Source organism: Brachyhypopomus gauderio, unplaced genomic scaffold, assembly GCF_052324685.1.
Source record: "Brachyhypopomus gauderio isolate BG-103 unplaced genomic scaffold, BGAUD_0.2 sc46, whole genome shotgun sequence".
NCBI lineage: Eukaryota > Metazoa > Chordata > Actinopteri > Gymnotiformes > Hypopomidae > Brachyhypopomus > Brachyhypopomus gauderio.
In genome coordinates this window covers 2882754-2954842 of record NW_027506872.1, presented here as the reverse complement: position 1 = coordinate 2954842, position 72089 = coordinate 2882754, and the positions used below count along the sequence as shown (strand labels likewise).

At 43.1% G+C, this 72089-nt stretch overlaps 2 protein-coding genes across 2 annotated transcripts; both read left to right on the top strand.

The window, feature by feature from the left end:
* Positions 1–9667: 9667 nt before the first annotated feature.
* Positions 9668–23314, top strand: LOC143487032 (uncharacterized). Its single transcript, XM_076986336.1, has 13 exons — positions 9668–9807; positions 10390–10563; positions 10735–11261; positions 11754–12059; positions 12981–13114; positions 20171–20279; positions 20445–20562; positions 20656–20692; positions 20924–21177; positions 21368–21578; positions 21753–22742; positions 22888–22951; positions 23182–23314. The coding sequence occupies exons 1-13, from the start codon at positions 9668–9670 to the stop codon at positions 23274–23276; spliced, it is 3159 nt and encodes a 1052-aa protein (XP_076842451.1). The 3' UTR covers positions 23277–23314.
* A 26909-nt stretch (positions 23315–50223) lies between these two features.
* LOC143487077 (uncharacterized) lies at positions 50224–55060 on the top strand. Its single transcript, XM_076986391.1, has 9 exons — positions 50224–50318; positions 51898–52006; positions 52172–52289; positions 52383–52419; positions 52663–52916; positions 53107–53317; positions 53492–54481; positions 54627–54690; positions 54921–55060. Exons 1-9 carry the CDS (start codon positions 50310–50312, stop codon positions 55013–55015), a joined length of 1887 nt encoding a protein of 628 aa, XP_076842506.1. The 5' UTR covers positions 50224–50309; the 3' UTR covers positions 55016–55060.
* Positions 55061–72089: the final 17029 nt, after the last annotated feature.

Sequence of the window (72089 nt, the reverse complement as noted above, 5' to 3'; positions counted from 1 at the left end):
TATATATATATATATATATATATATATATATATATATATATATATATATATTAGGCCTGTGTTGAAAAAATCGATTTTCCGATTCAGAATCGATTCGCATATGATGATCTGATTATCGATTCGTACGTCCAAAGATCGATTTTTTAGTGAACTTTTACCCCCGCCTCGTCACTGAATTCACGCAGGCGTGCACGGTCCAGAGCCGTAGAAAACAAAAAAAAAAAAAAAAAGTAAACAGTTACACTATATAAAGTGCATTTACATCTATCAAATCAAATTAAAATCTCTCAACCTGAGACAACTGGTTTGTTCACAACAGAAGTAAACTTAACAATAAAACTTCTATTCTTAATTAAATAAATCAAATACCCAGTCTGGTAGACATTCAGGAACTTCAAGTATTTTCTTAAATAATGTTTATATCGCCACCTTGAAAATGCTAACTTTTCTTCGGCTTGCTCCTGACTCGCCATTTCTGCCTCTTCTCCGTTGGTGTCGTGTCACTGGTGTGTTTCGGGGCGCGCGTGTAAAAACACTGGCTCTGATTGGCTACCATAACGCTGCCTTACCCAATCGCTTACTGACTTGTTAAGTTAAACAGGTGTTACACCGAGAACCGTGAACTATCGAGATCTGTTACTCCTCACTAGCCTGGGCAGCGGTCCGCTCGTATTACTGTTAGTATATCAGTATATAGTAACGCACCGCTTTTAATGACCAGTAACGTCAACGACGTTGTAACGACAGGAAAAGGAATTAATTATATTATCCCGTTACTGTCAAAATGATGCCGTTACCTAACGCTGTTATTTTTAACGGCGTTATTTGCAACACTGGTAGTGCAGTATGTAATGTTCCAGAGTGTGCTGTTTGGGACACGGCCTTACTGTCTAACATTAATGTTAGTCTTGTCTAGTCAGAAAACCTTAACATTTTTTGTCATTGAAGTTCAGCATGCCACCAAAGAAAGGTCTCCTCTGTGGTTTGCGATGCACCGGCACGTGCTTTTGTTAAATGTGTAAAAGGTCACACATTTGTGAGAAATGCACACAGAACGGAGTTTACATGGACAACAGAATGACATGTCCAAGAACGGACATGCCTCTCAGAACCAATGAAAGTTTCAAAAATAGGAGATTCAGATCACCACCTTGGCATTTCACCTTTAGAAGGAACATCTTCAGGAATGGTATCTGGGTTCCCTCTTGATTATATGCACCTTGTGTGCCTAGGTGTCATGTGGCGACTTCTTCACCTGTGGTTGAAGTTAGGTCCTCTCACTTGCAGGCTGTCTGGGTTTCAGCAAAATCTATTAACAGAACGACTGCTGGGTGCTCAGAGCTGCGTGCCTCTAGAGTTTGCACGTAGACCTCTCAGAAAAATTGACAGATGGAAAGCCACAGAATTTAGGCAATTATTATTGTAAGATGTACTGCACACCGCAGTGTATGAAAATTTTCTGCTTTGTGGGAATTTTCATACTTAGCAATAATAGCCTGATCGAGGACTCCTTGGGCTACGCCAATGACATATTGGGTCTTTTTGTGTCTCATGTTGGAGAGTTGTATGGCCCTAAATTTGTCTCCTACAATGTTCACAATTTAGGTCACTTTGGTCAACTTTATTGTTGTTTTTAAAGTGCTTTATAAATAAAGTGGTATGGTATGGTATGGTATAGTGCAGGCGTACTCAAGTAAATTTGTCAGCGGGGGGGGTTGGGGGGGTGTTGAATGTAACACTCGTGACGGAGTGTTTTTTCAATAGCCCTGAAATAAATACTCCGGTTTTATTTGGTCCGTATCCAGTTAATCAGGAATGAGATTGGGTCCGGACAGGACTGCGTTCGGGTCCGGATCCGGACCGCGGTCCGCCAGTTGAGTACCCCTGGTATAGTGCATCTTGCACAAGATGTAAAAAACCATGGTGCTCTCAACAGCTTCAGTGCTTTCCAATATGAAAACCACCTGAATAAAATTAAAAAGCTCATTAGGAAACCTAGCTGCCCTCTGAGTCAGATTGTAAAGAGACTATCAGAGAAGCCATGGAGTGACAGCATGGAGAAAAAGACAAGGGTGACAAAAGAACACACCTCTGGTCCTCTTTCACCAGCTTTCTGTGGTGCAACACAGTACAAAGAGCTGGCAACCTCACTCTTCACTGTCAAACTTGATCAAGCCAACAGTCATCTTTATTTGGGAGGAAAAGTTGTTAAGGTTAAAAATATTGTGTCTTACACGAATGAAGTATATGTTGCGTACAGTACATTTGAGCAGCATGAACCATTCTTTCAATATCCACTATCATCATCGATGTTTGGCATACATTTGGTCCATGGACAGACAAATAGAGGGGAAGGCCTTTGTTATTCCATACAAAGACAAATTTGTGTCAATTCCACTTTTGCATGCAAAAAAGCAGTAAATCACCCTTCAGAACTTGGAATCATATGTTATATATATATTTTAAAGTTATTTGTAGATAGTACTGCAAGCTACACATCAAAAGGTACTGATATGTTCTAAATTACTAATATACTTTTAGTATTTTGTGATCAACAATGTGATCAAAAAGAATTTATTAGATCATAAATCTAATTTTATAATTTTATGCCTGTCACGGTACGGCGGGCCCCCTACCGGTCGCCTCTGTCTACAGCGGTAGTTGTCGTTGTTATTGTTGTGTTGTGTTCATCCCTCAGGTGGGTGGAGCCCGTGATCCGTCTCACCTGAGGGTCGGTCGTTTTGCTGGTCATTATATCCTTAATTTGGATCATGTCACGGGTTTTTGGTTTGTGCACTTTTTCTATTAAACCATCCTTTTTCCCTGAGACTTGGCGTGATTGCTTCCTTTTTATTTCGCACTCCCTGCCCGTCACAGAATGACCAGCTGCTTTCGGAAGCCGCCAGTCTCCTTTACTTTCTCCTTCGTTCGTGGTCATGTCTCGTGGTAAGTGTTTGTCTGCATGTACAGGCCCGTAGCCAGCATTGTGATGGGGGGGATCTTTTTCCCCCAAAAGTGGACTTTATTTGCCTCTCTACTCCAATGCCCCCTAAATACACGAGCGCACTTCAAACCTTTTAATTTACACATATTTTATTCATTATAAGCATGGTTGTCAACTTTTCAAAATCACTAGGAGTGAGATTTGATGCGGGGGGGGGGGGGGGTGTTATGTCTTATATGTTTCCTCTATGTTGCGCCTAAAGCGACCGATCGCCAGTAGTTGGCGCCAGAGCGAACTAGTAACTCATTGAATCATAGATGTAGATCGGAGATAAATAAACTAGATTTTTTCAGCGTGAGAAATCGAATGTATGGCGTGTGAAGACAGTCAAATGCGAGTGTCTCACGCTCATTGCGTGAGAGTTGGCAACACTGTTATAAGTTTGTTGTGAGTCTGTTGTTGCTGTCCTTATTTGTTTGTCTGTATATCCACCGGAGATTAACAATTCATTCGTTGAATAGCCTACCTATCTTAAGGGGGCATGTGTGTACGGGGGAGGGGGAGGGGGCGGGGGCAAGGGGGGGGGGTCGAACGAACCCTCTGATCCCCCCTGGCTACGGGCCTGATGTATAATATGTTGTTTGTATCATCAGAGAGTGAACTGGGTTGGTCTCCGCTAGTCACACCCCGTTTTAACGTTCTTTTTTCTTGTTTACTTGGTGAAACGCGGCGAGGACTAGAGTTGGTGACCGCTGTACTCCTCCTCTCTGATGAACCTGCGCGTCCCTCGCTTCATGCTCGTCCGTCGATTGTGTTTTGTCTTTATGTGTGTTGAATGTGATAACAGGACTGGAGCAAGAGAGAGAATGTATTTTTTTTGTTGTGTTTATGTGGACGTGTGGACCGGAGTGCGCTGCTCGCGGGCGTTTGATGTTGTGTATTTGTGTTTAAATGTGACACGAGCCAGTTTGGCTCGTCACCGAACGCGAGTTAGCACGTCTCATGTGTGTTCGTTTTGTCCTAGTGTGTTGCGTGAATTGTTTTGGTGTAATTCCACACATGCTCCTCCCCCTTGAGTGTGTGTTGGGGGTGGACCAGTGGTGGTCCCGTGCCACGGAGTGTGGTATGGAGGATGCAGCTCCTAAGGGAGGCCCTGACCAGGAAAGTGGGGGGGTTCTCTTGAGCCGGTGGACGTCCCCTGCTGAGACGGAGACCCCTCCCCCATGGTAGAGGGATCAGGGTAAGTGCGCGTATGTGTTTTGTGTTGGTATGAGTGTGTGTGTGTGAGTGTTATGTGCAGGTGCTTCTCCCTGGCGGTGGATAGCAGCCCTCCTGGACCTTGTGGGATCTCCCAAGTAGGCAGGAGTCCCCTTATGTGATGGGGTGACAGGAGCCTGGTCTAAAAGAGCCCCCCCTGGAGGGTGAGGGCTCCACGGATGTGTGGGGACCTGAGGGCTCTTCTGTCTGAAGAGCTCCTGCTGAAGACAGAGGTCCCCCCTAATGCTCGGTGTGACCAGGAGGTCTTGGGGTGTAGGGAAGGAGTGTTTCCCCCCTGGAACCTCCGGTGGGGTGGAGGAGTCCACACTGCTATGTACTTCCCCGTGAGGGGCGGTCTCCCTGGCCGGTTAGGGTTGCCCAGGGTCATGGTACTCCGAGTCGAGAGGTAGGTCCGGGAGCGGTGAGTGGGTGGTGTAGCCGTGCCCCAGGGAGGTGACCTGTACACACAGACACCACGGACGAATGAGGTATCATAGCTCCTCGTCCACACACGTGTGGGGCTAAGAGGCCAAATGCCGGTTAGGGCGTGAGGGCCCTGTGACCGACTGGGGCGTGGTTTTGTCTTGTTGACGGCCCAGTCGGTCCAGGGTCCCACCCAGGAAGGTGAGCTAACCTGTGTTTTATGTTCTTTGTTTCAGCTCCTGGACTGCAGGGAGTGTGTCCCTGCCTTGTCCCTGCCTTCCTGCCCCTTCATGTTTTGTGTTCTGCCGCTGTGTGCCACATACCCAGTGGAGGGGAGTGCAGCTTGGTGGGGGGGTCTGTCACGGTACGCCGGGCCCCCTACCGGTCGCCTCCGTCTACAGCGGTAGTTGTCGTTGTTGTTGTTGTGTTGTGTTTGTCCCTCAGAGGGGTGGAGCAGTACAGCTTACAATGTACCTCATAGTGGAGTTTGTTAAGGAGGGGCAAACTGGACCAGTGGCAAAGTCCTGGTACATGGACGGGTTCTCCTGGTCTCCCTATAAAGATCAAAGCCGACTTTAAAAAAGTGTTTAAAAAGCGGAGGTTCCCCAGCCAAATAAAGGGTGGAAAAACACAGTGTGTGAATCCTTTATGAATCAGGTAATAAAGACATGCATATGTTAACATATACAATACAAAATATTAATATGACCTTATCATAGCATGACAGATGGTTCTTTTTCATGGCCGTCACTCTTTCCCCCCAGAATCATTTGATAAGTTTTTTTCTAAATGGAAAAAGTCGTGCTATACATCAGATTTTAACTCTGACACAGAGGTTTTAGGAAAGAGAGTCAGCAAGTCAGCTGTGCATTCTGTACAATTAATGTTTTAAAACAGTTCTGTGATAGAATCAGTTATTAACATAATTTTATTTGTAGAAGAAAAGATTATTCTTCATCGGACGAAGATGAAACACCACCTATAAAAAAACAAATTCCTTCTACCCCAAGACCCCCAGCCCCACCACAGACATGTAGACAGTCTGGACAAACACATAATGGTACTGCATTTAACTTCACAATATGGATGCTGTCATAATGGTTTATTACTGTACTTTTACAGTACTGTTTGAGACAAAGACACATCCTTGATACAGCTGAAAGATTTATATAAAAAATCAGAACACATTCCATATGCTGAAGAGAAAACTAGGCCCTGAAACAAGCAAGCACCTTCCAGTCGGGAGGAAGAGTAGAACAAGAGTGGTGCATCAAACCATCATATGTTCATGATATAATGCCTAGATGTATTTAAATAAATACTACAGCATCTACAGCACATGGCCAACTGCCATGAACAATCATTTAAACGATTTCCTGTAAATATAAAAAGCCCTTATAAAATCCAAGTAAAATCCTTGGATAATCAAGTTATTACAAGAATGTACAGGAAAGCAGATCAAAACTACTTAGTAGCCCAACAGTTATACAATATATGCTTCTTTAAACAACTGAGCAAACAATGTCAATTTATAGTATGGCAGTTAACTTACCAAAATTGTTTGATCTTTAGCCCAGGACAATCAGCAGGGAGACAATATTTATGCAGATCTGTTAAATATGCAAGGTAATACCAATCATTAAGTAACACTAGAAATACTGAGATCATCAATATTAATCTGTATATGTTTGGAGTGTAGTCACAAAAATCTATCTAATCTTTGACTTTTTCCTTACATTTCCATGTTAACAGCACCTACACCACAAGAAACAAGGTGGAACATGCCCAATACGTACACATGGCCATCTCAGGACACAAGACAAGGCCAGGATGTTCTTCATCATACAAATGGTGAGTGTACCTTCAACTTTACAAGCCATATACACACATGCACCTCCTTGTATCTATGCTTACTGTCTATTTTATCAGCTCCATTTTGGAGCACATTACAGTTTGTATAGACATTTGTCAGTATGTATAAATAAACACTCATATTTACAATCACTTCTTAGATTACTAAAATTAATATGTTTATTTAAACCTTGTACTGTAAACAGCACCCACTGCACAACAGGGACCCTCAAGGAGGTTCATCAATAATCAGTGCACACGTACGTTTGGTCTTTAAGACAAAGTAGTTTATAAATTGCTTACAATGAGTAAAAGGATAATTTGTATCTTATTTTTGCAGCTATAGACAGAACAGTGTTAGAGGCACTGAGAGAGATGGACCTGAAGATTACTTACCTCACATCACTTGTTGAGTCTCTTGTGGGAGGCCAGCGATTTTGCCCTCACAACAGGTCCAGGATGAGGAGGAAATTAAAGTTTTCCCGCTAAATTCAATGGAGGCCCGAGAAGATTTTGAAAAAAGACTGTTAGACAATGGGCTGAAGCAGAGGATGGTAAGTTTATTTATAGATGATTTCCCATTACAGTTTCTCTCAATCTATTTGGTTCATTTCTCAGATCAGAATTGAAATTCTCAAAACTGTTCATTCAATCTCCACATCTCCTTATTACTTGTGCACATCATAATTGCATTTCTCATGTGTCAAACCCTAGACGTCAGATTGGCTACCATGTATGTCAATCAAAATACAACCATCAGTGCAGACGGACTATAGCCTGTCATTCATCCACTACTTTTTACAGTAATGTCATGCGATCTACCCACAATTCCTTCGCGATCGACGTAATGGGCACCCCTGATGTATTTGATATACCATAGAATGTACAGCGTTCTTGAAATCAAAAGCTTAGCTAGTTTCCATCAGAATATACAGTCTGCACTGACTGTGACTTATAGTTGCACTGACAACATGACTAAGTATTTTGACTGCATTGTTCATAGGCGATGGCACACAAACTAGATACTCTGATGGCACTGATAAATTGACTGACCTAAAAATTTGCTTTTGAGGCAAAAACAAAGTATTTTGAGTGAAGTATGTGCTTTTGCAGGTATTTCATTGAGTTCTGCTGTTTGCACTGTTATGAGAAATGCACTAGTTGTGATGCCAATGTAAACCATGATGTGAGAAATGAACCACATCGACTGAGAAAAACTGTAACACCAGATGCGCTGCAGCAGCAGTTCAGTTCAGCGAGGTGAAGGAAGTGTCTTCAGCTTCGGTCACAACTTTGACGATGACGATGGGGTGTATGAATCAGCAGATGATGGAGATGATGAAGATGATGAAGCTGTGTATGTCAACGACGGCAAAGGAGAGGAAGAAGATGCTGTGTACGAACCTATGGAGAGGAATGAGGTTGTAATGGTTTCGGCCGTAGAGAACCGGGTGTTCATCACAAGACATTTACATTGACTATATCAACACCCAGAACTTTCATTCTAGTTACCTTATACTTAGCCTGATTGTGTGATTTGTTTGTGACTTGTGTATTCGTCTGTATAATTTGTTTTTGTGTAATTTGTGTGTTAATGGGCCGCCCAATGGAGGATGGGTTCCCTTTTGAGTCTTGGTCCTCCCAAGGTTTCTTCCTATTCCCCACCATCTAGGGAGTTTTTCCTCGCCACTGTCGCCTTTGGCTTGCTCATTAGGGATTTGGACCCATAGTATTGTTAACCTTGTAAATCCTGTAAAGCGCTTTGTGACAACATGTGTTGTGAAAAGCGCTATATAAATATATTTGATTTGATTTGATATAAAACAAAAATATGGAATGGCGCTTTTAACGAATAGCGGTCTTTAAACTGTGGTGGTATGACGTTATATGCCATATCATATGACATAGGTAAATATGTATGTAGTATTAGGACATAGTATGTCCGAGGTTATGGTCTATCACTGAGAGAAGCTGGTGAAAGAGTGCAGCCTAACCTCAGACGCTCAACTGTGGCTTCCATTATCCGGACCTTTAAACAAACTAGCAGGTAAACAATACATTTCACAAGTATATTCCTATTGATGCTATATCTGACACTATAGTACCTGTAGTCCTACCACTAATACATATGTTGTGTTTTTGTTCTTTTACACTAAAGGCTGCAACGTCTGCCTCCCTCTGGGGAAAGGGGAAAACTCCTGAGTGAAGACCAGGAGCATGCCATTGTAGACATGGTCATTGCTGACAATAAAACTTAAAGAAATTCAGACCAAAATAATAGAAAATGACCAGTTATTTCACAATGTGGAGAGCATTAGCCTGACAACCATTGCCCGGACTCTGACTAAACACAAAGTTCGCATGAAGCAATTGTACACAGTTCCTTTTGAGAGGAACAGTGAGAGGGTTAAGGAACTCCACCAACAATATGTCCAGGTATGGTGTCTACCCTCTATACCTGTTATATCTTGCAATATAGTGAGTTTTACACTATGCCACTCTGCAAGGAAACAATATATATATAATTAATTGGGCTGAGCCCCGGCTCTTTACATACCCAGGCAACGCCCCTGTTTGTGACTTTTGTGAAAAGTAGACATTTCACACTTCCTCATTCTTGCAAGAAAACTCAACTCTGCCCTTTATCAACGAAAGTACGCTTTTGAAACTTCAGTGTTTTTTATTTTTATTTTTTACTATTATTATTATCATTTTACTGAGGTCGGTTTGAAATTATCTTTTGAAAACCTGAGCGATTAAAACAATGCCCTGAAATGAGCCACCACCTCGCATACACCCGACCTCTCTCTTCCTTTAACATCAGATGCGCTGCAGCAGCAGTTCAGTTCAGCGAGTGGAAGGAAGCGTCTTCAGCACAGCACACACGGTCACAGATAGACTTCTTCTCCAGTGCCTCACCTGCCAGGTTGTGGTGAGTTGTGGTCCTCTGGGCGTTCCGTACTGAAGGCGGGATTATGTACATGTATGGGCACAGGTAAAAGGAGAGTTAAGTAAACTATGCCTGCTGGCTAAAGACAAGCTGTAGTTCGAGTCATTCCTGACTAATCTAAAAATTACCACATGGTGTCAGAAGTGGTGCCTCTTCAATGATGTGCGTTTTATTCCTGATGTAAACGAAATTAACGTCACAAGAACTGCATAGCGAGGATTAAGCATTGATTTGTATTCGAAATGTCCGACACAGAGAGGGAACGCGCGGGAGGCTCCGCTGCAGCTAGCTACGATGGAGAGGTGTTTCGCATAAACCCACCAGAAAAGTTTGACTGCAGAGATATTCAAAACTGGCCCAAATGGATCCGACGGTTTGAGAGGTACAGGGTTGTATCGGGGTTGGCTAAAAGGGAAGAAGCTTTTCAAGTTAATACGTTGATATATTCTATGGGAGATGAATCCGAAGATATTTTAAATGCATCAGAGCTAACGGAAGGGGACAAGTTGGTCTACGAAAAAGTAAAAACGTGCTTTGACGCCCATTTCATTGGAGAACACAATGTCATTTTCGAAAGGGCAAAGTTTAATATGCGTAAACAGGAACCGGGAGAAACGGCAGATAGCTTTATCACCGCGGTTCACAAACAGGCGGATTATTGCAAGTTCGGGGCTCTCAGAGATGAACTGATCCGCGATCGCATTGTTGTCGGCATAAGAGATGTCACCCTCTCCGAGAAATTACAGATGGATGCAAAACTGACCCTGACTACAGCGGTACAGCGAGTAAAACAGAGCGAAACTGTGAAATAACAACAGGGGTTGCTGCGCGGTGCGAGTGGCCAGGCGCCCATTAAAGAGCCTAGTGAAGAGATGCACGTGCTTTCACTTGCCCAGAAGAAAGAGGGGAGTGCACAACAGAGAGCTAAACAGAACAAGTATGCTACATCATCTGTCTGTTATAGATGTGGGAGGGCTCAGTCACACAATTGGAAAGACTGTCCTGCCAAAGAGGCTACATGCAGGAAATGTCACAAACGAGGACACTTTGCAGCCGTCTGCAAGTCTAAGCAGCCTGTACACGAGGTGCCAGATGAAGAGGAACTCTGCCAGGACAGCCTGTTTCTAGGTGAGGTGAGGTCAGACAGCACTGGCTGGTACTCAGACGTCAAACTGAATGGCACTGTAGTTTCCTTTAAACTAGATACAGGGGCAGCGGTGACCGCCATTCCTACCAGACTGTATAGCTATAAAAGAGACGGCCCCCTACTGCACACCCCCTAAAAACTGTTTGGCCCAAATTCTGCCAGGCTGGCGGTGGTAGGGAAGATTCAGTGTAGTCTTGAAAGCAAGAACAGAGATTCGACTCAGCCAGTGTTTATCATCGATAATTTAGCCAGGCCACTGCTGGGCTTACCAGCACTTACAGCACTACACCTTGTTGAGCGAATGGAGGAAATTGACACACCAGAAGTGAATGGGGAACCAGAGAAAACATTCAAAAAGAAATTCCCAAAGGTGTTCATGGGATTAGGGAGACTAGAAGGTGACTACCGTATCCGCCTGAGAGAAGATGCGGTCCCCTATGCCCTTACAACCCCTCGCCGTGTGCCAATACCCCTAACTGAAAAAGTCAAAGAGGAACTGAAAAGGATGGAGGAAATGGGGGTCATCTCCAGAATAGAGAAACCCACTGAGTGGTGTGCGAGGATTGTAGTAGTCCCAAAACCCAGTGGCAAAATCAGACTTTGTGTTGACCTCACCAAGCTCAATGAAAGCGTGTGCAGAGAAAGACATATCTTGCCTTCAGTGGACCAGTCATTAGCACAGCTGAATGGTGCACAATTTTTCACAAAATTGGATGTACGTAGTGGCTTTTGGCAAATACCATTAGCACAAGAATGTAGGGAACTAACAACATTTATTACTCCCTTTGGCCGTTTCTGTTTCAATGTACTCCCTTTTGGGATAAATTCTGGGCCAGAACATTTTCAAAGACACATGTCCCAGCTCTTGGCGGGTCTTAAAGGGGTTATATGCCATGCAGATGATGTTCTTGTATCTGGAGAAAATACAGCGGAGCATGATGAGCAGCTCACAGCTGTCCTGACACGACTTCAAGAGGCAGGACTAACACTAAATGAGAAATGCACCTTTGCACAGTCGGAAGTTGTGTTTGTAGGACATAAAATCAGTGCAGCAGGCATTGAACCTGACCCTGACAAAATCAGAGCCATTACAGACATGCCTGTGCCACAGAACACAGCAGACATTAGGCGGTTTTTGGGGATGGTGACATATGTTGCAAAATTCATTCCTCACTTTGCAGATTTGACCAAACCGCTCAGAGATCTGCTGGTAAAAGACAATGATTGGTCCTGGCGTCATATACAGCAGACAGCCTTTGACAAGCTCAAGAATGAGCTGACATCACCAACGGTCTTGGCTCAATACAGACCACAGGCCAAGACAAAGGTGTCTGCGGATGCATCGTCCTTTGGCCTTGGGGCAATCTTAATGCAGAGAGACGAAAACATGCAGTGGCGTCCAGTTGCCTACATTTCTCGGAGCCTTTCTGAGACAGAGCAACGATATGCCCAGGTGGAAAAGGAGGCACTGGCCGTCACCTGGGCCTGTGAGAGGCTAAGTTCATACCTCATTGGATTACAGTTCACAATAGAAACTGACCATAAACCCCTCATCGCACTGTTGGGGACAAAAGCACTGGATGACTTACCTCCCAGGATTCAGCGATTCCGCCTGCGATTGCTTAGGTTTACATACAACATTGTGCATGTTCCCGGAAAAGCCCTCATCACAGCAGACACACTGTCCAGAGCTCCGATAAGGCGTCCAATGACAGCAGAAGAAACACAGATGGAAGGGGAAGTACAGATTTTCGTTAACACAGTACATGACAGCTTACCTGCATCTCAGTCCAAACTCCAGCAGATAGCTGAACATCAGCGGCAGGACGCCATATGCAGTCAGCTGATCCTTCAGTGCAAAAGAGGCTGACCATGACAAGAGGAGCTTCCCCAGCAACTGAAGGCTTATTGGGTTCACCAAGGGGAGTTACACATGAATGGTGATCTTTTGATGAAAGGACAACGTATTGTCATTCCAGAGACACTGCAAAATGAAATACTTGCCCGACTGCATGAGGGACATATGGGGATATCCAAATGCAAGCTGAGAGCTCAGCAGTCTGTGTGGTGGTTAGGCCTGAGTGCTCAAATCACAAAAGTCGTGGCCCAGTGTGAGATATGTGCTAAGCACCAACAGCTACACCCAGAGCCGATGATACTCTCAGAGCTGCCTAAACGGCCTTGGCAGAAAATCGGCGCAGATATGTTTTACTGGCAAAATGACTCTTATTTACTGGTAGTAGACTACTATTCAAGATATATTGAAATAATGAAGACACCTGTAACTACGTCAGCAGGGGTAACTAATGGCCTGAAATCTATTTTTGCTAGACATGGGGTGCCTGAAATTTTGATAACAGATAATGGACCTCAGTTTTCTTCTAGCTCTTTCTCCCTTTTTGCCACAGACTACGACTTCAGACACGTCACCAGCAGCCCATTCTTCGCCCAGAGCAACGGGGAGGCAGAGAGGGCTGTTAAAACAGTGAAAAGCCTCTTGAAGAAGAACAATGACCCCTACAAAGCCCTATTGGCATACCGGGTCACACCGCTGCATCAAGGCCCTTCACCAGCTGAACTCCTAATGGGCAGAAGGCTGCGCTCACCATTGCCAGTCTCACCGGGACAACTTAAACCACAATGGCCAAACCAAAAGAAATTTGCAGACAAGGACAAGGAGTTAAAACAGGCACAGACACGGGCCTACAATAAAAGGCATAGAGCTGGGGTCAGGCCAGAGCTAATAGCAGGTCAGCGGGTCTGGATTACAAACACCCACGAGCCTGCTACGGTGCTAAGACAAGCAGACACTCCCCGTTCCTTTGTTGTGGAGACCGATTCGGAAGTGGTGAGAAGAAACAAGGCACATCTCAGACCCTTACAAGACATACAAACCCCTGCACAGACTGAGGGGGAGACAGAACAGACAGCAGGACCAGAAGAGAGAGAGGGCGAGCAGGTGGAACGGGCTCAACCAAGGAGGGAGGTGAAGGCACCAGCATGGCTTAAAGATTATGTACAATAGTAAGACAGAATAATTGAAAGGGTGTGAAATGTTATTTTGGGGTTTTCTCAGGAGTCCTGTTTTAAGTGTCAGACTATAGGTTTTCAGTAGTTCATGTTTTTGTTAAGATTTTATCACTACTTTGGGGGAAAGGGAGATGTGGTGAGTTGTGGTCCTCTGGGCGTTCCGTACTGAAGGCGGGATTATGTACATGTATGGGCACAGGTAAAAGGAGAGTTAAGTAAACTATGCCTGCTGGCTAAAGACAAGCTGTAGTTTGAGTCATTCCTGACTAATCTAAAAATTACCACACAGGTCACATACACATCAAGTCAAATCGTACCGTTTGCCCTCTAAGCCCAACGTGAAATCATTTTGTTGTGCAGTAAAATGTCTCATACAGCACCAAACTACTAAGCATTTTAGCCGACTGGTCATCTGATAAACTAGTCGCTCTAGCCCAAATCAATGATAGATAACGTGAGGACGACCACATACAAATAATTAAGGTAGAGTTTGCAAATCTATTAAGCTGAACGTCTTCTGTTGTATAGGTTTTGGTAGGCAACATAAATTAACACATTCATTTGTGAACGAAGAAACGGGAAGTTCCCCATTACCTGTGAAAAATGCCCATCTGCATTCATGTAATGAAAACACTCAGTAGCCTATAACTCCTTCTCCTACTTTACAGTCTTTTTACTGTCTTAATTGTAGGCCTATATTGATTGACTAATTGCAAAATATATGCAACAAGGCCTGCAGACAGTGGAGGGTAAACAGAAGTTAACTGAAGGACATGACTGTATATAGTTAATATTGGATATGAATTTTATCAGTCGGCTGCGTGACTTTTTTCCATTGAAAACTCACGTTTAGAGAATGTTACAAATAAAAGTCAAATTTCATTCAACATGTGCTTGTAATTTTTTTATAATGAAGTGTTCCACGTGCGCTAAAAAGTGCCCCCCCCCCCCCCCCAAGCACTTGCCCCCCAAAATGTCTGTGCACACCACTGACAGTAAGATAAAGATGACATCTTTCAGTGTTGATTATTTGAATTCAATTTTCTCTGAGTCCAGTTTATTTTATTTTATTTTTTTGCCAGGTCATTTGTGATTGCTTTTTGCATTTTTTGCCAAACGGTTTCCTTAATGGTCATGCCTCCTGAAAAACCAAAACACTGAATCTGTGCAAGAAAGACTTGACTTTTGAACTATTTTTATGTTAACATATTTTTTATGTTACCTGGATCAGTGTAGCTCTAGTCAGAAAAGGTGGCTTAGTAAGCTGGACCCAGAAATACACAGAAGGCACTGCAAAAATGAAAACACTAAATCAATTAAATCATTCAGTGAAGTAAATCCATAAACACCTGCAAATGTGTGCTTTTATACATGATTTTTTAGTGTTGTCAGCCAGTTCATAAATCTGGGTGTAGTGTACCTGATCAATCATAAAAATGTATCTGTAACAGGACATCTCTGGCGCTATAATACTTAATTTGTGTCCATTTTACACCACCCCGGTGGCACGTAGTGTATATGACAGCTTTTATTATCATATGGACAATATTCCTTCCAGCAATAATATGATTAAAAAGCCACATAGTAGCATAACAAAATAACTAACACACTTAATAATTTGACCCTGACAAAATACAGGAAACTGGAAAGCCGAAACCTACATTGTTCACTCAGTGAGTAACCTCTGCAGCTTTTCTTTTTCTCTCTCTCATCTTTTCAGCGCCACGTTTACGTTTCGTAGTTTGTTTAGACCCTGGCTTAGACTGCTCCATCTTTACAGCAATGCGGACCTATTTTTTCACGTTTCAGTAGTGTGAACCGTGTGGCGGAGGGATCACATGATGAGTTAGACCCTCAGCAGTGTCAGTGTGCAACTGGCGTCTCTCTCTCTTGTCACTCGTGGGATACAAACAGGGAGATATCATTAATGTAGCATTAGTATGGATGAGGCTACTCGTGTCTACTTGTATTAATAAGTGACACAGCTGCTGTATGTTTTCGTAGTCCGGCCCAGATTTTCTGGGACAAGTTGTTTTTTTTTCTGATCTCCGCTGCATACCGTCAGCTCACATCAGCTGGCCCGGTCCGCGGCCGCGGTCCAACTCGTTCATGTGTTTACAGGCTCAGTCCGCGGCCGCTCTGAGCAGGTTAGTGTGACTGGAGCGGGGGAGGTAATAACACCGTTAAACAGCAGCGTGACTACGGGCCGGGGCCGCAGTGTGTGGCAATGACTCCTCCACGGGCCGAGTTAAACAACCGGTGGCCCACTAACCCATCGGCCCACCGGGGAAATCCCCGGTAGTAATGTATGCCAGTCCGCCCCTGCAGTCAACTAAAACCAGTTAGGATGGAATGATAAAAGAGAGCACAGTTATTTACTGGCAAGGGTAAAACAAACTGACTAGCAGACATTTGGAACCTCCACATATTAGAAACAAAGCAGTAGTGATATTTCTCAGGTCTTTCCGAGGATATTCACAAAAATATTTAACAATTGTTGACAAAAAAGTAAATTGGCAAAATAAATGGACAGTCCTCATTGTGAATTCAAGAGAAAAAAATGCTGACAACGCAAAATTATAGGTGTACGCTGTACACTGACATGAAAATACATCTAGGTAGGACATTCGATGGGTAGCACAGATTTTTATAACACCGGAGTGGATCTGATACATGTCCAGGGCCAGAGTAGGTGTGATAAATGTCCCGGCCCAAACTACTGAGATTAACATGGGCCAGCCCATGTGATTTGCACTTGAAGACTCGGCCAATTAGCAGTTTTAGTTATTGTCTAACTGCGTTACTATGACAACACGGGCAATTAGTAGTTTTAGTTATTATCTAACTGCGTCCCTACGACAACACGGCATATGACGTCACAATGCAGGAGACCTATAAAAGTCGCCACAGACGCGTTTAAACCACAGATCGTCGTGGTACAGCGTTTCAGCGTTATATTGTGCGAGTAAAAGAGTGATCGTATTCCAAGTGATCGTGTTTAAACAAATGATGAGGGTAAGTTCATGTTCCTTTGAGCTTTTTCCATAATCTCACTTTAGTCCGAGTAAGTTCGAGAGAGCCTAGCTTCTCAGTCGAGCATTTTCAAGTACTTTAGCCTAAATTCCAGCACTTTCAAACCTAGAACACAATGCAACATTAAAATTCATCAGGTAAATGTTCCCCTGTTTTTGAGGGGTGTTTCTTTATACTACCACATGTCGTTTCGGACAACACTGCAAAGAACGTGGAGGTTCGCGCGAGGTGTGCGGTGTGCGCGCTATGGTCAAGGGAAAGTATTCAGTCTTAACTGATACACGGCTGATCGGTTCATGTTTCAGTTTAGTTCACGGCCTCATGGACCAGGAGAGTGTTGTAGAAAATGTATAAATGTTGGGCTTATAAAATATAAATTATTATAAAATATAAATTACATTACAAATACAGTAATGCCTCCTTTATCGCATTCTGGAGATTCCAAAACTACCCGCAATAACCGAAAATAGAAACGGTATAATTATTTAAGTTTTTATACACTATATTAAGGCTTTATAAACCCTCCCCACACCTTTACATAAACCTTTCCCGTTCACTTAATAACCATTACCACACTGTTCTGTGCATGTGTGTGATGCTGGTTCTCGTTTCCGAGAGTAAATATGCACTATTTACTATAATTCGTACTGTTTTATTATTTATAACATTCCTTGTTATTATTAATACTTATAATATATTTTTATACATTTTGGGATTTTGTCATGTAAAAAATCATAAAATATGTATTTTTTCCTCCGATCGAATTCCGCAGACAACCGGCGAAAAAGTGATGACCCGCGAATTATTTTTCCCATTAATATCTTATAAAAACCCGTGAAAGAGTGAATTCACAAAAGCTGAAGCACGAACTGGCGCAGGATCACTGTAACATAATACAAAAAATAAGTATGAACTAACCTACAACTGAGTGCAAAATAAATATTAAATTAAGAGCAACATTAAGATAAAAACTGTACATTCAGATGAAAATATCAACTTAAATGTGCAATCAAAAAGAAAATGTGAGTGAGTGGCAGCGGAAACGCGAGTCACGTCCTTAGCAACAGTTCTCTGGGTGACTACGTTCAGTGAACGAATCAGAGAATGAACGAGAGATTTCAGTTCATGAACGAATCAGAGAGTGAACGAGAGCCAGATTAACGTTAATTATCCATATATGTAATGCTGCAGCCCGGAGCCCCGGTGGGCGTGGGTAAAGGGCGTATCATGTGTCAATCATTTTCGAATGCAGCCAATCAGATACTAGACTTTCGTTGTCAATCAATTTTTATTAAGCCAATTATCAGCCAGAGTTAGCTGTCAATCATTTTTTAATGCAGCCAATCATCTTAACAGATCTGCCAAAAGAAGGCGGAAACTGCACGGAGAAGCTCTTTAAACAGAAGTATATGCCGCTCTTACACAAAAGTAGCTGAATAAAAACATTAGAAGAGCCATGACTTTAGACATTTTAAAATCAAAGTTTAAAATACTTCTCACTTATTTTTCTGGAACGGCACTTTAATGTTTTTTCCTTTATTGCACGTATTGCATCATTTACATCATACATATATGTGGCGAGTGTAAATTGTTAGCGGAGGGGAGGTGTAAATGGACACAAATTAAGTATTATATCGCGATCGATCGCAAAGTATAAACGCCTCCGCCGAGCAGAGTGTTGAGGAGCGATTTCGACTGGAGGATCGTGCTCTATTTTTTATTATTAATTTTTAACTGATGCTGGTCCAGCGTGTCGCGTGCCACTGATTATGCCTCGGCGTGCCAACGGTGGCCCGCGTGCCATAGGTTGCCGACCCCTGATGTAGAGCCTTTGAATATTAAAACCATTGTCGAAATTAAGCTCAGATGTGACCAGTAATGTAGCGCAAGTAAAAGAAGAACACGATCACACAGTCTCATTGAAAATGTAGGAGTTAATGAATAAAGTGCACCAACGCAAAACCCGTGACATAATCCAAATAAAGTTTGAAGACCAGTATTGTTTTGATATAATCAGGCATTGCTTTTAATCCTCATAATTATGGAGAGCTAGCTATTGTATGCTCACCGTGTACATCTTTCGCCAAGAGAAATTCGTGGGCAGAGTTTAATTACATCTTTGCGGGAGTCATTGAGTTGGATTAACTCTGATTTGATCAACTCTGTCCGATAACTCCAACACTCCATCGTCATTTGATTATATCAAAACAATACTAGTCTTCAAACTTTATTTGGATTATGTCACGGGTTTTGCGTTGGTGCACTTTATTCATTAACTCCTACATTTTCAATGAGACTGTGTGATCGCGTCCTTCTTTTACTTTACTTGCTGAGCTTAATTTCGACAATGGTTATAATATTCAAAGGCTCTACAGCAGGGGTCGGCAACCTATGGCACGCGGGCCACCGTTGGCACGCCGAGGCATAATCAGTGGCACGCGACACGCTGGACCAGCATCGGCAAAAAAATTAATAATAAAAAATAGAGCACGATCCTCCAATCGAAGTCGCTCCTCAACGCTCTGCTCGGCGGAGGCGCTTATACATGGCGATCGATCGCGATATAATACATAATTTGTGTCCATTTACACCTCCCCTCCGCTACCAATTTACACTCGCCACATATATGTATGATGTAAATGATGCAATACGTGCAATAAAGGAAAAAACATTAAAGTGCCGTTCCAGAAAAATAAGTGAGAAGTATTTTAAACTTTGATTTTAAAATGTCTAAAGTCATGGCTCTTCTAATGTTTTTATTCAGCTACTTTTGTGTAAGAGCGGCATATACTTCTGTTTAAAGAGCTTCTCCGTGCAGTTTCCGCCTTCTTTTGGCAGATCTGTTAAGATGATTGGCTGCATTAAAAAATGATTGACAGCTAACTCTGGCTGATAATTGGCTTAATAAAAATTGATTGACAACGAAAGTCTAGTATCTGATTGGCTGCATTCGAAAATGATTGACACATGATACGCCCTTTACCCACGCCCACCGGGGCTCCGGCCTGCAGCATTACCCTTCTCTAATTATCCGGTTACATCCCAGTTACTTCATTTTACGGCCTCTTATCACATTTAAGATGTGTAACCAATTAATATTGGTTATTAACCATCTGAGGTCATCATTAAGATCGATTAATATTATCTCCTTGAGAGTCCAGCGGAGTTGAAAAAAAAATCTAAATTATAAAATGTTCGTATTCCCCCTATCGTGTCTGCGCGGATGTCCGCAGCCTGTATTATCTTCACAGGAAAGGGTAGCATTCTACAACGTGTTTAACGCATAATGTAGCCTACTTTAACATGATGTCGTCAATTATTTCTTCATGCTATGTTTACCCATGTCAGTAAGTTTATATATAGGCCTGCATGAGAAAATCAATAGTTTTCTATGGGACACTCGTAAAGCGTCACCAGTTTCCTCCCTTTTTAGCGCGTACACAACAATTCTAATAGCGCCACCTTGTGGAGGATTTTGAGAAATGCAAAATCGGTAATCATGAAACTCATTTTTTCTTCATTTTCTCTACTACAGTCTAAGAAAGCTGGGCCAGCAGAAGAGCTTCCTGCAGAGGGCTGTGATGCGTCTGCTCCCGGCGTGGAAAGCAAGCCGGCAAAGAAAGACCATAGCAGATGGTTTTCAGGTGAGATTTAGCGTGATGACATGTTACCAAAACGTGATGCATTATACGGGTATTTATTCATAACAGTATAATTTTCCATAATTTATGTTTTTAGTGACATTTGTTTATGGGCATCATTAGTGTTTGCCTCATAGATGTTTAAAGTAAATGTTTCTTTCACCACAGCTGTTTGCTGTACTAGAGTGGAGGAGGCAGTGATGGAGGATCTCAACACTCCTCCATGTGTCAAAAGTGATGGAGTCGTATCGACCTCTGGGACTAATGCAGCTGTTCTAACTGAAGAGTAAGTACTCACTCTCCACACATCACATACTCAATCTTTACATACATGTGCTGGAAGATTAAACTAGGTGACAATGTAACACTTTCTTTTCAGACTTTGGCAAGAGCTGAGGAATACACTGCCAAGCGATGTGAGTACGAATCTCTATCTCTCTGTCTTCATCTCTGCCTGTGTGTATGTCTGTCTGCAAGATGAGCCTTTGGCCATGTCTGGTCAGACCTTCATAACAGTACATGTTCTTTGCATTGGCATTTTACTTCTTAAAGAAATAATCAGCTTAAGGTTAAAAAAAGTAATAATTAAAAATCATTAAGCTTTTGGATACTGATGAACGTTTTATACTTGGCTTTAACCTAACTAGATGAAAATGGAGGATTTGATTGCAGTGCTGCAAAAAATCTCAGCATGGGTCAAAGTAGCAGTGAAGGAGGTGGTTGCTCCAGGTTTCGAGTCAGGCCTGTTAGGGGTGAGGTCCTCAGGAGGAACCTGTATCTCCAGCAGCCCTCATGAGGTGGAGCATGGAGAGACACATGATTCTCCCTCTCAGATCAACTGCGGACCGACGAGCAGGCGTAGTCGTGCCCCTCGTCCTTTAATGTATGCTACCTTGTGCATGTAAGTTAATACTCAGTCTGAAGGTTGGTGGTGAGTATTCATTTGGAGTATTGATATGCTGAGTTATTTACTCAGTTAAACTCGGTCCACGAGCACGGAGTTTAACAGTTTTGGCTTAATTTCTAATGTCATCAAGCCTGTGATTCCTTTATGTATTTTATAGTTTATTGGGAAACTTTCCTACTTTCAGCAGGTATGATGAGTACTCAAGAAGCAGCACATCATCTTTTTCAAAGCCTCTCAGGGTCGTCTTTGGCATCTCAGAGGACAGGATCTTCAGCCATATCTATGGAGAGGTCATGAGGGCCATTATGAATATGTTGCCACCTGAGATAAAGCATCTCGATATGAAAGAGACCAGCCGCGTCATATCCGCTATTGTGGATGACTCCCTAAAGCAGGTGAGGGACTAAAATGTTTTAGTTCATTTATTCTATTATTTTTATTATTATTCATGTTTTCCTCCATAGTTGATGTGTTTATATATCTATTAGCAATATATGCAGTGTGAGACCAAGGCCAGTGATCAGTGACTACAATCTTGTTTACTACTCTTGCACATGTTGTTACTCCAGATTAACTCATGTCTTGTGGACATTTATTGCAATACTGACCTCCATGAAGGTGTTACACTGCCTGTAAGCTACTTTGAGGACATCGCCCAAAATCTGATGCTTGCAGTTAAGACCAGGATGCTGGGATTTTTGGAATCCTGCACAATCACGAGTTGGTCAGCATCAGTACTGCTAAACTCCATCACCACCACAAAGAGCATTATTGAATGCCTATTGTCAGTGATTCCATTCTGTAAAGAGGAAATTGCTGGACAGCTAATTGGAAAGGATTTGTTTACATTTGTGAAGAAAAGGCTGGAGGTTTTGTGCATGAGGCAGATATTAACACCATCTGTCATGCATTTACAAGCCCTCAGTGACTTCATAATTTTAGACAGTTTTGAAGCAATTGGTGAAAAAGTTATCAGCAGTGGTGCCCTTGAGCAAAATGAGGAGTCTGAGTGTTCCTGGAAGGCACTGGACAGCATGCTCTCCATAGACTCCCTCAGGCAGTCCTCTCAGAAGCTCATCCCTATAGTGAGGAACTTGATGCTGGAAAGGATTGCGGCTCTGGACCAAGTAAAAGCACAAATGAGCTGCAAGGGGACTCGGTCAGTGTTGTCAGATACCTACCTTTCCAAGGAGGCACTCCAGTCAGGCATCGTGAGGAGCTTTGTGAACACAGCTACCGAAAAACTACTCCAACAAAGCCTTGGTCTGACGTCCTGCACCAAGCCTGACACTATATTTGGGCGCTACTGTTATGAAAGCATATCTGTGACGGAGGCTGACTTAGAAGTGGAGCAGTCACGACAGCGATGCTGCTCTGAGCTGTCAGCTGTGATTGCCCACACTGTGATCAGTGACCTCGCTGGCATCACCACCTCTAAGTCAGAACAGGACCGTACAGGCTCTGCTCTGCAGAGTGCTGCCCAGACGGTGGACGTGGGGCTGGAGAAGAAATCTTCTCGGTGGTTCAGGTGTCCAAGATTTCTGAAGCTGAGATTCAAGGTATCTGTTTTTAAAGTGTATTTATTCCCAGTCACACCATTAGCTTTAGACTCTGCTCTTCTGAATGATTTTCAACCATACATTTATGCTACCGTCAGAATCATATTTTGAATGATTTTTATCAAATTGTCTTCTCTTTTTAAAGAAACAGACAAACAAAGTGCGTGTTCACATGGAGGACCAGGTGGTGGACAAACATATTCCAGATGGTACGTGTTTTAGTATTTCTTTGGTGAAGTTTAATTCATGAGAGTATTATGCATAAAGAAGTGAGGGGTCCGTGGTATAGTAGTCTTCCATGGTTTAGTTGTCTTTCATGCTGCACAACTAATAGGGCATGAACAACAATAATGACAACAGCATGGAAGACTACACACAGCATCCCTCTCACACCGTCTATTTGCTTTGACCATTTCTTTGGCACATCTTTCCTCTTTAGCACCATCCACCTCTGACAAGACCATCCCTAAGCTCAGGAGAAAGTCGATGCGTACCAGACTGGCAACAGCTTTCTCCAAGATCTGCAGAAAATGAGGGAAAACACCTACTTATGTGATATTGCTGGAAGTAGAAAATGTGTTATTCAATTAAAATGGAAAAAAAAAGAAAAACAGACTGCTTGATTGTGACACCTGCATGGCTACACATGACATTAAAGAGTTAGACTTCTTATTATGGTACAATTCCCATTTTTATTGTACAGAAACTTAAAAGTGAACCCTTTGATAAGCTTCTACAAAACAAGACTCTCAGTAGAAGGCAATATGCATGACTATTGTTGGCAGATTGGACGGATGATTTCAAGCCCATCAATTGTTAAAAAGTCTAAATTCAGTAATAACAGTACTGCACAGCAGCATCCCCACCCCCAAATAGCAAAATAACTACCAATAATATTCTAGTTGGACCCCATCATCTCATAGAGAGAAATAGGGACTATCGTATCTAAATAAATATAATAATAATAATGAAACTAATTTGTATAATAGTTTGTTAAGCAAGGTCTATGGTAATTTACAAAAAAAGGATATGAAAGGATAATAAAGCCTATATGTACCTGAGATCAATCACATCAGGAAGGTATTTGCCTGTAACGCTGGCGAGGGAGGCAGGACTCCGAGACGAGCATACATTTCAATGGCTTTTATTTAGCCAAGAAGCTGCACAGTTAGCGCCTCTGCTGATGTCTCCCGTCAAAAGGAAACCTCTGTGAACTGAATGAAAAAATATTATATACTTAAAAATCTCTTGAATTTATCAAGATAGTAAATTGAACATGTACCTTCAACACTAAAACTCCACAGTGTCGAGGCGTCGTTCCCACGCGTTAATTATCTCGTTCCCAAAAAATGTAAAATTGGACACGAATTAAGTGTTATATTGCGATCGATCGATCGCCAGTGGTTGGCGCCAGAGCGAACTAGTAACTCATTGAATCATAGATATGGATCAGAGGTAAATAAACTAGATATTTTTTTGGCGTGAGATATCAAATGTGTGGCGTGTGAGCGTGTGAATACAAATGCGTGTGTCTCACGCGCAATGCGTGAGAGTTGGTAACCCTGTCACTTACCTAATTAATATATACATATTTGACAAATGTTGGGTTTTTTATATTCGTATTTAATGAGCACGTTCCACTGGGAGTCCAGTTTGTAATCCAGCACTTTTGTTTGTAGAAACCCACCATCCACGGGATGGCGGAGTGTTAGTCAGGGGGCCAAAACTGACATTGTAACTGATGCGGACATCTCAGGGTACAAGCTGACAACCTATAAAATATTATTATTTGACCCCTAGGGATGTAATCTAGTCTGGTTGTCAGCTTGGAAAATGAAATTTTATCCATTTTATGACTATATCTTTAAAAGTGGCAAAAATCTGAAGTTTTTCCTATGTGTTTTCTTCTCTTCTTAACCCCTGCTGTAGGCTACTCTTGAACATACTTCCAATATAATCCATCTTATGTGCAAATATAACCTTTGATAAAATTAATAATAAGCATACCAAAGGGGCCACAGGGGCACTGTTTTGTTACCACATCTGTGCTATGAAGCCTGAAGAAAGAGATTCAATGGAGATCATCGCAGAAGGTGTTTTCACAAGAATTCATTGATTAGTTTCACTAATTTCTAATTGTCTACAACAACAACAACAACATCTCACTCATTTTCAATTGTCTACAACAACAAACCAGATCTAACCACGAAATATCAGAAAAGGTAGGAGAACCTGTTTTCAGCTAAATTAGCTAAACTAGCTAAACGTCACAGCTAGATAATTAAGGTAATGTACCTTGGTAATAACTACATGTTGATGTGTAGTGGTGATATTTATTTCTGCATAATATTCTGTTCTACATTCTGCTATATAAGTGTTGACCACCTTTTTAACTAGCATAGCATGTTACTCAGTACAAATGATCCATATTTTTGTCTCATAAGGAGATACAAGCAGGCTAAAGAAGGGCTTATTCCTTGATTTCCTTGCTTTTCAGATAAGTTAAAATGGATATAGATGGAGCAGTAAGCTTAGAACCCCCTGAATATCCAATAGCAAGATGTATGAATTGGCAGAAATGTTTTATTTGTCAAAAAGACCATGGGAAGTGCAGCAAAGATAAGCAGCTTAAAAAACCATCTGATGAAGGCCTGAATTGTATCAGAGTCAGAGCAAGTGAAAGAGCAAAATACAAAAGATGTGAAATATGCTGATGCTCTGAATCGAATCCAGGCATTCCTAGACACAGAAACAGACAAGATCAAGTGGCACAAAACATGTTATGCTGCTTTTACCAATGTCACTTACATTTCTCGCCTTAAAGAAGAGTTTTGAAAAAGCAAGTGCATCACAGGAACCTATGAGCACCCTCTGCCCCCGCTCCACTAGACAATCAGTATCTCCAGTCACTTGGGAAAAATGTATCTTTTGTCAAAAAGATAGCAGAGACAAACTTTGCAACATCCAAGTCTAGAGTACATCTGAAAAGATTCTTAACCTAGCTCAGCAAGACACAGAATTACGACCAAGGCTTGCAGGAGTCAATGACTTGATTTCAGCAGAGGGCAAGTGCCATCTTATCTGCTACAGGGCATTCTTAAGGAAGTACCAGAGTACACCATCAGGAGGAAATGATCCATATTCCATTTGTTTACATAATGTAGCAGATGAGCTTAGAGCAGGACTTACCAGAGGTCAAATATACTCATGCAACAGTGAAGGGGTTTCAGCGGCTCATCGTTCAGTGCAGAGACACAGATGTTCTGGTGTTGCTGCTTGCCTTTGCACAACATTTGAGTCCTGAGGTTTGGATGAAGGCAGGAACAGCCAAGAAACCCTGCTTCATCAAAGTGCATGAAATCAAATTACCACATGTCACCAACCAATATAATATAACCAATGGTTTATTGGCCTTTCATGCCATCACCGGATGTGATACAACTAGCCAGTTCACTGGTATAGGAAAAAGGACTGCATGTAAAGTGTTCCAGCAGTATCCTCATCTTCTTCAAAACTTTGGTGAGGAAGAAATGCCAAGTCAAGACACTCTACGCATGGCAGAACAATTTGTATGTAAATTGTATGACCCAAAATCAAGCAGTGAATCAATTCATGAGGTTCAATGTGCCCTGATTTGGAAGGTAAAAGCCAATGTGGATACTTTAGCTCCAACAAAGGATGCCTTGTCTCTGCACCTCATGAGGGCACACTATCAAACAAAGATTTGGAAACAATCACTAGTGTCTCATCCACAGCTTCCCTCACCAACTAGTTGTGGTTGGCATATGAAGGATGGTGTGCTGGTACCAAAGCTTTTAACCAAAGAACCATTACAGGCAAGATCTTTGGAGCTGACGACCTGTGGGTGCAAGGAGAGTGGAACTCAGTGCAGCACTAGGCAGTGCCGATGTGGAAGAGGTGGGATGTTTTGCTGTGGGGCATGTGGTTGTGGTTCAGCAGCTTGGTGCAAGAATACTCAGGTAACCACATCACATTATCATATGTATCATATTATGTTCAAAAATAATAATTTTCCTGTTCATGTGATGCTTCTTAACAAAATTAAACCACAAACTCTTCTGTTAAATCCCTGTTCAGGACTTTGACTGAAAATGTGGACATGGTGGCGAACGTAAAATGGACACAAATTAAGTGTTATATCGCGAACTAGTAACTCACTGAATCATAGATATGGATCATAGGTAAATAAACTAGATTTTTTTTCTCGGCGTGAGATATCGGAAGTGTGGCGTGAGAGCGTGTGAAAGCGGTCAAATGCGTGTGTCTCACGCTCAATGCGTGAGAGTTGGCAACCCTGTGGTACACTTTAGGCGGATATTGATTTTTATTGATGTTCAAGCTCTATTATCTCCCAGAGTGTAATAGGTATGTACATGCTTCATACTTCTACTGACATCCCAGAAGTGTCAGCTTTCATTTAATACCAAGTTTTTGTCTGTGGCCCTTGCGGTTCCTGAGATAATCACCATTTTCTGAAGTTATGTTGTGTTACACAAAATAATTTTTTCTCCCCTAAAATAGCTCACAAATAGGGGTGTGTTTAAAAAATCGATTTTTCGATTAAAATCAATCTTCATTTGAATGATTCGATATCGATTTATTAAACCTGAGATCGATCTTTAGAATTGGCCAATTTTCCCCACATATGCGTATTGTTTTAATGTTTTGTGTTTTATCTCGCGTGACGTGCTTTAATTTCTCCTTGTAAAGGTGTATGAACCCTGCAAACATTACTTTGTTCATTGTGTGCGAAGTTACAAAATTTGAGAGGTGCACGACCTCGCAAAGCAACAGCGCACGGGCGGAGCCACCGCGATTACGATTACAGTATAAAGCTGTGAAGTTTTCTCAACAGCTGGCAATATTGTTACTGCACAAAGGAGCTGTCTCACTCCTCAACATGTTGATCAGCTCCTTTTCTTGCAGAAAAAATGGACAATTTCCAAGATGTCACAAAGCAGTCACGAATAAATCTTAGTTTTTGGACCTTAATGTTTACAATATTCAGAACTATGTTCATAAACGTTTTTGTTACATGTAAACAAAAAAAAAAAAAAAAAACTTAATGTGCACTTTAAAAGGCTGTTCAAAACCGCTTTCAATGCATTTTCTGGTAAAGGAGCTACGTGGAAGTGTGCATTAATTGTTGTTCACAGTATAACCACTAATATCTTAATACATTTTAATAAAGTTTGAGTGTTCCTTGTATCATTACATTTCACATTCAAACTACACTTTTTATTGTAACTGAAATTTCCCTACAAGAATCGATATTGAATCGGATCGAATTGAATCGGGACCTTGTGAATCGGAATCGAATTGAACTGGGAAATCAGTAGTGATACCCACCCCTACTCATAAAAGTCATAAAAACATTTTTTCAGCCTGACAACCACTCTAGAATTTCACCTGTGTGTCCCTTCTGACTAAAATAATAGGTTCTCATCTTGTACCCTGACATGTCCGCAAAAGTATTAATGGAAGCACTTTTCAGAAATGGCCCCCTGACTATGTCATGGTTTTCGATAACGTGGCAGGCGGATTTGGTGCGGCTGCGGTAGTGGGCGATGCTACACAAAATATTGAACACCAGTTAGCTTGATCAGTTTAGATTAATATGGCAGCCGTTAAGCTTTTCGTGAATCACTTTAATGTAATGTTTTCAGATCGAAATGTTTATTATACCTGAGAAACAAACAGAAGAAACTTACTGTTTTCAAGCTGGTTTGCAACATCCCGCAGAATATCTGCCAGTGGTCTCCCAATTGAAGCCATTGCTTAATTGAAGGATAGCGTCACCAAGTAGAGTCACTTAACGTTCGAGTTGTAAGAAATCGGTTGCTTTTGTCTGATTCACCGGCTGACCAATCGTGCTTTAGAGTGTGGCTAGCACCGCTCACCTCATTAACACACAAACGCAGAAATACAGAAATAAATAAATGTGGAAATACAGGAATAAATGAATAAATAAATAAATACACGTGGAAATAAATAAATGTATAAATGAATACATAGATAAATATAGAAATACAGAAATTGTAACGCTGGTGTGTGAGAGGAAGGACTAGACACAACTAGCGTCTTGCGATGCACACTTAACATTTAATGAACACAAACACGTAAAGTCCAGCACTAGCGGAGCAAGCACGCTGACGCGATGCTTGCACAGGCATGAACTTTAGACAAAGACGAGCACACGACACTGCGCGAACGCACATTAAATAGGTGAGTTACACAGACCCACGTGACCTTGAGACAAGGCACAGGTGTAACAAACGAACACGCTCACAAACAACCCACACCCACGGAAGTACAAACATGGACATAACAGCACGCAGACGACGTCATGACACGCCCACAGGGAAGGGTCCGGAGCTGTCACCATGACAGAACCCTCCGCCAGGGGCTCGCTACTCCCGGAGCGTCCCGCGCAGCTGGGAAGCCCCGAACCAACACCGACGGGACAGGTCCGGAGCCGCCGGGATCACGAGCCTCCGAGAGCCGTCACCCCCGACGGCGGGAACCGCCGCGAACAGCTCTAGCACACCCTCCCTGGGAAGACAGGGGAGAAAACATTAAACAATGGCACGCTGACAAACACACACACTGGCACATGAAACACAAGAGGAACGAACGGGAAAAGGAAATTAGGGAGACACAGGGGAATAGACAAACATATAGGGACAGGCAGCCATGGCATCGCTCCGGCTGCCTGCCAAAGCGCACACGGTGGCGTTTTCCCTCCAGGGAAAGCAGGCTGGAGGGCGCGGCAGGCGGAACAGGCGGCGGAGTCCCTCCTGGAGACGCAGACGCCGCAGGCGGTACAGGCGGCGGGGTCCCTCCGGTCCTCGGGTTCCGACTCCGCGCCCGCGTTGCACCGCTCGGGGCTCCCGCTGGCCTTGCTCCAGGGGGCTTCCCTCGGGGAGCTTTAGTCCTCCCTCTGGGCGCGGCTGGAGTCCTGGCTTTGCGCAGCGCGCCGGCTGGTGTCCACGGCAGCTCCAAGGGCGTGTGACGCACCCACCTTGGAGCGCTGGCTACACCAGGACCCCCCTGCTCTCTTGGAGATGCCTTCGCCTCACCCCCTGACGTCTCCATCTCCTCCTCGCTCTCGGAGACGCTCTGACCCAGCGACATGGATTCCTCCGGGGTCGGGCAGCGGGACCAGGCCATGCTGCTTGCCGCTGAGGAGGACCGGGGAACCTCCTTCTTGAGGTGCACAGTGCTCCCCGAACGTCCCGAGACGCTCTCCTTCCCCTCGCTCTCGTCCTCACTCCCAAAGGGTGATGAACAAACAGACGGAGGGCGGCTGGCGTCCTCCCCCTCTCCGTAGTATACGGTAGGAGCCGAGAATACGGAAGGGGGAGGACTGACGTCGTCCTCCGCATCGTGTCGCTCTGCGGAGAACGCGTGGCTGGAGGTAAGAGAGCTGGTGTCCTCCTCACCCTCCCCGTAGTCTAGGGTAGACTGGGAACATACCGACTGGGGGTAGGTCTCGTCGTCCTCCTCTCCCTCACTGTAGTCCGTGGTGGGAGCGGAGCAGAAGGACGGAGAGCGAACGTCTTCCTCGTCGTCTCCCTCCGCCTCACCGTAGTCCAAGGTGGAGTCGGAACACTCCGACGGGGGGTAGGTCTCGTCCTCCTCACTTGGAGAGTCCGCTTCCCCGAACTCATCCTCGGGAGGGCTGAGGGCAAAGGCGCCTGCATCCACCAGAAACGGCTCACCGGTCTCCTCCTCCTCGGGGAAGACCGGGAGCAGTGCGCTGTCTTCCTCTTGTTCGCAGCTGCCCATTGCACGGGGTGGCAGTTCCACGGACGCGGGGGTCTCTCCCTCCACACGCGTACCGCGGTCTGGCGGAAGTGTTCCGCCGTCTGCGTCCTCCGCGTCCTGCGCCGCGCGGAGCATGTACGCACAGAACGGGTCCTGCTCCATGGTCGGCTCGGTGACCGGGACATCGTGCCGCCGCACTGGGGAAGTACCGTGGTGATGTCGGCTTTTCTTCTTCCCCTTTGCACACTTGGCGTATCCGGGCATCTGTAAAGGCTCGTCTTTCTGTAACGCTGGTGTGTGAGAGGAAGGACTAGACACAACTAGCGTCTTGCGATGCACACTTACCATTTAATGAACACAAACACGTAAAGTCCAGCACTAGCGGAGCAAGCACGCTGACGCGATGTTTGCACAGGCATGAACTTTAGACAAAGACGAGCACACGACACTGCGCGAACGCACATTAAATAGGTGAGTTACACAGACCCACGTGACCTCGAGACAAGGCACAGGTGTAACAAACGAACACGCTCACAAACAACCCACACCCACGGAAGTACAAACATGGACATAACAGCACGCAGACGACGTCATGACACGCCCACAGGGAAGGGTCCGGAGCTGTCACAGTGACAGAAATAAATAAATAAATATATACATTTATTTATGTATTTAAGGATTTATTTGTACATTTATTTATTTATATATTAATGTAATTAATACTTTATTTGTGCATTTATTTATTTATTCATTTATATGTTTATGTATATACTGATTTATTTGTACATGTATTTATTTATTTTTATGTCATGTTTTGTCCTCCATATTTGTGAAGATGAGAAAATCACAGACTTAATACATTCTTCCTGACCGCTTTACATCCATCGATCGAGATGACGGGGGCGTGCCACAACTTCATAAAAACTCTTGATTTTATTCCGACACTGCAAATTTGTCTGGGAAAGTAAAACGATTCTAAGGCCATTATGTGAAAGGCCAGCATTACTCTTAACCAGGGGCGTTGCCTGGGTATGTAAAGATCCGGGGCTCAGCTCAATTAATTAATTATATATATATACTGCTCAAAAAAATAAAGGGAACACTTAAACAACACAATATAACTCCAAGTCAACCACACTTGGCTGTGAAACCAACCTGTTCAGTTAGGAAGCAACACTGATTGTGAATCAATTTCACCTGCTGTTGTGCAAATGGGGCGGCATGGTGGTGTGGTGGTTAGCACTGTCGCCTCACAGCAAGGCTGTCTGGGTTCGATTCTCGGTCTGGGCTGCTCTGTGTGGAGTTTGCATGTTCTCCCTGTGCCTGCGTGGGTTTCCTCCGGGTACTCTGGTTTCCTCCCACAGTCCAAAGACATGCGTGTTAGGTTGATTGATCACTCTAAAATTGCCCGTAGGTGTGAGTTCGTGTGTTCGTGTGTGCGTGCGTGTGTGTTGGCCATGCAGTGGACTGGCGACCTGCCCATGGTGTACCCTGCCTTCGCCTGGAGATGCTGGGATTGGCTCCAGCCCCCCCGTGACCCTGACTAGCGGGATTAAGTGGTTCAGATAATGGATGGATGTTGTGCAAATGTAATAGACAACAGGTAGAAATAAGAGGCAATTAGCAAAACCCCCCCTATAAAGGAGTGGTTCTGCAGGTGGGGACCACAGACCACTTCTCAGTACCTATGCTTTCTGGCTGATGTTTTGGTCACTTTTGAATGTTGGTGGTCCTTTCACACTCGTGATAGCATGAGATGGACTCTACAACCCACACAAGTGGCTCAGGTAGTGCAGCTCATCCAGTATGGCACATCAATGCAAGCTGTGGCAAGAAGGTTTGCTTTGTCTGTCAGCATAGTGTCCAGAGGCTGGAGGCGCTACCAGGAGACAGGCCAGTACACTAGGAGGCCGTAGGAGGGCAACAACCCAGCAGCAGGACCGCTACCTCCGCCTTTGTGCAAGAAGGAACAGGAGGAGCACTGCCAGAGCCCTGCAAAATGACCTCCAGCAGGCCACAAATGTGCATGTGTCTGCACAAACGGTTAGAAACCGACTTCATGAGGATGGTATGAGGGCCCGACGTCCACAGATGGGGGTTGTGCTCACAGCCCAACACCGTGCAGGACGATTGGCATTTGCCAGAGAACACCAGGATTGGCGAATTCACCACTGGTGCCTTGTGCTCTTCACAGATGAAAGCAGGTTCACACTGAGCACATGTGACAGACGTGACAGAGTCTGGAGACGCCGTGGAGAGCGATCTGCTGCCTGCAACATTCTTCAGCATGACCGGTTTGGCAGTGGGTCAGTAATGGTGTGGGGTGGCATTTCTTTGGAGGGCCGCACAGCCCTCCATGTGCTCACCAGAGGTAGCCTGACTTCCATTAGGTACCGAGATGAGATCCTCAGACCCCTTGTGAGACCATATGCTGGTGTGGTTGGCCCTGGGTTCCTCCTAATGCAGGACAATGCTAGACCTCATGTGGCTGGATTGTGTCAGCAGTTCCTGCAAGATGAAGGCATTGAAGCTATGGACTGGCCCGCCCATTCCCCAGGACTGAATCCAATTGAGCACATCTGGGACATCATGTCTCGCTCCATCCACCAACGTCACGTTGCACCACAGACTGTCCAGGAGTTGGCGGATGCTTTAGTCCAGGTCTGGGAGGAGATCCCTCAGGAGACCATCCACCACCTCATCAGGAGCATGCCCAGGCGTTGTAGGGAGGTCATACAGGCACGTGGAGGCCACACACAATACTGAGCCTCATTTTGACTTTTTTTAAGGACATTTTCATCAAAGTTGGATCAGCCTGTAGTGTGTTTTTCCACTTTAATTTTGTGTGTGGCTCCAAATCCAGGCCTCTATTGGTTAATAAATTTGATTTCCATTGATGATTTTTGTGTGATTTTGTTGTCAGCACATTCAACTTTGTACAGAACAAAGTATTCAATGAGAATATTTCATTCATTCAGATCTAGGATGTGTTATTTGAGTGTTCTCTTTATTTTTTTGAGCAGTGTAGTTACTAGGGAAAGTAACTATTTGCATTACAGTTAAAAAAAAGTTATATGCCAATGAATAAGGAAAAAGCTGTTTGAAAATGAGTCAGTTGAAATGAGTAGATCAGAAAGGTGTTTAACTTTTGGTATTTATTGCACATCAACAGACCAGTGCAGAGTGACACATTTTAAAATCCCAAATCTTAAAATAAATAAATAAAAAGCAAAAGTAAACAGTTACACTATATAAAGTGCATTTACATCTATCAAATCAAATTAAAATCTCTCAACCTGAGACAACTGGTTTGTTCACAACAGAAGTAAACTTAACAATAAAACCTCTATTCTTAATTAAATAAATCAAATACCCAGTCTGGTAGACATTCAGGAACTTCAAGTATTTTCTTAAATAATGTTTATATCGCCACCTTGAAAATGCTAACTTTTCTTCGGCTTGCTCCTGACTCGCCATTTCTGCCTCTTCTCCGTTGGTGTCGTGTCACTGGTGTGTTTCGGGGCGCGCGTGTAAAAACACTGGCTCTGATTGGCTACCATAACGCTGCCTTACCCAATCGCTTACTGACTTGTTAAGTTAAACAGGTGTTACACCGAGAACCGTGAACTATCGAGATCTGTTACTCCTCACTAGCCTGGGCAGCGGTCCGCTCGTATTACTGTTAGTATATCAGTATATAGTAACGCACCGCTTTTAATGACCAGTAATGTCAACGACGTTGTAACGACAGGAAAAGGAATTAATTATATTATCCCGTTACTGTCAAAATGATGCCGTTACCTAACGCTGTTATTTTTAACGGCGTTATTTGCAACACTGGTAGTGCAGTATGTAATGTTCCAGAGTGTGCTGTTTGGGACACGGCCTTACTGTCTAACATTAATGTTAGTCTTGTCTAGTCAGAAAACCTTAACATTTTTTGTCATTGAAGTTCAGCATGCCACCAGGTTTGCGATGCACCGGCACGTGCTTTTGTTAAATGTGTAAAAGGTCACACATTTGTGAGAAATGCACACAGAACGGATTTTACATGGACAACAGAATGACATGTCCAAGAACGGACATGCCTCTCAGAACCAATGAAAGTTTCAAAAATAAGAGATTCAGATCACCACCTTGGCATTTCACCTTTAGAAGGAACATCTTCAGGAATGGTATCTGGGTTCCCTCTTGATTATATGCACCTTGTGTGCCTAGGTGTCATGTGGCGACTTCTTCACCTGTGGTTGAAGTTAGGTCCTCTCACTTGCAGGCTGTCTGGGTTTCAGCAAAATCTATTAACAGAACGACTGCTGGGTGCTCAGAGCTGCGTGCCTCTAGAGTTTGCACGTAGACCTCTCAGAAAAATTGACAGATGGAAAGCCACAGAATTTAGGCAATTATTATTGTAAGATGTACTGCACACCGCAGTGTATGAAAATTTTCTGCTTTGTGGGAATTTTCATACTTAGCAATAATAGCCTGATCGAGGACTCCTTGGGCTACGCCAATGACATATTGGGTCTTTTTGTGTCTCATGTTGGAGAGTTGTATGGCCCTAAATTTGTCTCCTACAATGTTCACAATTTAGTGCACTTTGGTCAACTTTATTGTTGTTTTTAAAGTGCTTTATAAATAAAGTGGTATGGTATGGTATAGTGCATCTTGCACAAGATGTAAAAAACCATGGTGCTCTCAACAGCGTCAGTGCTTTCCAATATGAAAACCACCTGAATAAAATTAAAAAGCTCATTAAGAAACCTAGCTGCCCTCTGAGTCAGATTGTAAAGAGACTATCAGAGAAGCCATGGAGTGACAGCATGGAGAAAAAGACAAGGGTGACAAAAGAACACACCTCTGGTCCTCTTTCACCACCTTTCTGTGGTGCAACACAGTACAAAGAGCTGGCAACCTCACTCTTCACTGTCAAACTTGACCAAGCCAACAGTCATCTTTATTTGGGAGGAAAAGTTGTCAAGGTTAAAAATATTGTGTCTTACAGGAATGAAGTATATGTTGCATACAGTACATTTGAGCAGCATGAACCATTCTTTCAATATCCACTATCATCATCGATGTTTGGCATACATTTGGTCCATGGACAGACAAATAGAGGGGAAGGCCTTTGTTATTCCATACAAAGACAAATTTGTGTCAATCCCACTTTTGCATGCAAAAAAGCAGTAAATCACCCTTCAGAACTTGGAATCATATGTTATATATATATTTTAAAGTTATTTGTAGATAGTACTGCAAGCTACACATCAAAAGGTACTGATATGTTCTAAATTACTAATATACTTTTAGTATTTTGTGATCAACAATGTGATCAAAAAGAATTTATTAGATCATAAATCTAATTTTATAATTTTATGCCTGTCACGGTACGGCGGGCCCCCTACCGGTCGCCTCTGTCTACAGCGGTAGTTGTCGTTGTTATTGTTGTGTTGTGTTCATCCCTCAGGTAGGTGGAGCCCGTGATCCGTCTCACCTGAGGGTCGGTCGTTTTGCTGGTCATTATATCCTTAATTTGGATCATGTCACGGGTTTTTGGTTTGTGCACTTTTTCTATTAAACCATCCTTTTTCCCTGAGACTTGGCGTGATTGCTTCCTTTTTATTTCGCACTCCCTGCCCGTCACAGAATGACCAGCTGCTTTCGGAAGCCGCCAGTCTCCTTTACTTTCTCCTTCGTTTGTGGTCATGTCTCGTGGTAAGTGTTTGTCTGCATGTACAGGCCCGTAGCCAGCATTGTGATGGGGGGGATCTTTTTCCCCCAAAAGTGGACTTTATTTGCCTCTCTACTCCAATGCCCCCTAAATACACGAGCGCACTTCAAACCTTTTAATTTACACATATTTTATTCATTATAAGCATGGTTGTCAACTTTTCAAAATCACTAGGAGTGAGATTTGATGCGGGGGGGGGGGGGGGGGGGGGTGTTATGTCTTATATGTTTCCTCTATGTTGCGCCTAAAGCGACCGATCGCCAGTAGTTGGCGCCAGAGCGAACTAGTAACTCATTGAATCATAGATGTAGATCGGAGATAAATAAACTAGATTTTTTCAGCGTGAGAAATCGAATGTATGGCATGTGAAGACAGTCAAATGCGAGTGTCTCATGCTCATTGCGTGAGAGTTGGCAACACTGTTATAAGTTTGTTGTGAGTCTGTTGTTGCTGTCCTTATTTGTTTGTCTGTATATCCACCGGAGATTAACAATTCATTCGTTGAATAGCCTACCTATCTTGAGGGGCATGTGTGTACGGGGGAGGGGGAGGGGGCGGGGGGGGGGGGGGGGTCGAACGAACCCTCCGATCCCCCCTGGCTACGAGCCTGATGTATAATATGTTGTTTGTATCATCAGAGAGTGAACTGGGTTGGTCTCCGCTAGTCACACCGCGTTTTAACGTTTTTTTTGTTTACTTGGTGAAACGCGGCGAGGACTAGAGTTGGTGACCGCTGTACTCCTCCTCTCTGATGAACCTGCGCGTCCCTCGCTTCATGCTCGTCCGTCGATTGTGTTTTGTCTTTATGTGTGTTGAATGTGATAACAGGACTGGAGCAAGAGAGAGAATGTATTTTTTTGTTGTGTTTATATGGACGTGTGGACCGGAGTGCGCTGCTCGCGGGCGTTTGATGTTGTGTATTTGTGTTTAAATGTGACCGTACGCGAGTTAGCACGTCTCATGCGTGTTCGTTTTGTCCTAGTGTGTTGCGTGAATTGTTTTGGTGTAATTCCACACATGCTCCTCCCCCTTGAGTTTGTGTTGGGGGTGGACCAGTGGTGGTCCCGTGCCACGGAGTGTGGTATGGAGGGCACAGCTCCTGAGGGAGGCCCTGACCAGGAATGTGGGGGGGTTCTCTTGAGCCGGTGGACGTCCCCTGCTGCGACGGAGACCCCTCCCCCATGGTAGAGGGATCAGGGTAAGTGCGCGTATGTGTTTTGTGTTGGTATGAGTGTGTGTGTGTGAGTGTTATGTGCAGGTGCTTCTCCCTGACGGTGGATAGCAGCCCTCCTGGACCTTGTGGGATCTCGCAAGTAGGCAGGAGCCCCCTTATGTGATGGGGTGACAGGAGCCTGGTCTAAAAGAGCCCCCCCTGGAGGGTGAGGGCTCCACGGATGTGTGGGGACCTGAGGGCTCTTCTGTCTGAAGAGCTCCTGCTGAAGACAGAGGTCCCCCCTAATGCTCGGTGTGACCAGGAGGTCTTGGGGTGTAGGGAAGGAGTGTTTCCCCCCTGGAACCTCCGGTGGGGTGGAGGAGTCCACACTGCTATGTACTTCCCCGTGAGGGGCGGTCTCCCTGGCCGGTTAGGGTTGCCCAGGGTCATGGTACTCCGAGTCGAGAGGTAGGTCCGGGAGCGGTGAGTGGGTGGTGTAGCCGTGCCCCAGGGAGGTGACCTGTACACACAGACACCACGGACGAATGAGGTATCATAGCTCCTCGTCCACACACGTGTGGGGCTAAGAGGCCAAATGCCGGTTAGGGCGTGAGGGCCCTGTGACCGACTGGGGCATGGTTTTGTCTTGTTGACGGCCCAGTCGGTCCAGGGTCCCACCCAGGAAGGTGAGCTAATCTGTGTTTTATGTTCTGTGTTTCAGCTCCTGGACTGCAGGGAGTGTGTCCCTGCCTTGTCCCTGCCTTCCTGCCCCTTCATGTTTTGTGTTCTGCCGCTGTGTGCCACATACCCAGTGGAGGGGAGTGCGGCTTGGTGGGGGGGTCTGTCACGGTACGGCGGGCCCCCTACCGGTCGCCTCCGCCTACAGCGGTAGTTGTCGTTGTTGTTGTTGTGTTGTGTTTGTCCCTCAGAGGGGTGGAGCAGTACAGCTTACAATGTACCTCATAGTGGAGTTTGTTAAGGAGGGGCAAACTTGACCAGTGGCAAACTCCTGGTACATGGATAGGTTCTCCTGGTCTCCCTATAAAGATCAAAGCCGACTTTTAAAAAGTGTTTAAAAAGCGGAGGTTCCCCAGCCAAATAAAGGGTGGAAAAACACAGTGTGATAATCCTTTATGAATCAGGTAATAAAGACATGCATATGTTAACATATACAATACAAAATATTAATATGACCTTATCATAGCATGACAGATGGTTCTTTTTCATGGCCGTCATTCTTTCCCCCCAGAATCATTTGATAAGTTTTTTTCTAAATGGAAAAAGTTGTGCTATACATCAGATTTTAACTCTGACACAGAGGTTGTAGGAAAGAGAGTCAGCAAGTAAGCTATGCATTCTGTACAATTAATGTTTTAAAACAGTTCTGTGATAGAATCAGTTATTAACATAATTTTATTTGTAGAAGAAAAGATTATTCTTCATCGGACGAAGATGAAACGCCACCTATGAAAAAACAAATTCCTTCTACCCCAAGACCCCCAGCCCCACCACAGACATGTAGACAGTCTGGACAAACACATAATGGTACTGCATTTAACTTCACAATATGGATGCTGTCATAATGGTTTATTACTGTACTTTTACAGTACTGTTTGAGACAAAGACACATCCTTGATACAGCTGAAAGATTTATATAAAAAATCAGTACACATTCCATATGCTGAAGAGAAAACTAGGCCCTGAAACAAGCAAGCACCTTCCAGTCGGGAGGAAGAGTAGAACAAGAGTGGTGCATCAAACCATCATATGTTCATGATATAATGCCTAGATGTATTTAAATAAATACTACAGCATCTACAGCACATGGCCAACTGCCATGAACAATCATTTAAACGATTTCCTGTAAATATAAAAAGCCCTTATAAAATCCAAATAAAATCCTTGGATAATCAAGTTATTACAAGAATGTACAGGAAAGCAGATCAAAACTACTTAGTAGCCCAACAGTAATACAATATATGCTTCTTTAAACAACTGAGCAAACATTGTCAATTTATAGTATGGCAGTTAACTTACCAAAATTGTTTGATCTTTAGCCCAGGACAATCAGCAGGGAGACAATATTTATGCAGATCTGTTAAATATGCAAGGTAATACCAATCATTAAGTAACACTAGAAATACTGAGATCATCAATATTAATCTGTATATGTTTGGAGTGTAGTCACAAAAATGTTACTTACTAACAATATATTTTAACATTATATTTAGGAAGTCCACTTTCTCCATTCCCTTATTCCCTAACTATCTACCAACCAATCTATAACTCTAACCATCTATCTACCTATTAATCTACCTACATATCTCTTTCTATCTATAACCATTGTGTCCTGTCCTTCCTGTCTGTCTGTCTGTCTGTCTGTCTATCTATCTATCTATCTATCTATCTATCTATCTATCTATCTATCTAATCTTTGACTTTTTCCTTACATTTCCATGTTAACAGCACCTACACCACAAGAAACAAGGTGGAACATGCCCAATACGTACACATGGCCATCTCAGGACACAAGACAAGGCCAGGATGTTCTTCATCATACAAATGGTGAGTGTACCTTCAACTTTACAAGCCATATACACACATGCACCTCCTTGTATCTATGCTTACTGTCTATTTTATCAGCTCCATTTTGGAGCATGTTACAGTTTGTATAGACATTTGTCAGTATGTATAAATAAACACTCATATTTACAATCACTTCTTAGATTACTAAAATTAATATGTTTATTTAAACCTTGTACTGTAAACAGCACCCACTGCACAACAGGGACCCTCAAGGAGGTTCATCAATAATCAGTGCACACGTACGTTTGGTCTTTAAGACAAAGTAGTTTATAAATTGCTTACAATGAGTAAAAGGATAATTTGTATCTTATTTTTGCAGCTATAGACAGAACAGTGTTAGAGGCACTGAGAGAGATGGACCTGAAGATTACTTACCTCACATCACTTGTTGAGTCTCTTGTGGGAGGCCAGCGATTTTGCCCCCATAACAGGTCCAGGATGAGGAGGAAATTAAAGTTTTCCCGCTAAATTCAATGGAGGCCAGAGAAGATTTTGAGAAAAGACTGTTAGACAATGGGCTGAAGCAGAGGATGGTAAGTTCATTTATAGATGATTTCCCATTACAGTTTCTCTCAATCGATTTGGTTCATTTCTCAGATCAGAATTGAAATTCTCAAAACTGTTCATTCAATCTCCACATCTCCTTATTACTTGTGCACATCATAATTGCATTTCTCATGTGTCAAACCCTAGACGTCAGATAGGCTACCATGTATGTCAATCAAAATACAACCATCAGTGCAGACGGACTATAGCCTGTCATTCATCCACTACTTTTTACAGTAATGTCATGCGATCTACCCACAATTCCTTCGCGATCGACCCACACTTCCTTCACGATCGACGTAATGGGCACCCCTGATGTATTTAATATATCATAGAATGTACAGCGTTCTTGAAATCAAAAGCTTAGCTAGTTTCCATCAGAATATACAGTCTGCACTGACTGTGACTTATAGTTGCACTGACAACATGACTAAGTATTTTGACTGCATTGTTCATAGGCGATGGCACACAAACTAGATACTCTGATGTCTGATGGCACTGATAAATTGACTGACCTAAAAATTTGCTTTTAAGGCAAAAACAAAGTATTTTGAGTGAAGTATGTGCTTTTGCAGGTATTTCATTGAGTTCTGCTGTTTGCTCTAACTGTTTTGAGAAATGCACTAGTTGTGATGCCAATGTAAAGCATGATGTGAGAAATGAACCACATCGACTGAGAAAAACTGTAACACCAGATGCGCTGCAGCAGCAGTTCAGTTCAGCGAGGTGAAGGAAGCGTCTTCAGCTTCGGTCACAACTTTGACGATGACGATGGGGTGAATGAATCAGCAGATGATGGAGATGATGAAGATGATGAAGCTGTGTATGTCAACGACGGCGAAGGAGAGGAAGAAGATGCTGTGTACGAACCTATGGAGAGGAATGAGGTTGTAATGGTTTCGGCCGTAGAGAACCGGGTGTTCATCACAAGACATTTACATTGACTATATCAACACCCAGAACTTTGATTCTAGTTACCTTATACTTAGCCTAATTGTGTGATTTGTTTGTGACTTGTGTATTCGTCTGTATAATTTGTTTTTGTGTAATTTGTGTGTTAATGGGCCGCCCAATGGAGGATGGGTTCCCTTTTGAGTCTTGGTCCTCCCAAGGTTTCTTCCTATTCCTCACCATCTAGGGAGTTTTTCCTCGCCACTGTCGCCTTTGGCTTGCTCATTAGGGATTTGGACCCATAGTATTGTTAACCTTGTAAATCCTGTAAAGTGCTTTGTGACAACATGTGTTGTGAAAAGCGCTATATAAATATATTTGATTTGATTTGATTTGATATAAAACAAAAATATGGAATGGCGCTTTTAACGAATAGCGGTCTTTAAACTGTGGTGGTATGACGTTATATGCCATATCATATGACATAGGTAAATATGTACGTAGTATTAGGACGTAGTATGTCCGAGGTTATGAAAACTGACCAGTCTACTAAAAGAACGCACTGCTTAAAGATTTGAGCAGAACGTACTCCATTGAAATCTAGTGCCTATGGCACGGCATGTCGGACGGAGCCACGGATCCTCCAACGTCAGAGTCTTACTATGAGGTTATCCGAAGTGAGCATTTGGAACAACAGGTCCATGAAATGGTTACTGTTACCTTTTACGATGTCAATACGCTTGTACTGTTTCTAATGAACATTTTAGTATATAATTTTAACCGGGAGGGATCTTCATTATGCAGTAGCAAAGAACTCCATGCAACACTGGACAAGCATTAGGAATGGTGAAGGTGCAAAATGTGGTAGTGGGCATGTCCCTTGTGCTGGGAACTTAATGCACTGTGACGTGATGTGGGATGTTTACTTCATTTGTGCCCAGGGGCGTCGCCTGGGGTGGGCTTCCGGGGCTTCAGCCCCGAATGATTATCCAGTAGCCCCGAACCTTTTCGCTCAGCTGTACTATTACAATTTTTGACGACTGCTAACGTGCGTTTGTCCAATCTGTAGTCACATTTTCAAAACTCCAAACACAGTGAACACAACATCAGTTTTCAGTGGCTATACTATTAGTTCAATTCATGTTGTTATGGCACAAAATGCAGTTGTGACGGGCAGGTGTGAGCAACAAAAAGGAAGCGATCACGCCAAGTCTCAGGGAAAAAGGATGGTTTAATATAAAGTGTGCAAACCTAAAACCCGTGCAATAGATCCAAATTAAGAATATAATGACCAGCGGTCAACTGGTACAAAGACAAGACATATATAGGCAAACAAACGACCCTCAGGTGAGACGGATCACGGGCTTCGCCCACCTGAGGGACGCACATGACGTCACCAAACAACAACAACAACAACAGCCGCTGTGGACAGAGGCGGCCGGTAGGGGGCCGCCTCACCGTGACAGACCCCCCCACCAAGCCGCACTCCCCTCCACTGGGTGTGTGGCACACAGCGGCTGCACACAAAACATGAAGGGGCAGGAAGGCAGAGACAGGCAGGAACACACCTCCTGCCGTCCGGGAGCTGAAACATAAAACATTACACAGCACACCTCCCCGGGCGGGACCCTGGACCGACCGGGCCGTTAACAACACAAAACCACGCCCCGGTCGGTCACAGGGCCCTCACGCCCTAACCGGCATTCAGCTGGTAAGCCCCATGGGTGTGAGGACGAGGGGCTACGGCTCCTCTCTCGTCCCTCGTGTGTGTGTGGGTGTGCAGGCTACCTCTCCAAGGCGTGGCTACTTCACCTCCTGGACCTACCTCCTCCCAGAGCTGACCCCTGCCTTCTGCTAGGGGTCACCCCAGCCTCCTGGGGAGCCAACCCCTCCCGGGGCCTCTCATCTCAAGGTGGACTCCTCCACCCAACCCAGGAGCGCCAGAGACCGAGGCCCAGAGCACCCCCGACACGGGCTAGGGAGCAGCCCCAAGGGCCTCCTGGTCACCCCGGGCAGGAGGGAGGATCTCCATCCCCAGCAGGAGCTTTTCAGACCGGAGCCCCATGGTCCCCAAACATCCGGGGGCCCCAGCCCTCTAGGGAGGGGCTCTTCACGACCGGGCTCCGGTCACCCCACAACACAAGGGGGCTCCTGCCAGGTGGAGACCCCCACAAGGTCCAGGAACACTGCCAAGGAGAAGCACCTGCACAAGGAACACAACCTCACACACACACCACACACATATACAAACACGAAACACAAATGCGCCCTACCCTATTCAGGGCCTCCCTTGGGAGAGACGCCTTCCGTGCCACACCCCATGGCACGGGACCACAGGCGGTCCCCCCCCAAACACACATTTAAGGGGAGGAGCATGCGTGGAATTACATGTAACAGTTGACAACACGCTAGGACAAAACACACACGCAAAGACTAGACAAACAAAATAGTGCTGACAGTAAACGAGCGGGACAAACACGTTCGCGCTCGACATACACAGTGACGCGCCGCTCAGAGTCGCAGTCGCTCCCCACATCAAACACAAGACACACGGGGAGCGAGGCGACAGCGACGAGCGGCGACCGCGCCACACACACGGAACAGGCGAGCACGCACACAGATTCTCCGCTCGTTCACCCGTACACACAAGACACCACAAGAGAGTTTTCCCAGGCAGACACCCTGGTCCTCGCCGTGCCAAACAAACAAACGCACGGCGGAACTCTCACAACAAACAACGAACACGAAGAGCCTTCTCAGGGCAGACTGCCCTGGTCCTCGCCGTGCTACACATACACACACACACACACACAAAACACAAAAGCACGGCGGAGCTCTTCAAACAAAACACCACGCAGACAAACACTTACCACGAGACATGACCACGAACGAAGGAGAAAGAAAAAGAGACTCGGCGGCTTCCGAATGGTGGCTGGTCATTCTGTGACGGGCAGGGGTGAGCAACAAAAAGGAAGCGATCACGCCAAGTCTCAGGGAAAAAGGATGGTTTAATAGAAAGTGTGCAAACCTAAAACCCGTGCAATAGATCCAAATTAAGAATATAATGACCAGCGGTCAACTGGTACAAAAACAAGACATATATAGGCAAACAAACGACCCTCAGGTGAGACGGATCACGGGCTCCGCCCACCTGAGGGGCGCACATGACGTCACCAAACAACAACAACAACAGCCGCTGTGGACAGAGGCGGCCGGTAGGGGGCCGCCTCACCGTGACAGCAGTCATTTTACATGTTTTTATAATGCTTAAATTTTCTATACACACAAGGTTATCCAATAACAAAATTCTGGATCGTGTTTGTCTTATTTACAATTGCTTGTACACAGCATGCCAAAAATGAAAACCTAAGGTTCAAAACCTTAATTATCGTTTAAAATGCCAAGTTCTGCAAAAACAAAGGCAACTGAAAAGTTATTACTGTTGTACACATTTTTTGCACATATAGATAAATGAAGTATAGTATAAAATATATATATATATATATATATATATTTATAAAAAGTATAAAATGAAGTACAGTAATGTACCAGGTCAGAGAGGAGCAAATACAACAATTTGTTCTGCAATCTCAAGTGCTGGTTTGATCCTTCACAAATGCCAGATTGGTCCCTATAACAGTGACCTCCTTCTTTCGTTTTTGAATGAACTCTACCAACAACTGGTTCCAGAAACAGAAAGGGAGCAGGTGGGAGGAAACACCAGGACATTTGTGATGGGACGATGTAGCATTTTGTCATTCTCATGTCATCACAAACTGGTTTATAGACCACCCAAGAGTGATGTCCCTTTTCCTCCCGCCCATCTCACCTTTCCTCAACCCCACTAAGGAACCTTTTTCAGTCTGGAGGTGGAAGGTGTATGATCATCCAAAAACATGGAGGTTAGGTAAATTGGCAGTCAACAAAAAATTCTCCCTGAGTGTTGTCTGTGTCTCTATGTTCAATAAAAAGTAGTGTCTGTGTGCGTGTGTGTGCTTGTATGCCCAGTGGTGGATGGTGCTCTGCCACTAGAGTCTGTCCTCTCTCCCCTTCCTGCACCCCATTCAGTCCCTCAGGGGGCTGTGGCTTCCGGTAGAGAGTACGCTGTGCGCAATTGGCTGCCGCTTCTCGCCGGTGTGTGTGTGATTGATTGTCTGTGACTTGTAACTGTGTTAAATTGTAAAGCGCCTTGGGAATCTGGAAAGGCGCTATATAAATCGAACATTCATTCATTCATTCATTCATTCATCATCGGCCCCATGACCAAATGTCCCTGCTGCATGCAATATATCCCGGCTGCAGAGACATTTCAGCTGAAGACTGCCAGGGGTGAATAAGGCATACCAAGCTTTTCTTTCCCAGGTGCATGTCAAGGGCCAACATCAGATGTGATGTGGATGAAAACATGTGGCCAACTGCTGAAGACCATTCAGATTAGGCCTAACAAGACTTTTCAGTTTTGTATTCTGTTTTTCCCCCTTGTGTGGCTTTTTTTGTATATGTGTATTTTTACACATATGGGACTATGGCTAATTATGTTTACAATTACGATAATTATTTTTTGGGTTAGGCCACAATTTACAGTAATGTCCCTAATACAGTAAAATATACCCTTTACTGCAAAACTGTTAGTGACTCCTTTTTTGTCTAATCTACATTCAGTACCTAACAGTAAATATCACTCATTGTGTAGACAGTATGTTGCCAAAAATGCACACATTTGAAAAAAAAGTCCAAATGAAGCGGATTACAGTAAAAATGAACTGACTAAGAAAACAACAGTTACTGTAAAATGTCTTTTGTTTGCTGGGAGAGGGTAAAATATTACATGTAATACTGTTTCTGTATTGCCATCAAATGTTAGTTTTTTTACAGTGGTTGTGCAGTGATTGACTATGTTCATCTCGATGTAACGTTTGCTCCGCCCCAAACCTGGGTGAGATCTGTTTTCCTTAGTTTTGGTTTTAGTTGCATCTCCGCAGTGTTCTTCTGTCACGCCTCCTGATCCTACCGCCCATTATTAGTCTCAATCAGCTGTTTACGTTTAATGTCCTGATTTGTTTGGTTTATATTCCCGTGTGCCCAGTCCTTCCTTGTGAGTCATTCTGGTATGTTCTGTTCCCCGTGTTTTGATATTTGGACCTGTCCTTGGTATTTAAACTGTGAATATTGCGTGTTCAGTGTTTGGTTGATAGTATCAGGTTTGTTTTGTGTTGCTTTATAGATCGTCCCATGTTGGGTGTTGTGATCATTATTGAGTTCGCTCGTTATGGTCCTTTGAGTGTTAAGTCAGTACGGTTAGTCTCTTTTGTAAGGTCTATTTGGCGGTGTTTCGGTTTATTGTATATTTCATCTAGAGTGTGTTTTGTTTGTCTGTTGGTTGTATAAGAACCTGTTCGTCACATGTGTATTTTCTGCTGTGCCTGAGAGGTGTTACCTGATTAATCTGTGTACTAGTATACACGCTAAGAGTTTTACTATTCACAGAGTTTCGGTGTCTGAAAGCTCTGAGTGTTTATGTGAATGTAATGCCTCGCCGTTCAAGAGTGATTCGAGCCAATCTAAGTAGGAGACAGGAGGAAACTCCCCCTCCTACTAATAAATCTGACTCTCAGCAGCATTTGTGTCTTTCTCCTAGTTCTTGCATGTTACACTCGAAAAGAGAATATGTGCTAGTGTTTGAAAGAATGATTGGATACTGAACCAGGTTTGCTGTGTTTTAATAAAGGTGTTTGCATTGTGAAATGCAGAGTTGTTATTTAATTTAAAAAATGCGCTTTTGAACACAATATTAACTATTTGGCTCTTTGTGTGAGGTCAATGTGTTGCTGTGTTTAGAGTTTTGACAATGTATCACAAGTATTGGGAAATGCACATTAGCAGTCGTCAAAAACTGTAATCTAAAAATAAGTTGTTCATGTATATTAACTTTTAAAATATAACAGTAAGCAGTGGCGTGCACACAGACATCAGGTGGTGCTAAACCACCACCAACTCTGCCCTTTATCAATGAAAGTGCGCATTTGAAACTTCGGGTTTTTAAATTTATTTTTTACTATTATTATCATTTTACTGAGGTCGGTTTGAAATTATCTTTTGGAAACCTGAGCGATTAAAACAATGCCCTGAAATGAGCCACCACCTCGCACACACCCGACTTCTCTCTTCCTTTAACACAAGATGCGCTGCAGCAGCAGTTCAGTTCAGCGAGTGGAAGGAAGCGTCTTCAGCACAGCACACACGGTCACAGATAGACTTCTTCTCCCGTCCCCACCAGCCAGGTCACATACACATCAAGTACAATCGTACCGTTTGCCCTCTAAGCCCAACGTGAAATCATTTTGTTGTGCAGTAAAATGTCTCATACAGCACCAAACTACTAAGCATTTTAACCGACTGGTCACCTGATAAACTAGTCGCTCTAGCCCAAATCAATGATAGATAACGTGAGGACGACCACATACAAATAATTAAGGTAGAGTTTGCAAATCTATTAAGCTGAACGTCTTCTGTTGTATAGGTTTTGGTAGGCAACATAAATTAACACATTCATTTGTGAAAGAAGAAACGGGAAGTTCCCCATTACCTGTGAAAAATGCCCATCTGCATTCATGTAATCACAACACTCAGTAGCCTATAACTCCTTCTCCTACTTTACAGTCTTTTTACTGTCTTAATTGTAGGCCTATATTGATTGACTAATTGCAAAATATATGCAACAAGGCCTGCAGACAGTGGAGGGTAAACAGAAGTTAACTGAATGACATGACTGTATATAGTTAATATTGGATATGAATTTTATCAGTCGGCTGCGTGACTTTTTTACATTGAATTTCATTCGACATTTTTTTTATAATGAAGTGTTCCACGTGTGCTAAAAAGTACCCTTCACCCCCCCCCCCAAGCACTTGCCCCCCAAAATGTCTGTGCACACCACTGACAGTAAGATAAAGATGACATCTTTCAGTGTTGATTATTTGAATTCAATTTTCTCTCAGTCCAGTTTATTTTATTTTATTTTTTTGCCAGGTCATTTGTGATTGCTTTTTGCATTTTTTGCCAAACGGTTTCCTTAATGGTCATGCCTCCTGAAAAACCAAAACACTGAATCTGTGCAAGAAAGACTTGACTTTTGAACTATTTTTATGTTAACATATTTTTTATGTTACCTGGATCAGTGTAGCTCTAGTCAGAAAAGGTAAGCTGGACCCAGAAATACACAGAAGGCACTGCAAAAATGAAAACACTAAATCAATTAAATCATTCAGTGAAGTAAATCCATAAACACCTGCAAATGTGTGCTTTTATACATGATTTTTTAGTGTTGTCAGCCAGTTCATAAATCTGGGTGTAGTGTACCTGATCAATCATAAAAATGTATCTGTAACAGGACATCTCTGGCGCTATAATACTTAATTTGTGTCCATTTTACACCACCCCGGTGGCACGTAGTGTATATGACAGCTTTTATTATCATATGGACAATATTACTTCCAGCAATAATATGATTAAAAAGCCACATAGTAGCATAACAAAATAACTAACACACTTAATAATTTGACCCTGACAAAATACAGGAAACTGGAAAGCTGAAACCTACATTGTTCACTCAGTGAGTAACCTCTGCAGCTTTTCTTTTTCTCTCTCTCATCTTTTCAGCGCCACGTTTACGTTTCGTAGTTTGTTTAGACCCTGGCTTAGACTGCTCCATCTTTACAGCAATGCGGACCTATTTTTTCACGTTTCAGTAGTGTGAACCGTGTGGCGGAGGGATCACATGATGAGTTAGACCCTCAGCAGTGTCAGTGTGCAACTGGCGTCTCTCTCTCTTGTCACTCGTGGGATACAAACAGGGAGATATCATTAATGTGGCATTAGTATGGACGAGGCTACTCGTGTCTACTTGTATTAATAAGTGACACAGCTGCTGTATGTTTTCGTAGTCTGGTCTAACTCATTCATGTGTTTACAGGATCAGTTTGCGGCCCGGTCCAACTCGTTAATGTGTTTACAGGCTCAGTCCGCGGCCGCGCTGAGCAGGTTAGTGTGACTGGAGCGGGGGAGGTAATAACACCGTTAAACAGCAGCGTGACTACGGGCCGGGGCCGCAGTGCGCGGCAATGGCTCCTGGGCCGAGTTAAACCACCGGCGGCCCACTAACCCATCGGCCCACCGGGGAAATCCCCGGTAGTAATGTATGCCAGTCCGCCCCTGCAGTCAACTAAAACCAGTTAGGATGGAATGATAAAAGAGAGCACAGTTATTTACTGGCAAGGGTAAAACAAACTGACTAGCAGACATTTGGAACCTCCACGTATTAGAAACAAAGCAGTAGTGATATTTCTCAGGTCTTTCCGAGGATATTCACAAAAATATTTAACAATTGTTGACAAAAAAGTAAATTGGCAAAATAAATGGACAGTCCTCATTGTGAATTCAAGAGAAAAAAATGCTGACAACGCAAAATTATAGGTGTACGCTGTACACTGACATGAAAATACATTCATGCGCATGCGCAGTAGCTCTAGGTAGGACATTCGATGGGTAGCACAGATTTTTATAACACCGGAGTGGATCTGATACATGTCCAGGGCCAGAGTGGGTGTGATAAAAGTCCCGGCCCAAACTACTGAGATTAACATGGGCCAGCCCAAAATGATTTGATGTCTCGGCAAATTAGCAGTTTTAGTTATTGTCTAACTGCGTTACTATGACGACACGGCATATGACGTCACAACGCAGGAGACCTATAAAAGTCGCCACAGACGCGTTTAAACCACAGATCGTCACTGAAGTTGAAGTAGCTACTACAGCGTTTCAGCGTTATATTGTGCGAGTAAAAGAGTGACTATTCAAAGAGATCGTGTTTAGACAAATGATGAGGGTAAGTTCATGTTCCTTTGAGCTTTTTCCATAATCTCACTTTAGTCCGAGTAAGTTCGAGAGAGCCTAGCTTCTCAGTCGAGCATTTTCAAGTACGTTAGCCTAAATTCCAGCACTTTCAAACCTGGAACACAATGCAACATTAAAATTCATCAGGTAAATGTTCCCCTGTTTTTGAGGGGTGTTTCTTTATACTACCACATGTCGTTTCGGATACACGGCTGAACGGTTCATGTTTCAGTTTAGTTTACGGCCTCATGGACCAGGAGAGTGTTGTAGAAAATTTATAAATGTTGGGTTTATAAAATATTAATTATTATAAAATATAAATTACATTACAAATACAGTAATGCCTCCTTTATCGCATTCTGGAGATTCCAGAACTACCCGCAATAACCGAAAATAGAAACGGTATAATTATTTAAGTTTTTATACACTATATTAAGGCTTTATAAACCCTCCCCACGCCTTTACATAAACCTTTCCCGTTCACTTAATAACCATTCCCACACTGTTCTGTGCATGTGTGTGATGGTGGTTCTCGTTTCCGAGAGTAAATATGCACTATTTACTATAATTCGTACTGTTTTATTATTTATAACATTCCTTGTTAATTGTTAGAATTAATACTTATAATATATTTTTATACATTTTGGGATTTTGTCATGTAAAAAAATCATAAAATATATATTTTTTCCGCCGATTGAATTCCGCAGACAACCGGCGAAAAAGTGATGACCCGCGAATTATTTTTCCCATTAATATCTTATGAAAACCCGTGAAAGAGTGAATTCACAAAAGCTGAAGCACGAACTGGCGCAGGATCACTGTAACATAATACAAAAAATAAGTATGAACTAACCTACAACTGAGTGCAAAATAAATATTAATTTAAGAGCAACATTAAGATAAAAACTGTACATTCAGATGAAAATATCAACTTAAATGTGCAATCAAAAAGAAAATGTGAGTGGCAGCGCAAACGTGAATCACGTCCTTAGCAACAGTTCTCTGGGTGACAGTACGTTCAGTGAACGAATCAGAGAATGAACGAGAGCCAGATTAACATTAATTATCCGGTTACATCCCAGTTACTTCATTTTACGGCCTCTTATCACATTTAAGATGTGTAACCAATTAATATTGGTTATTAACCATCTGAGGTCATTATTAAGATCGATTAATATTATCTCCTTGAGAGTCCAGCGGGGTTGAAAAAAAAATCTAAATTATAAAATGTTCGTATTCCCCCTATCGTGTCTGCGCGGATGTCCGTAGCCTGTATTATCTTCACAGGAAAGGGTAGCATTCTACAACGTGTTTAACGCATAATGTAGCCTACTTTAACATGATGACGTCAATTATTTCTTCACGCTATGTTTACCCATGTCAGTAAGTTTATATATAGGCCTGCATGAGAAAATCAATAGTTTTCTATGGGACACTCGTAAAGCGTCACCAGTTTCCTCCCTTTTTAGCGCGTACACAACAATTCTAATAACGTCACCTTGTGGAGGATTTTGAGAAATGCAAAATCGGTAATCATGAAACTCATTTTTTCTTCATTTTCTCTACTACAGTCTAAGAAAGCTGGGCCAGCAGAAGAGCTTCCTGCAGAGGGCTGTGATGTGTCGGCCCCCGGCGTGGAAAGCAAGCCGGCAAAGAAAGACCATAGCAGATGGTTTTCAGGTGAGATTTAGCGTGATGACATGTTACCAAAACGTGATGCATTATACGGTTATTTATTCATAACAGTATAATTTTCCATAATTTATGTTTTTAGTGACATTTGTTTATGGGCATCATTAGTGTTTGCCTCATAGATGCTTAAAGTAAATGTTTCTTTCACCACAGCTGTTTGCTGTGCAGGAGTGGAGGAGGCAGTGATGGAGGATCTCAACACTCCTCCATGTGTCAAAAGTGATGGAGTCGTATCAACCTCTGGGACTAATGCAGCTGTTCTAACTGAAGAGTAAGTACTCACTCTCCACACATCACATACTCAATCTTTACATACATGTGCTGGAAGATTAAACTAGGTGACAATGTAACACTTTCTTTTCAGACTTTGGCAAGAGCTGAGGAATACACTGCCAAGCGATGTGAGTACGAATCTCTATCTCTCTGTCTTCCTCTCTGCCTGTGTGTCTGTCTGTCAGTATGTCTGTCTGCAAGATGAGCCTTTGGCCATGTCTGGTCAGACCTTCATAACAGTACATGTTCTTTGCATTGGCATTTTACTTCTTAAAGAAATAATCAGCTTAAGGTTAAAAAAAGTAATAATTAAAAATCATTAAGCTTTTGGATACTGATGAACGTTTTACACTTGGCTTTAACCTAACTAGATGAAAATGGAGGATTTGATTGCAGTGCTGCAAAAAATCTCAGCATGGGTCAAAGTAGCAGTGAAGGAGGTGGTTGCTCCAGGTTTTGAGTCAGGCCTGTTAGGGGTGAGGTCCTCAGGAGGAACCGGTATCTCCAGCAGCCCTCATGAGGTGGAGCATGGAGAGACACATGATTCTCCCTCTCAGATCAACTGCGGACCGACGAGCAGGCGTAGTCGTGCCCCTCGTCCTTTAATGTATGCTACCTTGTGCATGTAAGTTAATACTCAGCCTGAAGGTTGGTGGTGAGTATTCATTTGGAGTATTGATATGCTGAGTTATTTACTCAGTTAAACTCGGTCCACGGGCACTGAGTTTAACAGTTTTGGCTTAATTTCTAATGTCATCAAGCCTGTGATTCCTTTATGTATTTTATAGTTTATTGGGAAACTTTCCTACTTTCAGCAGGTATGATGAGTACTCAAGAAGCAGCACATCATCTTTTTCAAAGCCTCTCAGGGTCGTCTTTGGCATCTCAGAGGACAGGATCTTCAGCCATATCTATGGAGAGGTCATGAGGGCCATTATGAATATGTTGCCACCTGAGATAAAGCATCTCGATATGAAAGAGACCAGCCGCGTCATGTCCGCTATTGTGGATGACTCCCTAAAGCAGGTGAAGGACTAAAATGTTTTAGTTCATTTATTCTATTATTTTTATTATTATTCATGTTTTCCTCCATAGTTGATGTGTTTATATATCTATTAGCAATATATGCAGTGTGAGACCAAGGCCAGTGATCAGTGACTACAATCTTGTTTTCTACTCTTGCACATGTTGTTACTCTAGATTAACTCATGTCTTCTGGACATTTATTGCAATACTGACCTCCATGAAGGTGTTACACTGCCTGTAAGCTACTTTGAGGACATCGCCCAAAATCTGATGCTTGCAGTTAAGACCAGGATGCTGGGATTTTTGGAATCCTGCACAATCACGAGTTGGTCAGCATCAGTACTGCTAAACTCCATCACCACCACAAAGAGCATTATTGAATGCCTATTGTCAGTGATTCCATTCTGTAAAGAGGAAATTGCTGGACAGCTAATTGGAAAGGATTTGTTTACATTTGTGAAGAAAAGGCTGGAGGTTTTGTGCATGAGGCAGATATTAACACCATCTGTCATGCATTTACAAGCCCTCAGTGACTTCATAATTTTAGACAGTTTTGAAGCAATTGGTGAAAAAGTTATCAGCAGTGGTGCCCTTGAGCAAAATGAGGAGTCTGAGTGTTCCTGGAAGGCACTGGACAGCATGCTCTCCATAGACTCCCTCAGGCAGTCCTCTCAGAAGCTCATCCCTATAGTGAGGAACTTGATGCTGGAAAGGATTGCGGCTCTGGACCAAGTAAAAGCACAAATGAGCTGCAAGGGGACTCGGTCAGTGTTGTCAGATACCTACCTTTCCAAGGAGGCACTCCAGTCAGGCATCGTGAGGAGCTTTGTGAACACAGCTACCGAAAAACTACTCCAACAAAGCCTTGGTCTGACGTCCTGCACCAAGCCTGACACTATATTTGGGCGCTACTGTTATGAAAGCATATCTGTGACGGAGGCTGACTTAGAAGTGGAGCAGTCACGACAGCGATGCTGCTCTGAGCTGTCAGCTGTGATTGCCCACACTGTGATCAGTGACCTCGCTGGCATCACCACCTCTCAGTCAGAACAGGACCGTACAGGCTCTGCTCTGCAGAGTGCTGCCCAGACGGTGGACGTGGGGCTGGAGAAGAAATCTTCTCGGTGGTTCGGGTGTCCAAGATTTCTGAAGCTGAGATTCAAGGTATCTGTTTTTAAAGTGTATTTATTCCCAGTCACACCATTAGCTGTAGACTCTGCTCTTCTGAATGATTTTCAACCATACATTTATGCTACCGTCAGAATCATATTTTGAATGATTTTTATCAAATTGTCTTCTCTTTTTAAAGAAACAGACAAACAAAGTGCGTGTTCACATGGAGGACCAGGTGGTGGACAAACATATTCCAGATGGTACGTGTTTTAGTATTTCTTTGGTGAAGTTTAATTCATGAGAGTATTATGCATAAAGAAGTGAGGGGTCCGTGGTATAGTAGTCTTCCATGGTTTAGTTGTCTTTCATGCTGCACAACTAATAGGGCATGAACAACAATAATGACAACAGCATGGAAGACTACACACAGCATCCCTCTCACACCGTCTATTTGCTTTGACCATTTCTTTGGCACATCTTTCCTCTTTAGCACCATCCACCTCTGACAAGACCATCCCTAAGCTCAGGAGAAAGTCGATGCGTACCAGACTGGCAACGGCTTTCTCCAAGATCTGCAGAAAATGAGGGAAAACACCTACTTATGTGATATTGCTGGAAGTAGAAAATGTGTTATTCAATTAAAATGGAAAAAAAAGAAAAACAGACTGCTTGATTGTGACACCTGCATGGCTACACATGACATTAAAGAGTTAGACTTCTTATTATGGTACAATTCCCATTTTTATTGTACACAAACTTAAAAGTGAACCCTTTGATAAGCTTCTACAAAACAAGACTCTCAGTAGAAGGCAATATGCATGACTATTGTTGGCAGATTGGACGGATGATTTCAAGCCCAACAATTGTTAAAAAGTCTAAATTCAGTAATAACAGTACTGCACAGCAGCATCCCCACCCCCAAATAGCAAAATAACTACCAATAATATTCTAGTTGGACCCCATCATCTCATAGAGAGACATAGGGACTATCGTATCTAAACAAATAAATATAATAATAATAATGAAACTAATTTGTATAATAGTTTGTTAAGCAAGGTCTATGGTAATTTACAAAAAAAGGATATGAAAGGATAATAAAGCCTATATGTACCTGAGATCAATCACATCAGGAAGGTATTTGCCTGTAACGCTGGCGAGGGAGGCAGGACTCCGAGACGAGCATACATTTCAATGGCTTTTATTTAGCCAAGAAGCTGCACAGTTAGCGCCTCTGCTGATGTCTCCCGTCAAAAGGAAACCTCTGTGAACTGAATGAAAAAATATTATATACTTAAAAATCTCTTGAATTTATCAAGATAGTAAATTGAACATGTACCTTCAACACTAAAACTCCACAGTGTCGAGGCGTCGTTCCCACGCGTTAATTATCTCGTTCCCAAAAAATGTAAAATTGGACACGAATTAAGTGTTATATTGCGATCGATCGATCGCCAGTGGTTGGCGCCAGAGCGAACTAGTAACTCATTGAATCATAGATATGGATCAGAGGTAAATAAACTAGATATTTTTTTGGCGTGAGATATCAAATGTGTGGCGTGTGAGCGTGTGAATACAAATGCGTGTGTCTCACGCGCAATGCGTGAGAGTTGGTAACCCTGTCACTTACCTAATTATTAATATATACATATTTGACAAATGTTGGGTTTTTTATATTCGTATTTAATGAGCACGTTCCACTGGGAGTCCAGTTTGTAATCCAGCACTTTTGTTTGTAGAAACCCACCATCCACGGGATGGCGGAGTGTTAGTCAGGGGGCCAAAACTGACATTGTAACTGATGCGGACATCTCAGGGTACAAGCTGACAACCTATAAAATATTATTATTTGACCCCTAGGGATGTAATCTAGTCTGGTTGTCAGCTTGGAAAATGAAATTTTATCCATTTTATGACTATATCTTTAAAAGTGGCAAAAATCTGAAGTTTTTCCTATGTGTTTTCTTCTCTTCTTAACCCCTGCTGTAGGCTACTCTTGAACATACTTCCAATATAATCCATCTTATGTGCAAATATAACCTTTGATAAAATTAATAATAAGCATACCAAAGGGGCCACAGGGGCACTGTTTTGTTACCACATCTGTGCTATGAAGCCTGAAGAAAGAGATTCAATGGAGATCATCGCAGAAGGTGTTTTCACAAGAATTCATTGATTAGTTTCACTAATTTCTAATTGTCTACAACAACAACATCTCACTCATTTTCAATTGTCTACAACAACAAACGAGATCTAACCATGAAATATCAGAAAAGGTAGGAGAACCTGTTTTCAGCTAAATTAGCTAAACTAGCTAAACGTCACAGCTAGATAATTAAGGTAATGTACCTTGGTAATAACTACATGTTGATGTGTAGTGGTGATATTTATTTCTGCATAATACTCTGTTCTACATTCTGCTATATAAGTGTTGACCACCTTTTAAACTAGCATAGCATAGGCTATTACTCAGCACAAATTATCCATATTTTTGTCTCATAAGGAGATACAAGCAGGCTAAAGAAGGGTTTATTCCTTGATTTCCTTGCTTTTCAGATAAGTTAAAATGGATATAGATGGAGCAGTAAGCTTAGAACCCCCTGAATATCCAATAGCAAGATGTATGAATTGGCAGAAATGTTTTATTTGTCAAAAAGACCATGGGAAGTACAGCAAAGATAAGCAGCTTAAAAAACCATCTGATGAAGGCCTGAATTGTATCAGAGTCAGAGCAAGTGAAAGAGCAAAATACAAAAGATGTGAAATATGCTGATGCTCTGAATCGAATCCAGGCATTCCTAGACACAGAAACAGACAAGAACAAGTGGCACAAAACATGTTATGCTGCTTTTACCAATGTCACTTACATTTCTCGCCTTAAAGAAGAGTTTTGAAAAAGCTAGTGCATCACAGGAACCTATGAGCACCCTCTGCCCCCGCTCCACTAGACAATCAGTATCTCCAGTCACTTGGGAAAAATGTATCTTTTGTCAAAAAGATAGCAGAGACAAACTTTGCAACATCCAAGTCTAGAGTACATCTGAAAAGATTCTTAACCTAGCTCAGCAAGACACAGAATTACGACCAAGGCTTGCAGGAGTCAATGACTTGATTGCAGCAGAGGGCAAGTGCCATCTTATCTGCTACAGGGCATTCTTAAGGAAGTACCAGAGTACACCATCAGGAGGAAATGATCCATATTCCATTTGTTTACATAATGTAGCAGATGAGCTTAGAGCAGGACTTACCAGAGGTCAAATATACTCATGCAACAGTGAAGGGGTTTCAGCGGCTCATCGTTCAGTGCAGAGACACAGATGTTCTGGCGTTGCTGCTTGCCTTTGCGCAACATTTGAGTCCTGAGGTTTGGATGAAGGCAGGAACAGCCAAGAAACCCTGCTTCATCAAAGTGCATGAAATCAAATTACCACATGTCACCAACCAATATAATATAACCAATGGTTTATTGGCATTTCATGCCATCACTGGATGTGATACAACTAGCCAGTTCACTGGTATAGGAAAAAGGACTGCATGTAAAGTGTTCCAGCAGTATCCTCATCTTCTTCAAAACTTTGGTGAGGAAGAAATGCCAAGTCAAGACACTCTACGCATGGCAGAACAATTTGTATGTAAATTGTATGACCCAAAATCAAGCAGTGAATCAATTCATGAGGTTCAATGTGCCCTGATTCGGAAGGTGAAAGCCAATGTGGATACTTTAGCTCCAACAAAGGATGCCTTGTCTCTGCACCTCATGAGGGCACACTATCAAACAAAGATTTGGAAACAATCACTAGTGTCTCATCCACAGCTTCCCTCACCAACTAGTTGTGGTTGGCATATGAAGGATGGTGTGCTGGTACCAAAGCTTTTAACCAAAGAACCATTACAGGCAAGATCTTTGGAGCTGACGACCTGTGGGTGCAAGGAGAGTGGAACTCAGTGCAGCACTAGGCAGTGCCGATGTTGAAGAGGTGGGATGTTTTGCTGTGGGGCATGTGGTTGTGGTTCAGCAGCTTAGTGCAAGAATACTCGGGTAACCACATCACATTATCATATGTATCATATTATGTTCAAAAATAATAATTTTCCTGTTCATGTGATGCTTCTTAACAAAATTAAACCACAAACTATTCTGTTAAATCCCTGTTCAGGACTTTGACTGAAAATGTGGACATGGTGGCGAACGTAAAATGGACACAAATTAAGTGTTATATCGTGATCGATCGATCGCCAGTGGTTGGCGCCAGAGCGAACCATTAACTCACTGAATCATAGATATGGATCATAGGTAAATAAACTAGGTTTTTTTTCTCGGCGTGAGATATCGGAAGTGTGGCGTGAGAGCGTGTGAAAGCGGTCAAATGCGTGTGTCTCACGCTCAATGCGTGAGAGTTGGCAACCCTGTGGTACACTTTAGGCGGATATTGATTTTTATTGATGTTCAAGCTCTATTATCTCCCAGAGTGTAATAGGTATGTACATGCTTCACACTGTTGTCGTGAAGCAACAGTGCACGGGCGGAGCCACCGCGATTACGATTACGGTATAAAGCTGTGAAGTTTTCTCAACAGATGGCAATATTGTTACTGCACAAAGGAGCTGTCTCACTCCTCAACATGTTGATCAGCTCCTTTTCTTGCAGAAAAAATTGACAATTTCTAAGACGTCACAAAGCAGTCACGAATAAATCTTAGTTTTTGGACCTTAATGTTTACAATATACAGAACTATGTTCATAAACGTTTTTGTTACATGTAAACAAAAAAAAAACTAAAACTTAATTTGCACTTTAAAAGGCTGTTCAAAACCGCTTTCAATGCATTTTCTGGTAAAGGAGCTACGTGGAAGTGGGCATTAATTGTTGTTCACAGTATAACCACTAATATCTAAATACATTTTAATAAAGTTTGAGTGTTCCTTGTATCATTACAACATTTCACATTCAAACTACACTTTTTATTGTAACTGAAATTTCCCTACAAGAATCGATATTGAATCGGATCGAATTGAATCGAAAATCGAATTGAATCGAAAATCAAATTGAATGGGGACCTTGTGAATCGGAATCGAATCGAACTGGGAAATCAGTAGTGATACCCACCCCTACTCATAAAAGTCATAAAAACATTTTTTCAGCCTGACAACCACTCTAGAATTTCACCTGTGTGTCCCTTCTGACTAAAATAATAGGTTCTCATCTTGTACCCCGACATGTCCGCAAAAGTATTAATGGAAGCACTTTTCAGAAATGGTCCCCTGACTATGTCATGGTTTTCGATAACGTGGCAGGCGGATTTGGTGCGGCTGCGGTAGCGGGCGATGCTACACAAAATATTGAACTCCAGTTAGCTTGATCAGTTTAGATTAATATAGCAGCCGTTAAGCTTTTTGTGAATCACTTTAATGTAATGTTTTCAGATCGAAATGTTTATTATACCTGAGAAACAAACAGAAGAAACTTACTGTTTTCAAGCTGGTTTGCAACATCCCGCAGAAGATCTGCCAGTGGTCTCCCACTTGAAGCCATTGCTTAATTGAAGGATAGCATCACCAAGTAGAGTCACTTAACGTTCGAGTTGTAAGAAATCGGTTGCTTTTGTCTGATTCACCGGCTCACCAATTGTGCTTTAGAGTGTGGCTAGCACCGCTCACCTCATTAACACACAAACGCAGAAATACAGAAATAAATAAATGTGGAAATACAGGAATAAATGAATAAATAAATAAATACACGTGGAAATAAATAAATAAATGTATAAATGAATACATAGATAAATATAGAAATACAGAAATAAATACATTTATTTATGTATTTAAGGATTTATTTGTACATTTATTTATTTATATATTAATGTATTTAATACTTTATTTGTGCATTTATTTATTTATTCGTTTATATGTTTATGTATATACTGATTTATTTGTACATGTATTTATTTATTTTTATGTCATGTTTTGTCCTCCATATTTGTGAAGATGAGAAAATCACAGACTTATTACATCCATCCTGTAACGGTGGGGCTGTAGTATCATCAAGGGGCGGACCCATTTGCGAAGCAGACTGTACAATCATAGAGTTTATTACGCGTTCTACCTTGCCTGAGGACACGCAAGTAGAACGCGAACGACGAGGCATGACGAATAGAGTACACACACTTAAACTCCAAGACAGTGGAAACAACAAAGGCACTAGACTGGACTAAACACAAGAGCACAACTTATGGCGCATTTCCACTAGGGCCTGCTTGGCACGGTACGGTTCGATACGGGTCGCTTCGCAACGGAACGGTACGGTCGCGTTGTGTTTCCATTACAATGGTGAACCACCCCAATGTGGGTGGAGTCGCTGTTGGCGCGCGGGTTGTAGTGTCGTGACATCATTTGTATGCGACCACAACACCGGCATTTGTATGCGACCACAACACCGGCACAACACCCCTTAACAAATAGCATTATTGTATCTTATTTATCTTTATCTTCATTATTGTATGTGGTTGCTCTAATTATTGATAATAATTTGGTATTACTCAAACAGGCTGAACACACTTTGCATAAAAAGCATCAGTCATACAATCAAACTTTATTATGAAATATAGATATTTAAAGTACAACATATGTAAATAATATAGTTATAGTTTAAAAAAGTGCAAAAAGCAAATATATACGTATAGCTTTATATGAAATAAATATTTATAGTACTACAAGCAACACTGTGTGCTTTTACTGGCGTCTGTCTCGCATGGTGTTCACAAGTTCGCCAAGCACCCCGAGGAAAGCCCGGTTGAAGGAAACATTTTCCGTCAACTCCGCTCGCCTCGTCAGTGGAAGGGGAATCTTGAACGTAAAAAATAACAAATATTAAACACAAGTATTCCCGTGAAAGCAACAACAATATAGCGTAACTGCACAAACTGTGTAGCACGTCATCGCTGCTATGGCTACAGCTAACTAGCAACTAGCAAGGCTAAGAGCTAGCTATTGTACAGTAGTGACTGTGGTGGTAACATTAACTACAAACACAGCTCTAAATTCCTGCGTTTACAATAGATGCGTTCATATTACATCTTTTACGAGCCTAGTAATCACAATACACTCACCATTCTCCGTGGCCTCCAGCACCGACATTGTCGTGTCCAGCACGTTTTCTCTTCCGTTACTGGCCGGTGACCGTATATGACATCCATTTGCTGGAACCATTTCCAGTCTTTGCGGTTTGCTCCGCTGCGTCCGTTATGGTCCTTCACCGCCTGGTAATCGCGTTAAGCTTTTTTACCTTGGACCGACCGGCACTGCTGAACGGACCGCTGGTAGCCATGAGTGGCCATTAGCGCGCAAACCTCGCTAAAAACCTTTGCATTTCTAGTGGCCCCGTCCAGTTCGCCCTGAATTTTTTGATCGCTGATTATTAACAGAAAGGTTTGTACCTCGGCGTTTGACTAGGGAACAGACTTCGCTCCTTGGGTTTTAAAAATGGCTGAGGAGTCCATAGCATAGCGGAGGAGTCGCTCTCCTGACGCAACCTGTGACGACACTCCCTGGCCAATCAGTGTCATGCTGTCCCTCCACGTCACAGAACTGTACCGCTTCGGAACGGTTAGAACCTCGAGCGAGTCGGTACGAAAATAGTACCTGAAAGTACCGGCTAAACGGGTCCTGGTACTAATGGAAACACTCACAAACCGTCGCGAATCAAACCGTACCGCGCCAAGCAGGCCCTAGTGGAAATGCGCCATTACAGTAGTATACATTGACATGAACAGGCACACGTGATGCAAGAAACAACCATACACGAACACGAAATCTAAATACAAAACAGAACTAAGAGAACGTACTAAAAGCACAAGGGACCGTACATGAACAAGATACACGCACTCAACCAAACCTTTAACTTAAACCACGTCATAGAACTACACGAACAAGCAACACGCACTCTAGACAAACCTGTTACATAAACCACGTTATCGAACTACATGAACAAGCAACACGCAGTCAACCAAACCCTTAACATAAACCACGTCATAGAACTACACGAACAAGCAACACGCGCTCTAGACAAACCTGTAACATAAACCACGTTATCGAACTACATGAACAAGCAACACGCACTCAACCAAACCCTTAACATAAACCACGTTACACAACACAGAGACCAAACATACCGAAAACCCAAAACACCACGTATCAGAAAAAGGGAGAGAGACATAAACTGTAAGAAAACTTGAAGGTAATCAAAGACCAACCAAGACAAAGTATAACCAGGAGCTAGAGTAATGATGCCCGAAGGTAAGTAGAGACATAGGATGTATATATACACACACTTACTGAAAACCAAGATTAGCTAACACAGTACAGCTGGACAGGGGGGGGGGGGGGGCGTGATAACAACGAGTTACAAGAAAGGGGGCGGAGCCAGACGTGACACATCCTGACCGCCTTACATCCATCGATCGAGATGACGGGACTTCATAAAAACTCTTGATTTTATTCCGACACTGCAAATTTGTCTGGGAAAGTAAAACGATTCTAAGGCCATTATGTGAAAGGCCAGCATTACTCTTAACCAGGGGCGTTGCCTGGGTATGTAAAGATCCGGGGCTCAGCTCAATTAATTAATTACATATATATATATATATATATATATATATATATATATATATATATATATATATATATATATATATATTAGGCCTGTGTTGAAAAAATCGATTTTCCGATTCAGAATCGATTCGCATATGATGATCTGATTATCGATTCGTACGTCCAAAGATCGATTTTTTTGTGAACTTTTACCCCCGCCTCGTCACTGAATTCAAGCAGGCGTGCACGGTCTAACTAACTGTAAAACAACATGGCGACGGACACTGACGGTAACGACGATAGTCAAATCGGCAATCTAAAAACAGAAGGACAGTTTATCCAGTGTCAGTGACTATTTACATTTAGTCCATGTCACTGACAGTTTACCCAGTGTAAACTTAAAATGCTCTTGTAACGTTGGGCGCAAGGCGATGGACGAGACAGAATCCTTTGCACTTTCCAAATCGTTACGTTTATTACATTTACCGAAGCGCAGACAGCGCACATAAAACACGTTTACATAGAACATGTGTGACTCAAACAACGACGAGCACAGGACGCTGCGCGAACACACATTAAATAGACAAACCACATAAACCCCACGTGATGACGAGACGAGTCACAGGTGAGGATTATCACAAGATGCACCCGCACCCGCGGAGATACGCAGACGAGTAGACGCAGGGAGGGGTCGGGGACCGTAACGTGACAGTTCTGTTATTATATTCTTTAAAGAAAAATACACGTTTACATTTTATACTTTCAGTTTATTAAGTGTGAGCACTTTTAAAATAAAAATGCATTTGGTAGCAACAGCTTTTGGGTGACTTCTTAATTATTTCAATCATAATAATAATGCAATGGTTAGTGTCCCAGTAGGAGTCCACTGTTGCAGATATAGACACCTCAAAGGTCCTCTGTTTATTGTCCTGGATTACCTTTCTTGAAGGTAGATTTATGATTACCCTTTTCACCAGTCTTCCAGCCATCAGTAACTACCAACTACCAGTAACTATTTGCTGATTAATATTGATATAATACTAGTTTTAACATGTTGCTTCTGTACATAGTCAGGAAACAGCTCAAATAAATACATTTTTAATAACACTAAACCCCGAATTGGATCGAATCGATTAAATCGGATTAAATCGATTCTTAATCTTCAGAATCGGAATCGGATCGATTCTTGGAATTTGAATCGATACCCAGCCCTAATATATATATATATTAGGGGTGGGACGCGATCAAAAAAAAATTAATCGAATTAATCGGAAGCTTTGTAATTAATTAATCGAAATTAATCGCATTTTAATCGCATTTCAGTATTTAACATGAGAAATATTAATTTAAGTTTGAATGATGAATGAATCAATGAACATAATCATAAACTTCAACATCTTGTTTATTTTTCCACCAGTCTACTACATAGACCAATAGATGAGTGCAAAAAACAGTTCAGAACACTGGAAATTCTGACCAAAAATGTTGTTTAATTTTGGAAGTTTTGCTCAGGATATTGGAAGAATTGAAGTAAATCAGAAGATGTTTTTTAATACCATTTTAGATGGTATATTTTTCTTTAATTTCCCAGGCCTCTGCCACAGGGATCTCCATAGTGCCTATAAGTGGTCTTCTGCATGCTCAAAGCAAATGACTGGATCTTCATCATCTATAATATGAGCTGTCACAGACACCAAGATAATTCTTGTTGCTAACAGAGGTCCAGTGATCCCCAGTCAGAGCCACATTTGTTTCTTCACAATAACCTGTTTTACTTCCCTTTCCTCATCATACAGCTGCTGGATTTTCTTCGACATTGTCTTTCTGGACGGCAGTTCTTAACTTGCATCAGTTGACACAATTTGCTGTGCTTCTTGTAAGCCTTTAGCTTCGACCACAGAGAGCGAACAACACTGTAAATAATATGACGCGTCACGTATAAACGCGTGCGGAGTCGCACGCGACGGTCACTCGCGAAAGTTTAATCCAGTCTTAATGGTCCAATGAAGGTAATTTAAAAACCAGGGGTGAGTTTCCCAAAACGTTCTTAGCGCTAAGTACATCTTAACCTCGTACGTAAGAACGAGGTTACGAAGTACTTAGCGCTAAGAACGTTTTGGGAAACTCACCCCAGGACATTTCCTCACTTAAAAAAAACCCGCGACGCCCGGGACAGGATGTGAAATACGGACATGTCCCGGAAAATACGGACGTTTGTTCACCATATCGTACTAGGAATACAATTAGCAGCTAAGTGGCTAAGTGATCATTACTGACCTGCGCGTTAGCCCCAACATGTTTTGCGTTGGTGTGGTAACGAAGGGTGGAAGTGCTCCTGTGATAAGCGAACTCCTTCCTACATAAAGTGCAAATAACACTATTTTTGTTTGTACTTCCATCTGGAAGTTTCTTATATTTAAATTTCCCATCCACCAGCGTAGCCTCTTCAGTCATCTGCATCATGCTCATCTAATTGTGCGTCCATATAATCTGTATGTCTGGAACTCGTGCACGGAGAAACATTCCACGGTGCAAAAGTGTCTCATGCGTTAAAATGCGTTAATATTTTTAGTGCGTTAATTTTCCTGTAATTAATTAATCGAAATTAACGCGTTAAAGTCCCACCACTAATATATATATATATATATATATATATATATATATATATATATATATATATATATATATATATATATATACTGCTCAAAAAAATAAAGGGAACACTTAAACAACACAATATAACTCCAAGTCAACCACACTTGGCTGTGAAACCAACCTGTTCAGTTAGGAAGCAACACTGATTGTGAATCAATTTCACCTGCTGTTGTGCAAATGTAATAGACAACAGGTAGAAATAAGAGGCAATTAGCAAAACCCCTATAAAAAGCGCCTATAAAGGAGTGGTTCTGCAGGTGGGGACCACAGACCACTTCTCAGTATCTATGCTTTCTGGCTGATGTTTTGGTCACTTTTGAATGTTGGTGGTCCTTTCACACTCGTGATAGCATGAGATGGACTCTACAACCCACACAAGTGGCTCAGGTAGTGCAGCTCATCCAGGATGGCACATCAATGCGAGCTGTGGCAAGAAGGTTTGCATTGTCTGTCAGCATAGTGTCCAGAGTATGGAGGCGCTACCAGGAGACAGGCCAGTACACCAGGAGACGTGGAGGAGGCCGTAGGAGGGCAGCAACCCAGCAGCAGGACCGCTACCTCCGCCTTTGTGCAAGAAGGAACAGGAGGAGCACTGCCAGAGCCCTGCAAAATGACCTCCAGCAGGCCACAAATGTGCATGTGTCTGCACAAACGGTTAGAAACCGACTCCATGAGGATGGTATGAGGGCCCGACGTCCACAGATGGGGGTTGTGCTCACAGCCCAACACCGTGCAGGACGCTTGGCGTTTGCCAGAGAACACCAGGATTGGCGAATTCACCACTGGTGCCTTGTGCTCTTCACAGATGAAAGCAGGATCACACTGAGCACATGTGACAGAGTCTGGAGACGCCGTGGAGAGCGATCTGCTGCCTGCAACATCCTTCACCATGACTGGTTTGGCAGTGGGTCAGTAATGGTGTGGGGTGGCATTTCTTTGGAGGGCCGCACAGCCCTCCATGTGCTCACCAGAGGTAGCCTGATTGCCATTAGGTACCGAGATGAGATCCTCAGACCCCTTGTGAGACCATATGCTGGTGCGGTTGGCCCTGGGTTCCTCCTAATGCAGGACAATGCTAGACCTCATGTGGCTGGATTGTGTCAGCAGTTCCTGCAAGATGAAGGCATTGAAGCTATGGACTGGCCCGCCCATTCCACAGGCCTGAATCCGATTGAGCACATCTGGGACATCATGTCTCGCGCCATCCACCAACGTCACGTTGCACCACAGACTGTCCAGGAGTTGGCGGATGCTTTAGTCCAGGTCTGAGAGGAGATCCCTCAGGAGACCATCCACCACCTCATCAGGAGCATGCCCAGGCGTTGTAGGGAGGTCATACAGGCACGTGGAGGCCACACACAATACTGAGCCTCATTTTGACTTGTTTTAAGGACATTTTCACTTTAATTTTGTGTGTGGCTCCAAATCCAGGCCTCTATTGGTTAATAAATTTGATTTCCATTGATGATTTTTGTGTGATTTTGTTGTCAGCACATTCAATTTTGTACAGAACAAAGTATTCAATGAGAATATTTCATTCATTCAGATCTAGGATGTGTTATTTGAGTGTTCCCTTTATTTTTTTGAGCAGTGTAGTTACCAGGGAAAGTAACTATTTGCATTACAGCTAAAAAAAAGTAATATGCCAATGAATAATAATGAATATATGCCAAGGACATTTTAAAATCCCAAATCTTTGTAAAAAATAAAATAAAAAAAAAGCAAAAGTAAACAGTTACACTATATAAAGTGCATTTACATCTATCAAATCAAATTAAAATCTCTCAACCTGAGACAACTGGTTTGTTCACAACAGAAGTAAACTTAACAATAAAACCTCTATTCTTAATTAAATAAATCAAATACCCAGTCTGGTAGACATTCAGGAACTTCAAGTATTTTCTTAAATAATGTTTATATCGCCACCTTGAAAATGCTAACTTTTCTTCGGCTTGCTCCTGACTCGCCATTTCTGCCTCTTCTCCGTTGGTGTCGTGTCACTGGTGTGTTTCGGGGCGCGCGTGTAAAAACACTGGCTCTGATTGGCTACCATAACGCTGCCTTACCCAATCGCTTACTGACTTGTTAAGTTAAACAGGTGTTACACCGAGAACCGTGAACTATCGAGATCTGTTACTCCTCACTAGCCTGGGCAGCGGTCCGCTTGTATTACTGTTAGTATATCAGTATATAGTAACGCACCGCTTTTAATGACCAGTAATGTCAACGACGTTGTAACGACAGGAAAAGGAATTAATTATATTATCCCGTTACTGTCAAAATGATGCCGTTACCTAACGCTGTTATTTTTAACGGCGTTATTTGCAACACTGGTAGTGCAGTATGTAATGTTCCAGAGTGTGCTGTTTGGGACACGGCCTTACTGTCTAACATTAATGTTAGTCTTGTCTAGTCAGAAACCCTTAACATTTTTTGTCATTGAAGTTCAGCATGCCACCAAAGAAAGGTCTCCTCTGTGGTTTGCGATGCACCGGCACGTGCTTTTGTTAAATGTGTAAAAGGTCACACATTTGTGAGAAATGCACACAGAATGGAGTTTACATGGACAACAGAATGACATGTTGTCAGAAACCAGAGACATGCCTCTCAGAACCAATGAAAGTTTCAAAAATAAGAGATTCAGATCACCACCTTGGCATTTCACCTTTAGAAGGAACATCTTCAGGAATGGTATCTGGGTTCCCTCTTGATTATATGCACCTTGTGTGCCTAGGTGTCATGTGGCGACTTCTTCACCTGTGGCTGAAGTTAGGTCCTCTCACTTGCAGGCTGTCTGGGTTTCAGCAAAATCTATTAACAGAACGACTGCTGGGTGCTCAGAGCTGCGTGCCTCTAGAGTTTGCACGTAGACTTCTCAGAGAAATTGACAGATGGAAAGCCACAGAATTTAGGCAATTATTATTGTAAGATGTACTGCACACCGCAGTGTATGAAAATTTTCTGCTTTGTGGGAATTTTCATACTTAGCGATAATAGCCTGATCGAGGACTCCTTGGGCTACGCCAATGACATATTGGGTCTTTTTGTGTCTCATGTTGGAGAGTTGTATGGCCCTAAATTTGTCTCCTACAATGTTCACAATTTAGGTCACAATTTAGGGTGTTGAATGTAACACTCGTGACAGAGTGTTTTTTCAATAGCCCTGAAATAATTACTCCGTTTTTATTTGGTCCGTATCCAGTTAATCAGGAATGAGATTGGGTCCGGACAGGACTGCGTTCGGGTCCGGATCCGGACCACGGTCCGCCAGTTGAGTACCCCTGGTATAATGCATCTTGCACAAGATGTAAAAAACCATGGTGCTCTCAACAGCATCAGTGCTTTCCAATATGAAAACCACCTGAATAAAATTAAAAAGCTCATTAAGAAACCTAGCTGCCCTCTGAGTCAGATTGTAAAGAGACTATCAGAGAAGCCATGGAGTGACAGCATGGAGAAAAAGACAAGGGTGACAAAAGAACACACCTCTGGTCCTCTTTCACCACCTTTCTGTGGTGCAACACAGTACAAAGAGCTGGCAACCTCACTCTTCACTGTCATCTTTATTTGGGGGGAAAAGTTGTTAAGGTTAAAAATATTGTGTCTTACAGGAATGAAGTATATGTTGCATACAGTACATTTGAGCAGCATGAACCATTCTTTCAATATCCACTATCATCATCGATGTTTGGCATACATTTGGTCCATGGACAGACAAATAGAGGGGAAGGCCTTTGTTATTCCATACAAAGACAAATTTGTGTCAATCCCACTTTTGCATGCAAAAAAGCAGTAAATCACCCTTCAGAAGTTGGAATCATATGTTATACATATTTTAAAGTTATTTGTAGATAGTACTGCAAGCTACACATCAAAAGGTACTGATATGTTCTAAATTACTAATATACTTTTAGTATTTTGTGATCAACAATGTGATCAAAAAGAATTTATTAGATCATAAATCTATTTTATCAAAAATAAATGTTATGCCTGTCACGGTACGGCGGGCCCCCTACCGGTCGCCTCTGTCTACAGCGGTAGTTGTCGTTGTTATTGTTGTGTTGTGTTCATCCCTCAGGTGGGTGGAGCCCGTGATCCGTCTCACCTGAGGGTCGGTCGTTTTGCTGGTCATTATATCCTTAATTTGGATCATGTCACGGGTTTTTGGTTTGTGCACTTTTTCTATTAAACCATCCTTTTTCCCTGAGACTTGGCGTGATTGCTTCCTTTTTATTTCGCACTCCCTGCCCGTCACAGAATGACCAGCTGCTTTCGGAAGCCGCCAGTCTCCTTTACTTTCTCCTTTGTTCGTGGTCATGTCTCGTGGTAAGTGTTTGTCTGCATGTACAGGCCCGTAGCCAGCATTGTGATGGGGGGGGATCTTTTTCCCCCAAAAGTGGACTTTATTTGCCTCTCTACTCCAATGCCCCCTAAATACACGAGCGCACTTCAAACCTTTTAATTTACACATATTTTATTCATTATAAGCATGGTTGTCAACTTTTCAAAATCACTAGGAGTGAGATTTGATGCGGGGGTGTTATGTCTTATATGTTTCCTCTATGTTGCGCCTAAAGCGACCGATCGCCAGTAGTTGGCGCCAGAGCGAACTAGTAACTCATTGAATCATAGATGTAGATCGGAGATAAATAAACTAGATTTTTTCAGTGTGAGAAATCGAATGTATGGCGTGTGAAGACAGTCAAATGCGAGTGTCTCACGCTCATTGCGTGAGAGTTGGCAACACTGTTATAAGTTTGTTGTGAGTCTGTTGTTGCTGTCCTTATTTGTTTGTCTGTATATCCACCGGAGATTAACAATTCATTCGTTGAATAGCCTACCTATCTTGAGGGGCATGTGTGTACGGGGGAGGGGGAGGGGGCGGGGGCGGGGGGGGGGGGGGGGGTGTGGTCGAACGAACCCTCTGATCCCCCCTGGCTACGGGCCTGATGTATAATATGTTGTTTGTATCATCAGAGAGTGAACTGGGTTGGTCTCCGCTAGTCACACCGCGTTTTAACGTTCTTTTTTCTTGTTTACTTGGTGAAATGCGGCGAGGACTAGAGTTGGTGACCGCTGTACTCCTCTCTGATGAACCTGCGCATCCCTCGCTTCATGCTCGTCCGTCGATTGTGTTTTGTCTTTATGTGTGTTGAATGTGATAACAGGACTGGAGCAAGAGAGAGAATGTATTTTTTTTGTTGTGTTTATGTGGACGTGTGGACCGGAGTGCGCTGCTCGCGGGCGTTTGATGTTGTGTATTTGTGTTTAAATGTGACACGAGCCAGTTTGAACGCGAACGCGAGTTAGCACGTCTCATGCGTGTTCGTTTTGTCCTAGTGTGTTGCGTGAATTGTTTTGGTGTAATTCCACACATGCTCCTCCCCCTTGAGTGTGTGTTGGGGGTGGACCAGTGGTGGTCCCGTGCCACGGAGTGTGGTATGGAGGATGCAGCTCCTAAGGGAGGCCCTGACCAGGAAAGTGGGGGGGTTCTCTTGAGCCGGTGGACGTCCCCTGCTGAGACGGAGACCCCTCCCCCATGGTAGAGGGATCAGGGTAAGTGCGCGTATGTGTTTTGTGTTGGTATGAGTGTGTGTGTGTGAGTGTTATGTGCAGGTGCTTCTCCCTGGCGGTGGATAGCAGCCCTCCTGGACCTTGTGGGATCTCCCAAGTAGGCATGAGCCCCCTTATGTGATGGGGTGACAGGAGCCTGGTCTAAAAGAGCCCCCCCTGGAGGGTGAGGGCTCCCCGGATGTATGGGGACCTGAGGGCTCTTCTGTCTGAAGAGCTCCTGCTGAAGACAGAGGTCCCCCCTAATGCTCGGTGTGACCAGGAGGTCTTGGGGTGTAGGGAAGGAGTGTTTCCCCCCTGGAACCTCCGGTGGGGTGGAGGAGTCCACACTGCTATGTACTTCCCCGTGAGGGGCAGTCTCCCTGGCCGGTTAGGGTTGCCCAGGGTCATGGTACTCAGAGTCGAGAGGTAGGTGCGGGAGCGGTGAGTGGGTGGTGTAGCCGTGCCCCAGGGAGGTGACCTGTACACACAGACACCACGGACGAATGAGGTATCGTAGCTCCTCATCCACACACGTGTGGGGCTAAGAGGCCAAATGCCGGTTAGGGCGTGAGGCCCCTGTGACCGACTGGGGCGTGGTTTTGTCTTGTTGACGGCCCAGTCGGTCCAGGGTCCCACCCAGGAAGGTGAGCTAATCTGTGTTTTATGTTCTTTGTTTCAGCTCCTGGACTGCAGGGAGTGTGTCCCTGCCTTGTCCCTGCCTTCCTGTCCCTTCATGTTTTGTGTTCTGCCGCTGTGTGCCACATACCCAGTGGAGGGGAGTGCGGCTTGGTGGGGGGGTCTGTCACGGTACGGCGGGCCCCCTACCGGTCGCCTCCGCCTACAGCGGTAGTTGTCGTTGTTGTTGTTGTGTT

Coding starts and splice junctions, on each gene's coding strand:
- LOC143487032 (XM_076986336.1), top strand. CDS start 9,668: ATGTCCGACACAGAGAGGGAACGCGCGGGAGGCTCCGCTGCAGCTAGC. Junction 11,262..11,753: donor GTCATTAGCACAGCTGAATG/GTGCACAATTTT, acceptor CTCACTTTGCAG/ATTTGACCAAACCGCTCAGA. Junction 20,280..20,444: donor CCATAGCAGATGGTTTTCAG/GTGAGATTTAGC, acceptor CTTTCACCACAG/CTGTTTGCTGTACTAGAGTG.
- LOC143487077 (XM_076986391.1), top strand. Junction 53,318..53,491: donor TGGATGACTCCCTAAAGCAG/GTGAAGGACTAA, acceptor TTGTTACTCTAG/ATTAACTCATGTCTTCTGGA. Junction 54,482..54,626: donor TTCTGAAGCTGAGATTCAAG/GTATCTGTTTTT, acceptor CTCTTTTTAAAG/AAACAGACAAACAAAGTGCG.